A 50,683-nucleotide genomic window follows, 5' to 3' on the forward strand; every position below is an offset into this window, starting at 1 on the left:
TGTAGGAGCCAGGTTTGATTTCCCAGCACCCACATGCCGGTTCTTCTGGCTTCCAAAGGTACCAAGTGCACATTCATGCAGGTAAAACACCCATACACACAAACCAGATATGGCGACACATGCTTATAATATTAGTACTTGGGAACCAGAGGCAGGAGGATTTCTACAAGTATGAGGCCATTCTGGGCAGTGTAACAAGCATCAGGCCTCCTAGGACTACATAGGAAAACATTAAAAGACAAGCCGATGGTATACAGCTTTAATGCTAGCACTTGGGACACAAAAGCAGGCAGATCTCTGAGTTTGCGGCCAGCCTTCTACTTACTGTACATGGGAAGTTCCAGGGGAACCAAAACTAGACAGTGAGACTGTGAAAAAAAAAATTGCTGGGCGTGGTAGCACATGCCTTTAATCCCAGCACTGGGGAGGCAGAGGCAGGTGGATTGCTGTGAGTTACAAGGCCAGCCTGGTCTACAAAGTGAGTCTAGGACAGCCAAGGCTACACAGAGAAACCCTGTCTCAAAAGACCCTGGAGTGTGCATGCATGTGTGTATAGAAAGAATGGAATATCCGAATATCTTTCTAATGAAGGAGTCTCCAAACAATGCACAGAAATGGCACCTTACCTGGGGAAGGATAAGGACAAAGTCATTAGCTTTGGACCTCAGGTGGCTGGAGGAGAGACTGTATTTGGTGTCTGCAACATCCTTGCATCCTTCAATGAGTCCTTTGTCCATATTACCAATCTTTCTAGGAAGGAAACAAGGGAAGAGAGGGGAGGGAGAGAGGGAGGAAAGGAAGGAAGCAAGGAAGAAATGCTGGAGGAAGAGACAGCCCAAACTATCCTTACAGATTTCTTTTTCTTTCTTTCTTTCTTAGGTTTTATTTTTTGTTTTGTTTCCTTGCTTGCTTGCTTGGTTCTTTTTAGGTTTTTTTAGACAGGGTTTCTCTATAGCCCTGGCTGCCCTGGCACTCAGTCTATAGACCAAGCTGACCTTGAACTCGCAGAGATCAGCCTGCCTCTGCCTCCCAAGTGCAGGGATTAAAGGTGTGCGCCACCATGCCTAGCTTCCTTATAGATATCTAAGCACTGAGTTCCATGCACGCATCATCTCAAGCAGCCATGGATGATAGTGAACTCTGAGCTCAGGGTACCAACATCCTACTTACATCGGCGAAGTCCCAGTGGTTTGAGCTGGAAGACAATTTCACAACCTCTCCTTGAGAGGCCTATTTGTCTTACCACTCCCTCCTACCACTCTTAACACCAGGAAGCCCTCAGGTGATCTGATGGAGAGTGGAGAGGACAGACTTCCCTCCCCTTTTCCACGTATTCTTTGAGTTGCTCAACAAACAGCAAGTATTTGGCCTTGTGCCCAACATTTGCAACACACAACCCAGCGTGGCCATGGCTGTCTTCGGAGATCTGAGCACAAGCCATAAGACACACTGGCCCTCTGGGCTGGTCAGTTTGTTCCTTTTAAGACAAGGACTTAGCCAGGCGTGGTGGTGCACACCTTTAATCCCAGCACTCGGGAGGCAGAGACAGGCGGATCGCTGTGAGTTCGAGGCCAACCTGGTCTACAAAGTGAGTCCAGGATGGCCAAGGCTACACAAAGAAACCCTGTCTCGAAAAACCAAAAAAAAAAAAAAAAAGACAAGGACTTGCTAGGCATGGTGGCAACATGCCTATAATCCCAACAATCAAGGAGGCAGAGGTAGGGGGATCTTTGTGAGTTCGAGGCCAGCCTGGTCTACAACGTGAATCCAGGACAGCCAAGGCTACACAGAGAAACCCTGTCTCGGGAAAAAAAAAAGACAGGGACTCAATATGTAGCCCACATTGGCCTAGAAGTCGGGATTCTCCTGCCTCAGCTTCCGGCTGGAATTACAGGTGGACCCCACTGTTCCCATAAGCATCTTTCCGCCACACTTCTGGACACCAGGCATACAGAGAACACCTCCCTGTGTTCTTGGCCCATCACCCTCAAGGGTACCTGATTGATGTAACTTGGCACAAGGAGTGGACTGGAATATTTGTTGATCATCTGAGCAATTGCAGTAATGAGTAACTTGGAAAAGCAAGATGGATCCCTGGGTAAAGGAGCTTGCTGCCAAGCCTGAGGACCTGAGTTTGAGTCCCTGAGAGCACACCAGTTCCAGTTCCAGGAGCTCTGACACCCTTACGTGGCTGCTGTGGGTACTGCACACATGTGATTTTTAACTATAATTTTAAATTTTTATTTATTCATTATGTATATGAGCACAATGTCTTCATACACACCAGAGGAGGGCGTCAGATCCTATTACAGATGGTTATGAGCCACCATGTGCTTGCTGGGAATTGAACCCGGGTCCTCTGGAAGGACAGTCAGTGTTTTTTTGTTTTGTTTTGTTTTGTTTTTGTTTTTTTCCCCTAAGACAGGGCCTCTCTCTGTGTAGCCCTGGCTGTCCTGGACTCATGTTGTAGACCAGACTGGCCTCGAACTCACAGAGATCCACCTGCCTCTGCCTCCTGAGTGCTGGGATTAAAGGCGTGCGCCACCATGCCTGGCTGCAGCCAGTGGTCTTAACTACTGAGCCATCTCTTCAGCTTCCACATACATTTTTAATAAAATTTATTTATTTAATGTATATGAGTGTTTTATCTGCATGCCAGAAGACGGCATCAGATCTCATTATAGATAGATGGTTGTGAGCCACCATGTGGTTGCTGGGAATTGAACTCAAGACCTTTGGAAGAGCAGGCAGTGCTCTTAACTGCTGAGCCATCTCTCCAGCCCCATGCATTTTAGGAGCAGCAGTTGCTCTTAACTACTGAAAAAGAAAAATCAAATATGTTGAGCAGTGGTGGTACACACCTTTAATCCCCACACTCGGGAGACAGAGGCAGGCAGATCTCTTGAGTTTGAAGCCAGCCTGGCTACAGAGCGAGTTCTAGGAAGCCTGGGCTACATAGAGAAACCCTATCTCTTATATTTTTGGTTGTGAACCTAACCTTTAATGGCTGAACCATCTCTCCAGCCCAAGAAACCCTTGGAGGGGGGAGAGAGAGAGAGAGAGAGAGAGAGAGAAATAACTTAAATTACATCATTCTCCCAATAACTTCTCCCCACCCCCCCCCCCACCACCCCACCTCACCCCACGCTCTCTCTCTCTCTCATAAACAAGCACTCTACCACTGAACCACACCCCCATACCCTTAACTGGAAATTTCTAGGCAGGTACTCTACCACTGAGCTACATCCCAACTCTAAGTTGGGAAAAACTTTCAATCCTCTTACCCCAGCTGCCCACGTAGCTGGAACTCTAGACATGCAACCCCACATCCACCTTATAACACTCTTTTAGACACCCCATGTCTGAGCTGTGGTTTCCTGTTTTCTTAGAAAACTGCCTCTGCACTCTCCTACTGGTCCCTCCCCAACCCTGGACTCACTGCCCATGGGCGAGCAGAAGCAGGCTTCCACTCGGGCCCAGAGAGGGCAGTACATCCCAGCCTAGACCAGCTCACCAGTGCCCAGGGAGCCCTCTAGACGTAACCCCTCAGAAGGCCAGATGAGAAGCACACTTTCCATTACAGAGTTTGAAGCCCATCCACGAGCATAATAAGAATTGTCTTACAAAAGAGAGGGGGGGAAGGAGGGCAGAAAGGAAGGAGGAAATTAAAAAAAAAAAAAGTCTCTAATAGGCGGGAGAGATGGCTCAGAGGTTAAGAGCACTGGCTGCTCTTTTAAGGTTCCAAGTTCAATTCCCAGCAACCACATGGTGGCTCACGACAATGCCTTGCTGGGGCAGGCAAGCACATGTGTGGGCAGAATACAGAATACATAATGAATAAATCTTTAAAAAAAATTCTCTAGTGCATAGAGGTGCAGGCCAGTAATCCCAGAACTGAAGGAGATAGAGACCGGGAAATGAGTACAAGGCCACCTGGGCTACATGTTTTCTGCAAAAATTAAAAAAAAAAAAAAAAAAAAAGGCAGCCAGACATGGTAGCACACACCTTTAATCCCAGAGGCAGGTGGATTGCTGTGAGTTCAAGGCCAGCCTGGTCTACAGAGTGAGTCCAGGACAGCCAAGAAACCCTGTCTCGAAAAACAAAAACAAAATAAATAAATAAATAAATAAATAATTTTTAATGTCCTGGTCAAGCCAGGATGATGGTACAGGACTGTAACCTCAGCACATGGGAGGCTGGGGTAGAAGAGCAAGAGTACAGAGCTAACCCTGACTGGGGGGGGGGGGGGGGGAGGGAAGGAGGAAGGGGGAGGGAAGGAAAGGGAGGGAGGGAGAGGGAGGGTCTGAAGTCCTGGCAATCAAAGTGCGGTTGATTCTCTTCAATGAACTCTACCCTCTAGTCGGATAAATAGGCTGGGCATAATACAAGCCTTAAGCTTCCATAGGGTGTGCCACGCAGGCTGACCCACTCAAAGGCAGCAGCTTTGGGTTCCAAGGAATCTAGGCCACCATATCTTGCCACCTTGACCTCAGTCAGGAACCTGTGAGGGCTGGAAAAGGGCAGGGCTGGAATGCAGGTCATCCCACCCAGAGATGATTCTGTGACCTGCGTTAGCCAGAACTACTTCCTCTCTAAAACAAGGAAAGCACGAGCCACAAAATGGGCACTGAAATTGTGCGCATGCGCACACGCACACGCACAAGTTACATCTAGGGATGTCAGCCTCAGGTGTCCTTCCTCGAGGACTGCCCACCTTTGTTGTTTTTAAGAATTATTTCCAGCTGGGCACGGTGGCAGCACATCTCAGCACTCGGGAAGCAGAGGCACTCAAATCTCTGAGTTTGAGGCCAGCGCTATCTACACAGTGAGTTCGGGGCCAGCCAGAGCAACATACAAGAGAGACTTTGTCTCAAAAACAAACCAAAATGTTTTCAACTATATTTATTTATGGCGTAGTAGTACATGAGCCACAGTACATGTGTGGCAGTCAGATCTTTCCTCCTATTGAGTGGGTTCCAGGGGTCAAAATCAAGTTGTCCTGTCGTGGCCGCCATCGGAGAACAGCAGCCATGGCCCTGCGCTACCCCATGACCGTGGGCCTCAACAAGGGCCACAAAGTGACGAAGAACGTTAACAAGCCGAGGAACAGCCGGCGCCGAGGGCGCCTCACCAAGCACACCAAGTTCGTGCGGGACATGATCAGGAAGGTGTGTGGCTTCGCGCCCTATGAGCGGCGCGCCACGGAGCTGTTCAAGGTGTCCAAGGACAAGCGAACGCTCAAGTTCATCAAGAAGCGGGTGGGCACGCACATCCGGGCCAAGAGGAAGCGGGAGGAGCTTAGCAACGTGCTGGCAGCCGTGAGGAAGAAGGACTGACGCCCCCTCCCTCAATAAACGTTTGTGCACCAAAAAAAAAAAAAAAAAAAAAAAAAAAAAAAAAAATCAAGTTGAAGTTGTCAGGCTTGGCGGCCCTTTAATGTTTTGGAGGTTTGGGGGTGGGTTTATGGTTGTTGTTTTGGGGCATTTTTACAGGTGGTGTGTGTAGTCAAAGCTCTCTTTTTTTTGTTTGTTTTTGTTTTTGTTTTTCGAGACAGGGTTTCTCTGTGTATCCTTGGCCATCCTGGACTCACTTTGTAGACAAGGCTGGCCTCGAACTCACAGCGATCCACCTGCCTCTGCCTCCCGAGTGCTGGGATTAAAGGTGTCAAAGCTCTTAAGAGCTGGCACATGGGTGGTTCTCTTGGCCCACAGCCTCACAGAATCACCCCGAGGGTGGAGCCTGGACCTTATGTTGCCTCTGAGGTCCCCACCGCTGCTCACAGTGGCCCATAAACCTCATACAGGCTGAGGTCCGGCCACATCTTGTTGTTCACACCTGTCCTTCCAGAATGAGGGAGGCTGAAGTGAGAGGACTTCTGAAGGCAGCCTGAGCTACTGACAAGAGTTCAAGGTTAGACCAGACAACTTAGTGACACCCCTCCCCCCCCCTCGAGCCAGGCCTCAGTGTTCGACCTGGCTCTGCCTCCCAAATGCTGAGCAAGTGCTGGGATTAAGGCACCTCCTATGGATGATACTAAACTACTTCTTCTTTTTTTTTTTTTTTTTTTCTTCTTTTCCTTTTCTTTTTTTCCAGATAGAGTTTCTTTGTATAGCCTTGGCATGCTTGGACTTGCTTTGTAGACCAGGCTGGCCTCGAACTCACAGTGATCCACCTGACTCTGCCTCCCCGAGTGCTGAAATTAAAGGCTTGTGACACTGTGCTCAGTGATATTAAACTTCTAATTCTCCTAATTGCACTTTCTACCTGAGGAGTGTTGAGATTAATAGTAAGAACATGAGATTTTTAAAATGTATTATTCATTTTTTATTTCATGTGCATTGGTGTTTCACCTGCATATATGTCTGCATGAAAGTGTCAGATCCTCTGGAACTAGAGTTACAAACAGGTGTGAGCTGCCATGTGGGTGCTAGGCAGTGAACCCAGGTCCTCTGGAAGAACACCCAGTACTCTTAACCAGTAAGCCATCTCTCTAGAACTTTTTTGTTTGGTTTGGTTTGGTTTTGGTTTTTTGAAACAGGCTTTCTCTGTGTAGCCTGGCTTTCCTGAAACTCACTCTGTAAATCAGGCTGGCCTTGAACTCACGGAGATCCATCACCTGCCTCTGCCTCCCAAGTGCTAAGATTAAAAATGTGTGCCACCACGCCCCGCTACTACTAGATTCTTAAAATGGACTGTTTTAAACTGGGCATGGTGGTACACACCTTTAATCCCAGCTTGCTGAGGTCACCTGGCTGGTAGAGTCATGCAGTGCCCAGTGACAGGGAGGCCATCTGAGAAGCAAGCCATTAGTTAATGTCCTCACCATGCAAACAGCTTGGAGAGTGCTTACACACACTGGGGTGTGCTGGTCATTCTCCTGATGCAATCGGGAGACTTGGTAAACAAGATGTAGGAAACTGCTGTTGGCTGAACACCAAGGCTTGTCTCACAGGAAACTTCTGTTTATATACACACTCTAAAATAAGTACAAAATGGGCTGGAGAAATGTCCCAGTGGGTCAGAACACTTGCTGTTGAGGTAGGAGGACCTGGGTTTGGATCTCCAGCATCCAGATAAAAAGCCAGGCATGTCTGAGCAGGCCTGAAACCCTGACAGTGGGGGCTGAGAGGCAGCAGAGCCTGAAGGATCTCGGGACAGCCTAACACCAGGTTAAGTGAAAGAGCCTATCTCAGCTGGGTGTGGTGATGCACGCCTTTGATCCCAGCACTCGGGAGGCAGAGGCAGGCGGATCTCTGTGAGTTTGAGGCCAGCCTGGTCTACAAACCAAAAAAAAGAAAAGAAAAGAAAAAAGAAAAAATGAATAAAGTTAACAAGAATATTGGCTATTGTGGGGGTTACTTAATGGAGCATAGGTGACTCAAAGACAGCTGCATCACCAAAAAGCTGCTCCCTCCCCAGCATGAGTGACTCACAAAAGCTGTATCCCTGGAGCTCTGTGAAAAACACACAGGCAAACTCTGGTCCAGAGGTTTTCTCCCCAGTGATGGTGGCTGCTGTTATTAACTGAATATAACATAGGGAATGGGGCTTGCAAAGTTTGTAAGTTTCAGGAACTTCCTGGGAATCTTCATGGGTTTCCTCCCCTCCTCTCCTCCCTCAGTTCATAGAAAATGGGTACACAATGACCAGTAACAGGAGTTTGGCATCACCTGGGAGTTACTATGTACCCTACCGTAGTTTGTAGTATTTTTTTCCTTTGACACAGGGTCTCACATAGCCCAGGCTGGCCTCCAACTTCTGATCCTCCTACTTTACCTGAGTACAGGGACACAAGGTTACCCAGGGCTCCTAGCATGCTACATTAGCATGCAGTGAGTGATTAGAGTACCTAGCCTTACCAGGCAGAAACTGACAAGCAAACCATACTTGAGGACCAGAGAGATGACTCAGCGAGTAAAGGCGCCTTCCACCAAATGATGGATGATGGTCTGAGTCATCCCTGGAATCCATGTAAACGGGCAGGTATGATGCACAAATCTGTAATCCCAGCATCACTGTGGTGAGATGAGAGGCAGGGAAGGACAGCTAGCCTGGGGGCTACTGCGCAACAAAACCAGAAATATCTGGCCTAAGTAATGTAAAAGGAGGGGACAGACTCCTAAAAGCTGCCCTCTGACCTCCATACATGTCCCTCACTCTCTCTCTCTGTCTCTCTCTCTCTCTCACACACACACACACACACACGCGCGCGCGCGCGCACACACACACATACATACATATGTACCAGTAAATTTTTTTTGTTTGTTTTTTGAGACAGGGTTTCTCTGTGTAGCCTTGGCTGTCCTGGACTCCCTTTGGTAGACCAGGCTGGCCTCGAACTCACAGCAATCCACCTGTCTCTGCCTCTCCAGTGCTGGGATTAAAGGTGTGTGCCAGGGCATTGCCTTTTTTTTTAATTAAAAAAAGAAAGAAAGCCAGGAGGTGCTGGTGCATACCTTTAAATCCCTACTCCGGAGGCAGAGGAAGGAGGATCCCTGACTACATAGTGAGTTACAGAACAGCCAGGGTTACATAGAAAAACCCTGTGTCTGAAAAAAAACAAAAACAAAAAAGCAAGGACCAGCAAGATGGCTCAGTAAGTAAAGGCACTTGCCACTAAGCCTGACCTAAGTTCAACCCAGGGACTGCACCATAAGGAGGAGAAAACCAAATCCTGAAATAGTGCCCTCTAACCCACATGCCCTTAGGCATGTGCACTCCTCCCCCTCACACACAATAAATAGATAAAAGTAATAAATAAGTGATAGATAGATAGATAGATAGATAGATAGATAGCAGTGGTGGTTGTTGCTTGTAATTCCAGCACCCAGGAGATGGAGGGAGGAGGATCAGAATTTCAAGGTCAGCCCCAGCAGTGGTGGCAAACACCTTTAATCCCAGAATCTGGGGAGACAGAGACAGGTGGATCTCTGAGAGTTTGAGGCCAGCCTGGTCTACAAAGGGAGTCCAGGACAAACCAAGGCTACACAGAGAAACCTTGTCTTGAAGAACAAAAATCAAAACAAACAAACAAAAAGAAAAGCAAATAAATAAAATAAATAGATTCAAGGTCATCTTCAAAACTCTGTCTTGAAAACCAAATAAACAGCCGGGCATCGTGGTGCACACCTTTAATCTCAGCACTCGGGAGGCAGGAGGCCAGCCTGACCTACAGAGTGGATTCCAGGACAGCCAGGGCTACACAGAGAAACCCGAGTCTGGAAAAACAAACAAAGAAATAAAATTCAAGGTCATCTTCAGCTACATAGGGAGGTCTCACCCAGTTTAGGTCAGAGCAGTATCTCAAAACAAATAAGAAAGCTGGTGTGGTGGCGCATGCCTTTAATCCCAGCACCAGGGAGGCAGAGGCAGGCGGATCACTGTGAGTTCAAGGCCAGCCTGGTCTACAAAGCGAGGCCAGGGCAGCCACGGCTAACAAAGACTCTGTCTCGAAAAACAAAACAAAACAAACAAACAAACAAACAAAAACCCAAAAATCAAAACAAGAATAACAAGAAGCAAGCAAACAGAAAAGACAGTAATAAAAGGCTGAAGATGCACCTGAGGGTAGAGTGTGTCCCAACCTGCAAAGTCTTGGGGGATGGGGGGATGGCAGGAGACTATAAGGGCAGGCAAGATGGCTCCATGTATAAAGGGATTTGATGCGGGGTGGGGGGCAAATGGAGAAAGGAGAAAGAAATTGACTCCTGTGAGGTGCTCTACAGAGGATCACTTGCACTACCCTCCAGCACCCTCCCCCAATACACTAACCAGATCTATGCGGAAAATTCACTCCATGTGCCTTTCATAATTATTACTTTATTTGCCTTGGTTTGTTCAGACAGAGCTCCTCCTCTGCAGCCCAGGCTGACTAGAATTCAGTCAGTAGCCCAGGCTGGCCTCAAACCTGAAGCAATTGCCCTTCAAGCCTCCTAACTGATGATCTCATGCCAGCCTTTCCCAGGCCTGAGGTTTCTACAGGGTTCTTATAAATTGTACCTATGATACCTTGGAGCATCCAAGAATATTGTAATCTCCATCACAAACCCTGCAAGGCCCCAGGATCATTTGTCCTCATCACTCCTTAGTATTGTGAGAAGATGCAATGCAGAAAACTGTGTTCTTGTGGTTATTTTACGTGCATAGCTAACTTCCCTGCATGTACTCCTATGTACCACATGCCTGATACCTTCGGGGGGCTAGAAGAGGTTGTCCCCCCAAAAGCTGAGTTATAGTTTTGAGCTGCCATTGGGTGGTGGGGATTGAAATGAAGTCCTCTGGAACAGTAGGCAATGCTCTTTGTTTTGTTTGTTTCGAGACAGGGTTTCTCTGTGTAGCCTTGGCTGTCCTGGACTCTCCTGTAGACCAGGCTGGCCTCGAACTCACAGCGATCCGCCTGCCTCTGCCTCCTGAGTGCAACACCCTTACCCATTGAGCCAACCTGTCCACCCTTAAAATTTAGTTTTCAAAAAAAGATTATTTTTCAGAGCAGTCTTTTGCAAAAAGTAAAACATAACTAGTCTGATTAGTTCAACTACAAATGAGTCTACTCTAATCTTCACCACCCTCCCCAATGTCTAGACAGCGAATACAGCTTGTTTTGTATTGAAATTTTATTTCAGTTTTATGTCAGTTTTTTGTTGTTTGTTTTTACATAGTCCTGATTGACTTGGAATTCACTCTGTAGACTCAGAGACCCACCTACCTCTACCTCCTGAGTGATGGGATTAAAAGGCGTGCGCCACCACAGATAGTGTCTCATTGTTTTGCCCAGACTGACGTCTAAATCATAATCCGATCTACCAGCCTCAGTCTCCCTAGAGTATCGATTACAGATATTTACCACCATGTCCACTTTGTAGCACCTGTCAAAGACAAAGGTATATTCCTTCACCTGATTCACACACACACACACCATTCCCACTTCCAAGTCTTTGGCCCCTGGACATCTGGGGATCTCCACCTAGAACAGGTTGCCTTCTAACACAGAGACCATTAAGAATTGTGCCCAGGTCTCAAGTAATGGTTCAGAGGTTAAGAGTACTGCCTGCTCTTCCTAAGGTCCTGAGTTCAATTTCCAGCAACCACATGTTGCCTCACAACCATCTGTAATGAGATCTGGTGTCTTCTTGTGGCTGGCAGGCGCACATGCGGGCAGATTATTTTGGTTTGTTTTTTAGGTTTTTCAAAACAGGGTTTCTCTGTGTAGTCTTGGCTGTCCTAGACTCACTTTGTAGACCAGGCTGGCTTCGAACTCACAGCAATCCCCTGCCTCTGCCTCCTGAGTGCTGGGATTAAAGGTGTGCATCACCACACCCGGCATTCTTTTTCTAAAAATATTTATTATTTATAAAATAATCTGCCCGTGCCGGGTGTGGCAGAGGAAGATGGATCACTATAAGTTCGAGGCCAGGCTGGTCTACAAAGTGAGTCTAGGACAGCCAAGGCTACACAAAGAAACCCTGTCTCAAAAAAACAAAAAAGAATTGTGCCCAAGGCCAGGCCGTGGTGGCTCACACCTTCAATCTCAGCACTAGGAAGGCAGAGGCAGGCGGATCTCAATGAATTCGAGGCTAGCCTGGCCTACAAAGCGAGTTCCAGGACATCCAGAGCTACGCAGAGAAACCCTGGGGGCGGGAACTGTGCACAAGTGGAACCAAATGGAGCCGACCTAGGACACCTTAGTAAGTCTAAGGTGATACCAGACAGCCCGGTATAGTGGCACACACCTGTCATCCCAGTCCTTAGGAAGTTGAAATTGCAAAAACCTGGGGTTCAGAGTCATCCTTAGTTACAGAGCTCCAGGGCAGCAAGGCATCCACAAACCCCAAACTGAATCAAGTGATAATAGAGCACAGCGTGCAGGGTGACAGGTACCGCCAGAGAGGGAGGTGACCACAGAGCAGGGCGGGGCAGGGACAGTAAGAGGCAAGCACGCGTGAAACCATCAAGCTAGCACACAATGGGCCCCGGTGGGCAGAGCATGCGCGCGGCGCTACGAGGGCTGGCAGCTGCACCACGTGGGCCGCACAGCGCGCCGGGGCCAGCAGCGGGCCCCGTCGGCCCAAGGCCGGGCGCGGCGGCGCGCGCATGCGTGCGTGCGATTTGCGATCAGGCAGCGCGGCGGACAGCCCCTGTTGCGGGGCGGGAGGGGGGAGGAGGAGTTATATTGCGGGGTCCTTCCTCGCTGGCCCGCTGGTTCCTCAAGGAGCGGAGACGGCAAATGGCGGACTTCGATACCTACGACGATCGGGCCTACAGCAGCTTCGGCGGCGGTAGAGGGTGAGGCGGGCGGGGCGCGGTTTGGCGGGCCGGCGCGTCCGCCGGCCCGAGTGCAAGGGAGGTTCGAAGGGGACGGCCTTGCTGCGCTCACTCGAGACGGGCGGCAGGAAGCGGCCTGACCAGGCCCCGAGGAGAGGCCTGGAAATGGCGCGCTCCGGGAGCCGCTGGCGACGGTTAGGCTGCTTGGGCTCTTGCTCGCGGCGCGCATCCCTCCCTCGGCTCCGCGCCGGCCTCAGCGTGGCGCATCGCGGGGCCTCCGTCCCAGCCTTAGCCTGCAGCGACGCCGGAGGGTTTCCCGGGGAAACCAGCGCCCGCGTCCAACTTGATTCCCTGCTTAGGCTGAGCTGCAGCTTGGAAGCAAGAGGCGGCCTTGCCCCTCTCCGTGGTCTCCGCTGCTCGGCGTGAGGCCCGCGAACCGCGAGAGAGGCTCCCTTCCTCTTGGCGTCTGGATCCTGGGATCATCCAATCCACAGGGGGAGGCAGCGAGAGTGGACATCCACCAAAACAAATACACCGTAGTGGGGAGTGTGTGTGTGTGTATGTATGTATGTGCGTGTGCGTGCGTGCGCGCGAGTCTGCTCCTCTGCCTCCCTCGCGTTTAGAATACTTTATTGACAGGTACTACGTGTCTGCCGGCGGAAATGGTTAATTTCTTCCTAGTCGCTCCCCAGAACCCGGAGAATCGCTTTCGCCTGGTTCTGATTCTGGGCAGATGCAGACAACATAGGGCAAATCAACCCAGAAAATCTTTTAACTGATGAATAGATTTCTCCTGGGGCATAATTCCAAAAACCAATACCGGATATTTTGTTCGCTTTTAAATGCACATTACAGCGGGGATTGTCTGGCATGCCTGAAGTCTTGGGTTCAGTGTCCTGGCAAACAATAGAAATAAACGAGCTAAAGCTCTTGGCCTTAAAACAAACAATTAGTGCTTAATAGTAGTTTTATGAGACAGTATGTAAGAATCTTGCTTATTTGTCAAGGGCATGTTGGCCTTTATCCTTTTTACAGAAAAGGTGACTTGCCTGGGGGCACTATCACAATAGTTCTACTGAGGTTTTAGGTTTCCCAAGTGGCAACCCCCAAAGTGTCTTTTGTTAGGTGAAGAATTAGCCTTTAAATGAGTCACAGGCTTGTTTGGGTGCAGAAGTTTACAGATATCATTTGTGCTCCCCAAAGGAGGAAGTTGGGGGTAAGGTGGAGCCACATATATTTTAAGAGGGTATTTTATTTGCTAATAAAAATACAAATAGGTGTTGGATGAAATGTTAACATGAATGCCCTTGAGGATAGCTTTCTATGTATCAGATTTGTACTAAAGTCCTGTTATCCTGTTAGAATTTTTAAAATTTTATTTTAGATAAGGTCTTCATGTGTTTGTAATTCTGGCCAACCTGGACTCACTGTGTAGACCAGGCTGGCCTGGAACTCAGATAGCCCACCTCTGCCTTCCCAATAGTGGAATTCAAGGCATGAACCACCATATTCAGCAGTCCTGCTTAAATGTAATAATTTAGGTTGTGGTTTTTGTTGTTTGTTTTGCTTTTCCTCTACTAGATACCTGCCCAAGGGTTCTCTTTTCCTACCCAAATCCCAGCACTATAGAGCTTGAGGCAGGAGAAACCCAGATTTAAGGCCAGCCTGGACTACATAGTGAGATCCTATCTCAAAGGGAAAGAAAGCAAGCCAGGTGTGGTGGTCCACGCCTTTAATCCCAGCACTTGGGAGGCAGAGGCAGGTGGATCGCTGTGAGTTTGAGGCCAACCTGGTCTACAAAGCGAGTCTAGGACAGCCAAGGTTACACAGAGAAACCCTGTCTCGAGAGACCGAAAGAAAAAAGAAAGCTGCCTTAAAAACTTGCTGCTCTGCGTGATGGTACACATCTTTAATCCTAGCAATCAGGAGGCAGAGGGAGGGAGATCTCTGAGTTTGAGGCCACCTGGTCTACAGAGTGAGTCCAGAACAGCTAAGGCTACACAGAGAAACCCTGTGGGAGTGAGGAACTTGTCAACTTTTTGGTGATGGTGGAGAAGCTGTTAGACTTAGTACATACCACAGTTGAGACCCTTGAAAAATAAATAAATACATACATACATACATATATATATATATATATATAAAGTGGAGACATTGTTTTTGTAAGAAAAATGTTATGTAGGTTATCTGAAAATAAAAAAGAAGAAAGTGAACAAGTTAAAATTCTCTTAAGATGCAACTCGGGCTGGAGAGATGGCTCAGAGGTTAATTGGAAGATGCTCTTTCAAAGGTCATGAGTTCAATTCCCAGCAACCACATAGTGGCTCACAACCATCTATAATGAGATCTGCTGCCCTTTCCTGTTGTAAAAGTGTACATGCAGGCAGAGCATTGTATTTGCAATTAAAAAAAAAAGAAAGATGTAACTCATTTGAAATAGTAATGGGAAGATGAAAGCAGCCATTTGGCCAGATGTTCTCTTAAAGCTAATTTGAGATTCTTTCTTGTTTGTTTGGGTTGTTAGGTTTTTGAGGCAGGGTTTCTCTCCTAGACTCACTTTGTAAACCAGGCTGGTTGTAAATTCACAGTGATCCACCTGCCTCTGCCTCCCAAAAAGGTGAGCACCACCACGCCCACTCCAAGAATTTGATATTCTTTTTTTTTTTGTTTTTTGGTTTTTTTTTTTTTTTTTTTTTTTTTTGGTATTTTGAGACAGGGTTTCTCTGTGTAGCCTTGGCCATCCTGGACTCACTTTGTAGACCAGGCTGGCCTCAACTCACAGCGATCCACCTGCCTCTGCCTCCCGAGTGCTGGGATTAAAGGCGTGCGCCACCACGCCCGGCTGAATTTGAGATTCTTTTTTTTTTTTTTTTTTTTGGTTTTCGAGACAGGGTTTCTCTGTGTAGCCTTGGCCATCCTGGACTCGCTTTGTAGACCAGGCTGGCCTCGAACTCACAGCGATCCACCTGCCTCTGCCTCCCGAGTGCTGGGATTAAAGGCGTGCGCCACCACGCCCGGCTTTGAATTTGAGATTCTTGACCCTCAGCATCCCTTAAAAATTTTAAAAGTCCCTTATAAACCCCTTTTTGACCTGAAATTTTCAAGTTGACTTTGCTTTGTTTCTCCTTTTGAGACAGAATCTCACTCTGTAGCCCTGGCTGCCCTTGGCACTCAAAGATCTGCCTGCCTCTACAACTAGGATTAACAGCCTGCGCCACCACATCAGGCATTTCAGCTGGCTTATTCATGTAAAAGTACATTTCACTTATATATTGATAACCTTACTTTGTATGTGAGTATTTTGCCTGCATATGTCTGTTTGCCGGGCAATGGGCACTGCCTGGGATGAGTTATGAGTCTTCCCATAGGTGCCGAAAACCAACCCTGGTACTTTGGAAGAACAGCTAATGCTTTTTTTTTTTTTTTTAAACAGCTAATGCTCTTAATATATGCTGAGCCATCTCTCATGCCCTTGGGTAGGGCCATTTTGAGACAGTCTCTATTTCTATTTCATCCTGGCTGTCTTGGAACTTGCTGTATAGACCAGGCTGGGAACTCAAGAGATCCTCCTGACCCTGCTTCCTGAGTACCATGCCTGTACATGCCTACCCTTCCCCCTTTTTTTCAGTAGGGTCTCATGTAGCCTAGGTTGCAGCAAACTTACTATGATGTCTTTGAACTAACATTCTCCTGTCTCTGCTATTTCAGTGCTTTGATTTCAAGCATGTTTCACTACACCCAGATGCTCGAAATTCTCTGTGTAGCCCTAGCTGTCCTGGAACTCACTGTGTAGACCAGGCTGACCCCGAACTCTCAGATCCACCTGCCTCTGCCTCCTCTTAAAATCTGTTGAAATGGAGCCTGAGGCAGGAGGATTCAAAGTGAAAAACATTGTTGGTGAGTCTATTTATTTTATGTCTTACAGAACAACAGATCAGCTACTGCTGTCATGTTTTGGATGGGTGTTTTTGCTGTTGCTGCTGTTGTTGTTCATAATACCCTGGCTGTCCTGGACTTGCTTTGTAGACCAGGCTGGCTTCGAACTCAGATCTTCCTGCCTCTGCCTCTCAAGTGCTGGGATTAAAGGCATGTGTCCAGCTTGAGTGGGTTTTTTTGTTTTGTAATTTTGTTCCCTTCCCTCATCACTCAGCTGAGTACTAAACCAGGGCCTGTTCTCAGCTAAGTCTGAAATTTACAGTATGACAGACAGTTGACTGGATATCTTCAATGATTGATCTTTTAATTGCTATTTTAGTAATGTTCATATCAGCAGTTTTCTCTGTGCCGTGTGATACTTAAAAAATTATAGATGGGAAGCACTTCTTGTACTTTATTGTTTGCTAGTGTTTTCCCTGGTCCAGAACAGGGTGACAATAGCTATGGCCTAAGCCATTCTCAAAAGCCTTTTTTCCCCCCTAGACAGGGTCTCTCTGTGTGGCCTTGACTGTCCTGAACTTGCTTTGTAGACCAGGCTGGACTCAAACTCAGAGAATTAAGTGGGAACTCATAGGCCACAGGAACTGGGATTGTTGAAATGTGCCTGCTAGAAATCATTGAGACTACAAATTGAAGGGTTCCTAAAGCTTGATGTGGTGACAGGAGCTGTCCCAGCTACTTTTGATTCTGAGGCAGAAGGATGACTTTGGACAACATAGTTGACTTTGACTCCAAAACAAACAAAAAGCTTGGCATGGTGACACCCAGTAACCTCAGTGTTCTTCTCTGCCTGAGACAGGAGGATTTCCAGAAAACAACTAGGATGATTGTCGGATTCCAGTTAAGGGACTTATAATTGAGACCTTAGAGGCCTGTAGGGTTTATGCTCTGTCTCTTAACATCCCTCTGGCTTTTTTTTACTCTAGTCTTTCAGCCTCAGCTTTCCAAGGGCTTTAAAAACAGCCAGTGCAGCCAGGTGTGGTGGTGCATGCCTTTAATCCCAGCACTCAGGAGACAGAGGCAGGTGGATCGCTGTGAGTTCCAGGCCAGCCAGGTCTACAAAGCAAGTCCAGGGAGCCAAGGCTACATAGAGAAACCCTGTCTCGAAAAAACCAAAACCAAGCAAAACAAAAGGCCAGTGGTTTTTTAGTAAAATGCACATAGCTTCAGCTGTACAGTATCCACCTGTGTGTTTAAGAAGTGGAAGCAGGGCATGGTAGTGCGGGCCTTTAGTTCAGCACAAGGAAAGCAGAGGTAAGTGGATTTCTGACAGTCAAGGCCACACAGACAAACCTTGTCTTGAAAGAAAAAGATCCAGCAATGTGTAGAAACAGTTGCTTTTTCCACTGATAATTGCTTTATTTTTCACATCACTAGGTAGTATGCTACATACACACTAAAGTCTAGAAACTTGATTTGGCTCCAAGGCTGTCTTTGAACTTGAAGCATACATGATAGTAAATGTTTGCTGAATGATTAGCATTCCTCACAACTGTTTTCAGCTGTTTAAATCCCCCTTGTATGTAGCATGTCACCTGAAGGTTATAGTCTTCCGTGGCACATTGAGGGGCAAGGGGCAGCTGAGCTAAGTAAAGGAGTCAGTAGAAGTCTTAGAGGAACATGGTTAAGCTGGGCTTGGTGGCCACACCTGTAATCCCAGCACCCGGGAGGCAAAGGCAGGCAGAGCTCTGTGATTTCCAGCCAGCCTGGCTACAAAGAGGCCAAGACTGCCAAGGCTATACAGAGAGACCCCCATCTCGAAAACAAAGAAAAACATAATGCATTTTCTTTTCTTTCGAGATAGGGCTTCTCTGTGTAGCCTTGGCTGTCCTAGACTCACTTTGTAGACCAGGCTGGCCTCGAATTCAAAGCGATCCACCTGCCTCTGCCTCCCGAGTGCTGAGATTAAAGGCTTGCACCACCACACCCGGCTTAATTTTATTACTTTCTTGAGACGGTCTCATTTCTGTATCCCTGGCTACCATGAAACTTAATGTGTAGACCAAGCAGACTGGCCTCAATTCACAGAGACTGCCAGCCTCTGCCTTCTGAGTGCCCCTACTAGGGTGGGGGGGGGGCTTTTGTCTGCATGTACATGTGTCTGGTGTCAGAGGTCAGAAGGTCTCCAATTCCCTGCAGTTGGCAAAGATGTAGGTGATGAAAATGGAGCCCAGGTTTTCTGCAGGAGGAACAAATGCCCTTAGCCAGCTGCTTCATCTCCAGCATCGGTAACATAAATGGGTACTTATAACTGATGAGGAGTTTCTGCGTGGCCTGGGATACTGCTCATTTAGGAGTGTGCACCTAGCATGTGTGACGCTCTAGGTTCCGGCACCAGGGGTGTGTGTCTGATCCAGCACTTGGAAGGGAGGGGCAGAAGTGTCAGCCCAAGGTCTTCATGCCTCAGAAACAACCAGAGAAACCCCACAGGCACCAGGGCTGTCATCTCTGCTGTGCTGTTTTGATTGACACCTGAAGAAGGACATCCAGGCCTTACAGTGAGTGCTAGCTCTTACTCTGTAGCATTCAGAACACAGGTATCCTGGAAGTTGAATGGATTCTTCCCAGGTGGGACTATGGAGCATGCGGTTGGCTGCTTTGTTAATCTTTGTTGGTTTGGTGGGGCTTTTTGTTTTTTGTTTTTTTTGAGACCGGGTCTCTATGTGGCTGTGACTGCCCCGAACTTCAGTATGTAAGCTAGACAGGCCTCAAACTCAGAGATCCTTCTGCCTCCCTAGTGCTTGGAAAGGTTTGGGCCACCATGCTAGGTGCATTTAGGATTTTGAAACTCAGCAACACTCTATCGTTGGAGATGTTGACACATTGCCTTAACAGTACCCCAAAATGCATATAGCATCAGAAATTAGTCATTTGGAACAGAGTTTCCAACCCTTCAACAGTGGGAGGTGGCCAAGCTCTTGTTGACAGACTCAGGTCTTCCTTCTCTCACCCCTCTTAAAAACGATTTGCCCAGCCGGGCGTGGTCGTGCACGCCTTTAATCCCAGCACTCGGGAGGCAGAGGCAGGCGGATCGCTGTGAGTTCGAGGCCAGCCTGGTCTACAAAGTGAGTCCAGGATGGCCAAGGCTACACAGAGAAACCCTGTCTCGAAAAACCAAAAGAAAGAAAGAAAGAAAGAAACTGGGTTTTCATATTTACCCAGCCTGGCCTAAGATTTGGTACAAAACCAAGGATGACATTGAACTCTTGATGCCCCTGTTTCTAACTCCTGTGTGCCTTTAATACTAGGCTTTTAGGTGTAATGGAACCTTGGAATTCATCTGTACTAGGCAAATACTCTACTGCAGAACTATATCCTTAGTCCCCATTCCCCCACCCCACCCCCTTGTCTTTAACACTAGGGTGTTTTGTTTGTTTTGTTGAGACAGTCAGTCTTGCTAGGGTTGGCCTCAAATTTGAAACTCCTCCCTCCTGTGTGTGTACCTGGGATCACAGGCCTGTGCCATTAAGCCAGTTGGACCAATTTTATTTTATGCTTCATTTACTTAACTGGATCCAACCTCCACTAATCTCTATTCCTTCATTGGTTTCTCTGGATGTGTGTGGTCCTCAAGGCAGCATCCATGGCCTCAATCGTGCTAGACAGACCCTTCACTGAGTGCTGGACCTGATCGGTTTCTTCTGTAGTCACTCTGCCTCTGGTCTGTTTGACACCTCCTTGTCTGTGCTAGCCATCTTTATAGAGTTTGCTTCCTCAGTCTGCTGTCTGCAAAAGAAAGCTCAGGTTCCTGCTGCTGTAGAGGATTGCAGAAGCCTAGCAGCCCTGCCCCAATGATGTCTTTCCCTAGATCCCTGCTGGAGGGCAGGTGTGAGGCGTGGCCTTCCTTGCTCCTCGTTCTGACCTTTATGCAGGTCACTGGTTGGTTGGAGTGAAGAAAAATGACAGCCTAAAGAATTTGAGTTACACTTGGCAGCTGAAAGTTAGATTTCCTGAATGACTGCTATTATGAAATATTCCCTTGTATCACAGATCGTTAGACTGTTCCTAGGTCATTGAATGAGCTGTGGCTTGGTGGTGGTGTGTGTGATAAAGCCTGGGAGCCTTTGAGTATCAGACCTGACTTGGGTTTGGGGTTTGGGGTTTGGGGCTAGGCTCTGTGCTTCGGCTACTTAATTCCCAGTTTCCATTTCTCCCTGCTGTCCCAAGTACCTAGCTCAGATCATAACTCAGATGTAGCAGCCTAACCTTGAGTGCCCTGTGGTTGTTAAGTTTTATATGGCACTTGGTATTTATGAAGTGGTTTATAGTCAATTAAGTTCATTTATAAAACTAATATTTCAAGCATTTATAAAGTAACAGGCAAAATGGAAGCATGCTGTCATCCCAGCACTGGGAAGGTTGGCCAGCCTGGACTTTGGGGGGAAAAGGAGCAACTGAGGCACAGAGAAGTAATTGGCAGAGGTCCTACTCCAAGCTTCCAGTGTAGAAAATGAAACTGGTTTTCTAGACCCGGTTTTTGCCATGTAGCCCAGACCCTAACAAAGAAGCACTTACCATGGGGTGGTTAACACAGGCTGCCTCTGAGCAGGCTGCTGGCTTGTCTCGTCTGGCCTCTGGAATACTGTCTCTAGCCAGCTGTTTTGTGCTTTCTTTTTGTTTGTTTGTTTTTCAAGACAGGGTTTCTCTGTGTATCCTCTCTGTGGCTGTTCTGGACTGTTGTAGACCAGGCTGTCCTCCAACTCAGAGTAATCCACCTGCGCCTGCCTCCCAAGTGCTGGGATTAAAAAGGCGTGTGCCGGCCACACCCAGCTGGTACTTCCTTGCTGCTTTTCTGAAAGCTAGGCTTTCTATCTTTCTCAAAGACCAATGCCTTTGAAGTGAACCCCACATTTCCTGGACCTGGACCATTTTGGCTTTGAACTCAGAGATCCACCTGGGATTAAAGGTATGAGCTACCATGTCCAGCATAGAACCACTGCCTTAACTGCATCCCTTTGAGCTCCATAGACTTAGGCAGAGGTCACCTCCTTATTCCTGGGCCTGGCCTTGCTGCTTCCACACAGGTCTTCACTATTACTCACCCTTATTCATGATATCTGTGCGCTCATGAGCTCACCTTTCCAGAAACAAGCAGTGCTTAGTTGCATTGTACTGAGTACTGTGATAAGAGCTTGCACTGTCCTTCCCTGGTAGGGTGAGTCACATCCCTGTGTTAGCGTATTTTGCTGCCTGTGCCTCCCACACAGCATCACAGCTAGGTGACCCTCCTGACAGAAGGCCGATCAGAATAACAGGGTTGGGTAGAGTGCAGTAAAGTGTCCTGACGTTGCCCGTGCCTTACTTAAAGGGTTAGTAAATATTCACTTTCAGGTACTCAGATGATAGTTTGCATGTTCATAGTCCAGTCCGAAAGTGGTTTACTGAAAATATTCAGAAGGTGCTTTGAAAGGTGGGAGCATAAGAGTAGTGTCAGAGGGTTTAACCAGTAGGGTTATCACATAAGATGTAAACTTAAGTGAGGAGGCAGGAGCAAGTGGCTGCAGCCCTCATTCTTAAGCTTGTCCTACTATTCAATCAGGCTGTGGGGCTTACTTTTGGGGAGTAACAGTTTGGATATTTTCCTTTTTGAGATGGGTTCACAATGTGAATATGACTTGATCTTCCTTTTTTGTTTTTGTTTGTGTTTGTTTTTTGAGACAGGGTTTCTCTATGTTATCTTGGCTGTCCTGGACTCACTTTGTAGGCCAGGCTGGCCTCGAACTCACAGCAGTCCACCTGCCTCTGCCTCCCCAGTGCTGGGATTAAAGGCGTGCGCCACCACGCCCAGCTGATCTTCTATTATTATAGGAATCTCCTCCCCTGCCCTTTTTTTTTTTTTTTTTTTTAATGATTTGTTTATTTTGTATATAGTATTCTGCCTGCATGTGTGCCTGCAGGCCAGAAGAGGTCACCAGATCTTACTATAGATGGTTATAAGCCACCCGTGTGGTTGCTAGAATTGAACTCAGGAACCCCTGAGCCATATCTCTAGCCCCCTTGTTTTTGTTTTTTAAGACAGGGTTTTTCTGTGTAGCTCTGGCTGTCTTGGAACTCTCTCTGTAGACAAAGCTGTCCTGGATCTCAGATCTGCCTGCCTCTGCCTCCTGAGTACTGGACTAAAGGTGTGTGCCACCATGCCCAGCATTTGTTAGAGCCTTCTATGACCACTAGTCAGCAGTAGAGAGAAATTATCTAAAGAGATGGCTCAGTTTTAGAATACTTGCAGAGAAGGAATCTGTGTTTGATTCCCAGCACCTGTGTGGCTCACAAGTTCCAGGGACTGTAATGCCCTCCTGACTTCTATGGGCATCATGCATGTAGTACATATACATATGTGCAGGTAAAACATTCATACACATTAAATATAAGTTGAAAATAAGAACTAAAACCAGGTAAGTATGGTGGCCTATGGCTTTAGTCTGCAGACTGGGGAGGCACAGGCAGAAGGATATTTGGATTTGAGGCCATCCTAAGTCTATACAGTGAGTTCCAAGGCTATTTAGAGAGACAACAAAAAAAACCTTGTCCCTCCTAGAACAGCTTTCTGTGTCTCTTCTGGATAGTCTGTTCTGGTTTTGTGACTGGCCTACTGGCCTCCAACTCACTTTATAACTGAGAATAACTGTACCCCTACCTCACCCTCTCTGTTACTGGCATGCACTACCATGCTTTGCTTTCTTTTTGGTCCATTTGTGTGTATATTAGGTCCAGAGGTCACTGCCAGCTGTCTTCCTCATTCACTTTCCATATTAGCTTTGAGACAGGTTCTTCCTGAACCTGGAACTCACTATTCAGCTAGACTAGATGGCGGCCAGTAATCCCCAGAGATCCATACTTTGATCCTCATGCATGCATGGCACGTACCTCACCTAGACTGGGCCACTCAGCCTATCTCCCCCACCTGCAAGGCAGGGTCTTATGTAGCTTCGGCTGGTCTGGAGCACCTGATCCTCTTGACTTCATGCTCCTCAGTGTTCCCATATTTCTTGTGGATTGTGTATGCAGGGTATTGACTTAGGTTTTACCACATAAACGTTGCAGATACAAAGTCTAGCCCAGCAAGAGAGCCACTTGTCATAGGTGATGTGGTATGTTTGGACCATCTTGTGCAGTGTTTATATTTTATGTTACTATGCCTATTTCTGTCAAAATCAGGCACTTGCTTAATAAAGTAAGGAGGATGCTGGGCAGACAGTGAGGCAGTGGAAACAGATCAGTGGGCTACTATTGTGGGTCAGTAGCCTTAAACTCTTCATGCTTCTCTCCTTTTAGGTCCCGCGGCAGTGCTGGTGGCCATGGGTCCCGAAGCCAGAAGGAGCTGCCCACAGAGCCCCCCTACACAGCTTATGTAGGAAATCTCCCTTTTAACACAGTTCAGGGTGACATAGATGCTATCTTTAAGGATCTCAGCATACGGAGTGTGCGGCTAGTCAGAGACAAAGATACGGACAAATTTAAAGGTGAGTTTGAGGTATTGTGAGTGTGTGTGGAAGGTTAAGAAGGGGATACATGCCAGGCGTGGTGGCACACACTTTTAATCCCAGCACTCGGGAGGCAGAGGCAGGCGGATTGCTGTGAATTTGAGGCCAGCCTGGTCTACAAAGCAAGTTCCAGGACAGCCAAGGCTACACAGAGAAACCCTGTCTTTCGAAAAACCAAAAAGGGGGGTGGGGAGATACATAAATGAAAATGAGCTAAGTGCGCGGAGGCTCTGCTCTAGCATGTGTGTCCTGTGAGCCTGCTCCACAAGCAGAAGTCAGCATAGCCCTTTAACTCAGTTCTGCAGTTCCCCTCTGGTGAACAGTGTTTTACACTTGATGTAGTTTGTAGTGCCCATGTTTGTCTGCCCAGCTTTTGTGCAGTTCAGTCTTTGCAGGTACAGGAGCTACTAAAAACAACTTTAAAACAAAACAACAAAACCCCATTTACTTGTGTGTTTATACATCCCTGGAAACAATTTTCTTTGACACCGTGTTTCTCTGTGTAGCCCAGGCTGCCCTGACTCGCTTTGTAGACCAAGCTGGCCTTGAACTCACAGAGATCCACCTGCCTCTGCCTCCCCTAAGTGCCAGGATTAAAAGTATGCACCACCACACCTTTTGAAAACAACTTTTTAAAAGGAAAAAATTGATTTATTTTACATTGTATTTGTATGTGAATGTTTTGCATATGTAGGCACTGTGTGTGAGCCTTTTAGAGTACCTGGATCTGGGAGGTTACAGATAGTTGTGAACTACCATATGAGTCCTGGGACTTGAGCCCTGGTCCTCTACAAGAGCAACAAACACTCTTAACCAGTGAACATCTCTCTAGCCCTGAATAACTCTTATAAAAAAGTGTCTCCCTCGTCCTTGATGATTTTATTTTCTTGGTGGCCTCCTGGTAATTGTTATAAAATCTGAAAGTAGCCCTGGTGATGCCAGACTCCCTTGGGAAACTGGGCATAATTTGGCATGGCTAGTTCATTTCACATGCAATGTTGTCTGAATGGGCCAAGGATGAGAAAGATACATAAGCATACCCTTCCTTCTAAGGCCTAAGTGCATGGTCTTGGGTTCATTCGACTTAGCCTGTGCAGCCAAGAGAAGTTCAGGGTGGAAGCCAGGTCAGAAGCAAAAAGCATGCCAGAGTCTGGCCTTGCATAGGCTTTGCTTCAGACCCTCCAGCTAGCCATGGCGTATAACCGGGTAGTGTCGGGGAATCCCAGGGTGCATGCTAACACCTCCTAGCAAACCAAATTTGCTTAAGATTTATGGATCAGCCTAGCTTCTGACTGCATCAGTATTAGATGTCTTAGGGTTGTCTCTTGGAACATTTTGTTGAGTTAGAGCTTTAGAGGGTGAGGTCTGTGGCTGCGCTGCCTCCTTGAACTTGGAAATCACTCTGCCAGTTGCCCCTCACTGAATCCACTTAGGGAAGACAACTCCCCTTAGCCAGCCACAGGCTAGTGTTCTCAAATAGTGAGCGATAACAGTGGGTTCAGGTCTTCAGAGCGCCATCTTGTGCCTCAAAGTGGGGTCTGGTTTTTACACGGAATGACCTACGAGAAGGGATATGGGGTACAGCATAAACACATGGCTCTGCACTACTTAACCCAGACTTAGACATCACAAAAAAGGGCAAGGACAAGCTGGACATGGTGGTGCACGCCGTTAATCTCAGCAGTAAACCCCATTTACTTGTGTGTTTGTAAATCCCTGAAAAAAGGTTTATAGACCAGGCTGGCCTTGAACCCACATCCATCCGCCTGCCTCTGCCATCCTGAGTGCTGGGATTAAAGGTGTGCGCCACCATGCCCAGTATTTTGTTGTTGGTTTGGTTTTGTTTTTGGTTTTTCAAGACAGGGTTTCTCTGTGTAACAGTTCTGGCTGTCCTGAAACTTGCTCTGTAGTCCAGGGTGGCCTAGAACTCTTTGAGATCCACTGCCTCTGCCTCCCATGTGCTGGGATTAAAGGCATACACCACCACGCCCCCAGTTTATCGTTAGTTACTTACGTAGCAAATTTGAAGCCAGCCTGGGCTACATGAGACCTTATCTTGAGGTTGGGGTGGGGGCTTATACTAGAATGTTCTAGGATATACTGCCACTTAAATGGCTCAACACTACTGGCTGTGGTGTCTAGTGATGCTAATGAGATTACCACAGGCCTGGAGTCCAGGATATATATATACAAAGTGGTTTCTGTTGTTTTGTTTTGTTTTGTTTTTCCAGGGTTCTGCTATGTAGAATTTGATGAGGTGGATTCCCTGAAGGAGGCTCTGACTTATGATGGTGCAGTAAGTACCTCAGCTTCCCTTGCCCAGGCAGCAGCCTGCTGTGTGTTGTTCCTGTTGATATGTAAACTGTTTTCCCCTTGTCCTCAGCTCTTGGGTGACCGGTCACTTCGTGTGGACATTGCAGAAGGCAGAAAACAAGATAAAGGTGGCTTTGGATTCAGGAAAGGTGGACCCGATGACAGAGGTGATTAGCTGTTTTAAAAACAGGACACAATTTGGCTGTGTGCACACACTGATGACCACTCCTGTGCATCATCTACTGAGGATGACTCAGACCTGATGGGTTCCTGAGAGCTTAGGTTTTGTCATATTTCTGCAGTGACATGGGGTTTCTATTGTGATGAAACACCATGACCAAAAGTAACTGGGAGGAAAGGGTTTATTTGGCTTAAACTTCCACGTGACTGACCATTGAAGGAAGGCGGGGCAGGAGCTGATACAGAGACCATGGAGGGGTGCTGCTTACTGCCTTGCTCCCGATGGGCTTGCTCAGCCTGCTTTCTTAGAGATCCCAGGACCACCAGCTCAGAGATGGCACCTCCCAGTCACTAATTGAGAAAATGCCCTAGAGGCATTCGTATGGCCCAATTTAATGGAGGATTTTTTTTTCTTTTAAAGATTTATTTATTATGTATACCGTGTTTTGCCTACAGGCCAGAAGATGGCACCAGATCTCATTATAGATGGTTGTGAGCCACCACATGATTACTGGGAATTGTACTCAGGGCCTTTGGAAAAGCAGTCAGTATTCTTATCTGCTGCATCATCTCTCCAGCCTCCCAGATTTTTAAAATTGAGGCTCCTCTCTCATGACTCTAGCTCCTGTCAAACTGACAAAAACTATCCAGCACCTGTAGCACCGCGACCTTGTCCTAGACAGGCTTCTCTTGCTGTGGTCAGTCATTGACCAAAAGCAACTTGGGGAAGAAACGGATGTGGTCAGTCTGTCCGTCATCTAGGGAAGCTGAGGCAGAGACCATACAAGGAATGCAGCATCCTGGCATGCTCAGTTTGCTTCCTTAAATAATGTAGGCTCACCTACCCATCCTGAACTGGGCCCTCCCTAATCAGTCATTAATCTAGAAAATGCCCCACCCCACCCCAGACCAGGCATGTCAGTGCATGCCTGTAACCCCAGCACAGCATGGAGGCAGAGGCAGGTGGATCTCTGAGTTTGAGGTCAGCCTCGTCTACAGAGCAGTCCAGGACAGCCAAGGCTACACAGAGAAACCCTGTCTAGAAAAAAAAAAAGAAAAGAAAATGTCCCCTAAGAAATTCTCACAGGCCATGCCTTTAATCCCAGCACTCGGGAGGCAGAGGCAGGCATATAGCTGTGAGTTCAAGGCCAGCCTGGTCTACAAAGTGAGTCCAGGACAGTCAAGGCTACACAGAGAGACCTTGTCTCAAAAAAAAAAAAACCCACAGGCCAGTCTGGTGGAGACAGTTTCTGAATTGAGGTTCCCTCTTTTTTAATTACTACGTTTGTGGCAACAAAAACTAATGAGCACAGACCTCAACTGTCTTTTTTGTGTGTGTCCTCAGGAATGGGTGGCTCTCGAGAACCTAGAGGTGGATGGGATTCCCGGGATGACTTCAACTCTGGTATCAGTATTTAAACATTGCACTCTTCCCAAGTTGCCTTGTTTTCTTTGTTTCTCAGGAGTGTCCAACCTAGACAGACTTTCAACTCCTGAGCTAAGCCTCTCATGGCTGGGCAGAGAGACCAGGCAGGCCCTCTCTCCTGCTCTCCCCTGAGCCTGTTACACATGTTACAAAAAGAATTAGCAGTGGTTCCAGATAAAACATAGGATAGAGGCTCCAGAGCTGCCCAGGAAACCTCAATGCTGTGGATCCTAGTGGCCAGTGCTTTTCTAGGCCAGGGAGCTCTGGTCCCTTCAAGGTAGACAAGGCTGTGCTTTAGCATCCCCTCCTCAGCCAACCCAGATTCATGAGAGGATGTCTGCATCAGTAGGGATGGGAAGCACAGGCAAGCAAATGCAAAGCCCTATGGCCAGTCAGAAATGAGCTTATTCATACAAGTACAGTAGCATGCAGTAGCCCTGTACTTATGAATAAGCTGCTCTCTGACTAAAATGTGCAACATATGTCTCAGAGCCAGGCAAGGAAGCAGCTCCTGGGCTGGTGACCCCTGCCCTGCAGCATTAGAGCCTTAGTCCTAGACATAGCAGAGTCACTCAGCAATAAAACGAGCAAATTATTATTGGCCAGTTGCCTTGTTTTGGCCAAGAATCCAATTAGAGCCCCTGCCTTACCACCTCTGGGACCCAGAGTCACCTGCCAGGGGGTGTTGACCTCTAAAACACATGTGGGATTCAAGCATTTTGATGGCACCCTAAAGGAATGTTGTCTTTTTGGTTTTTTGTAGATGAAAATGTCCCAGTCAAACTGGGAGTAGGTAGCTCAGTAGCTAAGCATGTAGGGAGAAGTCCTGCACTTAAGCCCTACACCACATGTGCACACAAGCCTGGCTTTCCAGAAATAACAGCCAGTGTGCTAACACTTGACTTTGTAAAGAAAAGTAAAGGTTCTCATGGTGTGCTTCCTAGATGTCCATAGATGGGCTTGTCTCCTCCTGCATAACCTTCCTGTTGGGGCTTGGGGGCTTTAAGATTTATGTGTAATAGTGTTTGTCTACAGTGTATATGTTTAGAGATGGTTGTGAGCCACCATGTGGTTGCTGAGACTTGAACTCAGGACCTCTGGAAAACCAGCCTGTGCTCTTAACCTCTGAGCCATCTCTCCAGCCCAGAAGAGGGCATATTAAAATAACCTATATATAATCCCAGTGTGTAGAGGAAATTCAAATAAAGGAAGCAGACACATTTTGTCTGAATGCATTCTTGTCCCCTGTATGTGCTGTTCTGGTTTTTTTCTTTAGATAGCCCACCGTGTAGCCTTGGTTTACTGGAATGCTATGTAGCCCAGGCTGGCCTCAAACACATTCCTTCTGTCTTCCTCTCAAGCAATGGGACTAAAGGCATATACCACCACCTCCTGTGCATACAATCCACAGTGTGTGTGTATGAGAGAGAGAGAATATGTATGTGTATGCGCAGGCTTGTAGGTTGGTTTTTAGAAAAGGTTGTCTCCTGCTGGGGGGGGGGGGGGGGGGGGCGGGCAGGGGAACCAGGCATTGTAGTCAGGTCAGCAGGCTTAGCAGCAAGCACTTTTCCTTGCTGAAGCGTCTCTAGGTTTATTTTTGAAACAGGGTCTCTTATTGGCCAGAGCTTATTTGTTCAGCTATGCTGGTTGGCCATTGAGCCCCAGGGATCTACTGTCTCCGTCTTCTCAGTGCTGGGATTACAAACGAGCCCATGGTGCCACATGAGAGCCCATGGAGACCAGTCATTAGCTCCAGATTTACTGGAGTTGGCAGTGATTTGCAGTTATGAGCCACCCGATGGGCCTGCTAGGAACTAAACTCAAGTCCTAAAAATGCAAGCTCTTTGAATGAATGGGTCATCTCTAGCCTGTCCATTCCTACCATCTTGTAATTTATTTTTATTTTATGTACATTGGTTTTTGACTGTATGCACTTCTTGTAAGGGTACCAGATCCCCTGGAACAGGAACTACAGATGGTGGTGAGCTGCCATGTGAGTGCTGGGAATTTAATCTTAGTCCTCTGGAAGAGCAGCTAGTGTCTCTTAAACACTGAGCCAGCTCTCCAGCTCTTGCCTTTTTGTTGTTGTTTTTCTTTTTTCAAGACGGTTTCTCTGTGTAGCCTTGGCTGTCCTGGAACTCACTCTGTAGCTCAGACTGGCCTGGAACCCAGAGACTCACCTGCCTCTGCCTCCCGTGCTGGGATTAAAGGTGTGCATTGTCACCACCCAGCCTGCACGTTTTTATACACTTAATTTTGAGAAAATTTTTAGATCTAGACAAAATAAGCATTAAATTGAGAGTCAGTTGCTAGAACATTGTCTCTCTTTGATGTGGTAGTATAGACTATTATTAACTCGGGGTCTCTTTAATGTGGTAGTATAGACTATCATTAACTCAGCGTCATCTTTTCTTAGGCTACAGGGATGACTTCTTAGGGGGTAGGGGGGGCAGTCGCCCTGGGGACCGGCGAGCAGGCCCTCCAATGGGGAGTCGCTTCCGAGATGGCCCTCCCCTCCGTGGCTCCAACATGGACTTCAGAGAACCCACAGAAGGTATGGCAGATATCCTTGGAACTTGCTGTCCACCTCCTGGAAACCTTCCTCTTTCCCTACAGCGATCTTAGTCTGAATAATGAGCTGGCTTCAAATGTCAGTCATCAAACTTGTAAGAGGCCATTTTGAAAATTGGATAATGGCTCAAAATCCTGGCACTCAGGGTAGAAGCCAGAGGACCCACATTTCAGTGTCATCCTCAGCTACATAACAAGTTTGAGGCAAGCCTGGGCTACGTGAGGCCCTGTCAGAGTGCTAGGTCTTTGAGGTCCCTGCAGTTTGGTCATCAGCTTGGATGTGGCATGAGCCCATTCTGTGTAACCTGTGTTTTCTGTCTTCCAGAGGAACGAGCACAGAGACCACGGCTGCAGCTTAAACCTCGGACAGTGGCGACGCCCCTCAACCAAGTAGCCAACCCTAACTCAGCCATCTTCGGGGGAGCCAGGCCCAGAGAGGAAGTGGTTCAGAAGGAGCAAGAATGAGCTTAGGTTGGGAGGGAATGGGGCGTGGGGGAGCTGGAGCAAGACCACAGCCTGGTGGCGGCAGGTCGCCCTGCAGGCCCCATTCCCACCTGGCACTGTCCTCCTTACAGCGGAAACACAGAGCTTGTGAGTGCATGTCAGCTGTTAACAAGTGGTTTCTAGTACATTCTTGGCTTTGCTATATCTATCTAGTGCCTGTTTTGTGCTTTGTTTCTGTTTTTTTCTCTCCCCTCTCATTCCTGGCCTCTCCCTGCCCCTTCCCACGCGGTGTGGATGTGGTCACGTGCGGAAGGTGGGCTGAGGTGCTTCATCCTCCTTTGCTTTCTTTCTTTCCTTCCTTTACACACCCAGGCCACACTCTGGGCTTGCTGTCCTCTGCTTTTTTCTCGGAGCTTCTCTCCAACCTGCATGTCGAGTTCTGTGTTGCTGTGGCTTCTGGGAAAGAGCTGGAGCCATCCGCTAGGTGGCTGATGGTGACTGTTGATATCCAGCTGGGATGAGCATGCAGAATTGGAGGCACCTTGCTTTCAGAACAAGGAAACATGCCTGCTGGTCCTGGCAGACTGCTGTGTTTAGGCACCCCACACCTGTCCCAGCAGCCTAGTGAAGCTCCTGTGAAATAGTGAGGCCAAAAGGTGCGGAGGAACCTGGACATTCTATACTGGTGGCGGCCTGAGTGCCAGCAGCCTCGTGGCTTGGCTCCTGCTCGCTCTTAAGACCAAGCGCAAGCTCATTCCCTGCTCTTCCTGGGCCATGGAGGCCCCTGTGGGTGCAGCCCGGTGCAGCTCAATCCGCTTCCTGCGGCTAAGGCCTGTGGGAAGCAGGGGTGGTGCTGGAGCTGCACTGGGCAGCTGTGCTTGCACTGGGTCTGTGCACTCTTTCCATTGTGTCTGTCTGTTCTGGGGCACTTAGCCCAAGAGGCTGCTCCCCATCGCAGCTCAAGGCCTAGAGTCCGGCACTTTCTCTGATCAGTTGCACAGCTGTTGAGGCCCTCAGTACCTGGATGTCTAGAAACCTCTAGGCTTGCTGCCCCCTCTGTGGGACAGACCCTGCTCCCACAGACAGTGTTGAGCATTCACCTGGGAGCAAGGGAATCAGGCTTTGCGTTAGTGTGAACAGCTGTATGTGAACAAATGGGAAATGATTTGGCACCAAGTCACCATCTGTTCCCATTGGAGCAGTTAGGGGTCAGCCAGCCTTAGGGAAAGGGGGCTGCGAGAGGTGCACAGCTTGCTTATTAGCTAGCAGCTTCCTGCCAGCCTACCCCTTAGCTCGTGATTGTCTTTGTCGCAAGGTCTCGGCAATTTACAGAACTCTCACTCCTTCCCTCGCCTGCCATCTTCTCTGCTTCTGAGATAAGAACCATTTGTGTAACACCAATACCTAACTTAAGACAGACATGCATTGCGCGGTTGTAATCAAAGCTGATGCTTTCAGATGATCTAATCCATCTCCAATGCGGATAAGACAGAACAGGCACGTCCATCCACACTGCTGGACGCCCAGCTGACTGTAAGAATGGGATTCCAAACACTTAACACATTCAGTTCTATGACAGAAAGTGAGTCTATGGATATGGTATTTTGTGAATGATCTTTTAAATAAAAGAGAACCTTACGTAACACTTACTGCTTGTCTTTCTGGCCACTTATGGAGTTGAGTTTTGAATTTTGGAATTGCTATTGAGAAGCATTTTAGAAGTGATTCAGGTGGCCTGGTCCAGGTAGCCTTGGGACAATACAAGGGTCAAACCGGTCCGTGATCCTGCTAGGCAAGCACTGCACCACTGAGCATGCTGTCTCTCAGCTGCATTCTGTGGTGTGTTGGATGGCCTGCTTTGCAGAAGCCTGGTCCTTGGAATCTCAAAAGAAGAAAGTGGAGCTTGGCCAGTCATCTCAGCACCTAAAGGACAGTGTTTATTGTGTGAGCATCTTCCAGCATTCATGTAAAACACTGTATACCTGCAGTCCCAGCACTAGAGAGGCAGACAGGAAGATTCCTAGGACTTGCTGGCCACCCAGTCTAGCCCAAGTATGGGAGCTCCGGTTCAGTGATAGACCCCGTATTTGAAGATGGCTCAAAAAGTTAAACTGCTCTTCCAGAGAACCCAAATTTAATTCCCAGTACTTACATGGTAGCTCACAACCATCTAACTCCAGTCCCAGGAGGTCTGGTGTCCTCTTCTGACTGCCATCATCAGGCACAAATGCACCTTCCGGTAAAATGCCCTTACACATTTAAAAAGAAGAAAAAACATATATGCTGGACATAGTGGCATACCTTTAATCCCAGCACTCAGAAGCTGATCCACAGTTCTGTTCAATTCAAGACTAGCATGGCCTACATAATGAGAACATGTCTCAAAAATGAGGGAGAAACTTAAAAAGGTGTGCACCAGCTTACAGCCTGTGTGCCCTCAGGAGCCACCTGTAAGCGTAGGTGTGACCCTAACAAAATGCTCAAATGAAAAGGATGTTTTTCCATAGTGTTTGAACCATCTACATTGATGTGTTCATCCAAAGATGAGTTCAGACAGTTGGTTACTGGTTTCTCTGCTTTTGGGAGGGTTTTGGTTTGGTCTTGGGAATTGACCACAAGGCCTGTATTCTGTGTGAAATTCCAAGCCACACTGGTGTTCCTGGACTGATTTCACAGAGCAGCAGTCAGCGTGCTAAGGTGTTCTTCCTTTGGGATTCGTTTTGTTAAGCTACATTATCTCTCCAGAGCCTAGGTCTTGGTGATGTTGAGAGTGGGAGTGCCCATGGTGGCCAGAAGTGGATTCTGGGTCTCATGGAGCTAGCTGGTTTTCTATGTATGTGTGTTTTCTCCTGTGTTTGCACCACATGTACTCAAGGCTGGCAAAGGCTAAAGGAAGGAACCAGAGTTAAGTGACTTGTGAGCTGCCCTGTGAGCACTTGGGATCAGACCCAAGTCCTCTGCAAGAGCAGCCAGTGCTCTGTCTCCTGAGCTGTCTCAGTGGCCCTACCTAAGATTTAGTTTGTACATGAATGATTTGCCCATAGAGTAGTTAGAGGCCTAAAAGAGCAACTGCTTATCATGAAGGTGGCCCACAAAATCAAAGACAGGTAAGGGTACTTGAGGCAAGCAAATGTTTTCTGTACTCAATAGCTCTGTGGTGGTCTATTGGACCCTAATTGGTCACAATTCCCTGAGAGATGTAATAAGTGATGAGCCCAGCAATGACCATCCCCACTTGTCCCTCTGAAGGGAGTCAGGAGGGTCAGGTGCCCAGAACAGCACCAAGGTCCCTTGTGTTAACACTATTGAAGTAAAGAGCATGCTCAACACTGAAGCTATACATAGAGGCAGGCAGGTCTCTAGAATCCAGGCCAGCCTGGGCCACACAGAAAAATCAGTACTGGAGAGATGGTTCATCATTGAAAGCAGTGGCTGTTCTAACTTCATTCACTTCGGGGAGATCTAGTGACCTCTGGCCTCCAGGAACCAGACACAGAAGGGTTGTTCAGACAAACAATGCTGGCAAAACAGTGCTTCGGTTATTCTAGCTATTCTAAGATTGAGGCGGAATGGTTGCAAGGCCCACCCTAGTCTACATAGCCAAGAGGCAGTCTTAAAATGAAAAGTTAGGAAGGGCACTGTGAGAGTGTGCTCCATGCTAGGCTGTGCCTTGGGGGTGAGACCTAAACAAGCACTTACCAACTTAGCAACATCCCTAGCCCTCTGTTCTGGTAGTCGTGGTTAATTTACTGTGTGCATGTATTCCCCACCTGACCCCATAGAAAACCAGTCTAGAGAGATGGCTCAGTGGTTAAGAGCACTGACTGCTCTTCCAGAGGACCCAAGTTCGGTTATTTTTTTTTAAAAAGAGAGCCAGGCAGTGGTGGCGCACGCCTTTAATCCCAGCACTTGGGAGGCAGAGACAGGCGGATCGCTGTGAGTTCGAGGCCAGCTTGGTCTACAAAGTGAGTCCAGGACAGCCAAGACTACACAGAGAGACCCTGTCTCAAAAAACCAAAAAGTTAAAAATAAATAAAAAAAGAAAAACAGTTTTATAGCTGGACGCACCATCTTTGCCTGGCATAGATTTCTAATGGAGCTGGCTTCAATGGTCCCAGGGTTGAGGTAGGGCTAGCTTCTGAACGGCTGCCACTGGGAATAGTTTCCATTCCTGCACTACTGCACTTCACCACAGGGTGGCAGCAGCAGATTCAGGGCACAAGATTGGGAAGAAACAGACCCAGACTAGCCGAGCCCAGAGGCACTGCAGCAGATTGCAGGGACCATCTCACTTCAAACCTCGATGTCCTGAGCAGGTGGAATATGTGTGTGTTGACTTTTTCCAAGTTCCAGGGTACACTGAGCTAGGCAGGTCTTTGATCCTTGTCACTTGCAACAGTGGTGCCTGCTAGCCTCCCTGCACACCTCTAGGAGTCTCCCTGAACCACAGGAAATGACACGCCCATCAGCTTTGGAGGACAAGGTCGGGGCATGGTTCAGTCTGTAAAGCTCTCAAAAGCCACAGGACCTCAACTTGGACCCCCAGCACTCATAGTGAAGCTGGGCACAAATACCTGTGATCTTAACATTGAGGACATGGAAACGTGGCTAGCTGGAGCTTGCAGGACCAGCCAGCCTAGACTATTTGGTGAGTCTCAGGCCAATGAAAGAAAAAAATTAAGGTGGGGGCTGGGTGTAGTCACAGCATTTGGAAAGAAGCACAGGCCAGCCAGAACTACATAGTGAGACCCAAAACAAAGACAGCGAAAACCATTACCATGAGATAGGCTGGCTAGATGGCTCAGTGGGTAAAGGCACTTCCCACCAAGACAGACAATCCAAGTTCTATCCCTGGGACCCACATGGTGGGATAAGGACCAACTCCCAAGTTATTTTCTGACTTCCACTTTATATGGTGACCTGTATGCCCCCCCCCCGCACACACACACAAAATATATAATAAAAATGGGCAGTAGTTTTATTTTTTAAAGGTAGACAACACAGGGCTGGCATGTTAGTGTATGGATCTCAGAGTTTGAGGCCAGCCTACTCTACAGAGAGTTTCATGACAACCAGGACTATACAGAAACTTTGTGAAGAAGAAAAAAAAAAAAAAAAAAAAGGGATGACATCAAGGCTGACTTCTGGCCTCCATGTTTACACAAACGGAATGAGGAGGGGGGACTCAGCTTGGTTCTCTATCCAGCTGTCTTGGACACACTGGTCCTTTGTTCAGTCTGCTGTCTTTGTACCCATCAACCACATGTCTCTTCCTCCCTGTCTCCCATGTCCCTCATCGTTTTTTTCATCTACCCTTTCTTTGGTCTTTGTTCTATGGGATTCTACTGCTCTGGTCTCCTTGTCTCTCTGACCCCCACTCTGATCTCTGTATGCCTACAGGATTCTAGCCTCCTCTTGCCTCTGGTCAGTCTGTCTACATCTCTGGGTCTCTCCTTTTTATCCTTTCCTGACGTGTGTATCTGCCTGTGTGTCTCACCACCTCTGGTGTCTGTGGCTTTCTCTGTGTGTGTCCGTCCCTCCTGTACAACTTTCCATCTGTCCTCCATTTCTGTGTGTCCATGTGAACTCTTTTGTTGACTCTCACTGGGTACCACCCTTCTCCATGCTCCCTGTGATCTGTCTGCACATTCAGTTTGGTGTGTGCTGTGCATGAGCCCTGGGCTTTTGGTCTTCCCGTGCCCGTCTCTCACTTCCCATTTTTCCTATGTCTGTTTCTGTTTTTTTTTTTAATCACTTCTCTACCCCAGAGAGAGAGAGAGAGAGAGAGAGAGAGAGAGAGAGAGAGAGAACACATCAGAGGACAACTAACAAGTATCAGTTCTCTCTCCCTATGTGGTTTCTAGTGATAAAACTCAAGTTGTTAGGCTTGGTGGAAAGTGAGCCATCTTGCCTGACCTACCTTTTTCTTTCTTTCTCTCTTTCTTCCTTCCTTTTTACTTTTTCTTTCTTTTTGAGACAGAGTCTCACTATGTCCTGGCTGGAACATAGACCAGGCTGGCCTCAAACTCACAAAGATCTGCGTGCTTCTGCCTCCCAAGTGCAGGCATTCAAAGGCATGCGCCACCACGCTCTTCTCTTTCTGTCTCTGTATCTTTTTCTGTCTCTGCCCCACCCCTTTTGTCATTAACCAGCCAAGCAGTCCGGCCAAGGCGGATGTAGAGCGATGATTCAGTAGTGACAGGAAGCCAACTGCCTCGATTGCTGCCCACCAGAGTCTGTGGTGTTGGCATCGGCTTGGGCAGGTGTGCGGGCACAGGATGAGGTGGCCATGGTGAGGAGCCCCCACTCTCAGGTAAGTCTTTCCCAGGGATGCTCAGCTGAGCAGGTGTCCCTTGCACTACAATCCACAGGACCCTTAGCTGTAGATTGAGTGGAGTCTGGGTCACCTGATAATCTGCTCTGGCCTGGTGCTGTGGCCCTCAAGGAAAGACTGTTTCAGGGCTCCAGGCACCTACCTACCTGTCATTGTCTTCCCAAACCCCCAGCCTATGAGAATCCTAAGTCCCTAGGGTGATTCTGTCACAAGCAGTGACTGGGGAGGGCCAGCCAAAACCCAGAAGAACCCAGTTTCTTCTGTGAAAGGTTGGCTAATGCCACAGGCCTGTGGGGGTGGATCTGGGATGCTCTGGGGAACTGTGCCCAGGCCCTGTCCCAGCCAGGAAGAAGTTACTGTCCCCAAAAGTCCACCCAGGCCTGAGCTAGCTTGTACCTTCTGACAGATATGTAGAACTGGTGGGCTCCTTGGTTCTGGCTCCATGAACAGGTGGCCCAGGCTGGCCCGGGACAGAGCTTGCCAGACCCCTGCATGTAGGCATACCCACCTACACACACGCGCAACCTGCTTGGCCTTCTGGCCCCTAGAAACGTTAAAGTGGAGGGCGTGTGAGTTCAAGGCCAGGCTGGACTCCAGGTGTGAGACCCTGGTCTTAAGGCAACAAACTACAGTAATGTTATTCAGTTAAGACCATAGCCCCAGAGTCATGCCCCGTGAATAAAGCCATGCCAGGTCTGTGAGACTGATTGCACTCCTTATTCAAGCTGACCCTTATGAGCCTGTTCTCTGAAGGGTGATCAACTGCGGAGTGATCACTAAGGGCCGTTGAGGTTGGAGGCCCTCAGAGGCAAGCCTTGTTCATATGAAAACTGCCCACTTCCCTTTGAGCTATTTTGGCCCACAGAGCCACAGGGCTGTGGCAGTCCCACACATACCCACAGCTCTCCCTGCCTGGCCCCTTGGGGCCTTTTGAGACTGCTGAGCTGCCCCGCCTGCAGACCCAACCTCTGTTCCTTCTACCCTGCTGTCATTCATGGTAGAGTGCACCAGATGGGATGGAGGGAATTAACTGAGCCCGCTCTGGATCGCCATCTTTTCCTCTGTTTCTTTGTGGCACAGTATGTGCCTCTCTGAACCTCCCATTTGCTCCCTGGGAAGAAAATCAGTTGGGCTCAGAAGAATCCCCAACTGAAGCAAGCCCCAGACCTGTCCAGGAAGTATCCCATGCACTCGTTCCTACTCCTTTTTTAATTTGTTTTTTCAATATTTTAATACATTTTAAATTGTATGTGTAGCTGGGCGTGGTGGCACACGCCTTCAACCCCAGCACTCGGGAGGCAGAGGCAGGCGGATCCCTGTGAGTTGGAGGCCAGTCTGGTCTACAAAGTGAGTCTAGGACAGCCAAGGCTACACAGAGAAACCCCGTCTGGAAAAAGAAAAAAATTGTGTGGATGGATGTGCCATAGTTTAGGTCAAGAGGACAACTTGCCGGAGTTAGTTCTCACCACCCTGTGAGGCCTGGGGATAGAACTTAGATCATCAGACTCAGAGGCAAGCACCTTCTACCAACAGGCTATCTCACCAATCCCCACCTAAGTCGAAACATGATGGTGCAACCCCTATAATTCCAGCATCCGGGAGGCAGAGACAGGCCAGTTTAGATCAGCTTGGTCTATACAGTGAGTTTCAGACCCACCAGGGCTACACAGTGACTCCTTGCCTCAAAAACAAAATGTGTATGTGTGGGTGCTTTGCTTGCATGTAAATGCGTACTCCATATTCATGCCTGGTGCCCACGAAGACTGGGAAAGGGTTGGATCCCCTGGAACTGGAGTTACAGATGGTCATGAGCTGCCATGTGGGTGCCGAGAATCAAACCCAGCCCCTCTGGGAGAGCAGTTCGTGGTCTTGACCTCTGAGCCATCTCTCCAGCACCCTAACCCCTCTCCCAGCTCCCCCCCACCCCTCCTTGCTGGGAATGGAACCCAAGGCCTTGCCCTTCAACAAATATATCCCTCACTGGGTGATGGTAGGTGAGTACTTTCCCACTAAGCTACAGCCCTAGTCCATCACTGGGAGATTCTAAGCAAATGTCTTAGCCATGCCCCCAGGCCTGCTTATGTTTGGAGGACACATGTAACCCCTCGGACCTCACTGGAGTCAGTGGAGGGAATCCAGGCCTGAGCCTCTAGACATCACCAGGCAGGACGATGCATTCCCTCAGTCTTTGCTGCAGGCCACTGACAGTTCCTTCCCATGTCACATGGCTAAGAACTGTGACTGTGACAAGTGTCATGGAAACAACCCAACACACATGGTTGACCCTACTCTTACACTCATCATCTCCATGACAGGCCTCATGTGACAAACTCAAAAGAAAAGACACGTGTCCTTGCCCCTGGGTGGCAGGTTAGAGGTATAGATGACCTGACCAACACTGCCCCAGGCCTGAGGGCTTCTGGAGCCCTGTTCATCCCTGACAACACGTCTAGTAGCAAGTGGACACTCTGGTAGCCAAGGCATCTTGGATGGAGGATAGTCTTCCTCCCAAGGGCGTGGAAAACAGAAGTCAGCCACCAGCTCCCAGACCTTGGGTGCCAACCTTGCTCTTGGGGTCGTAAGTGGGCTGAGGTGGGCAAGTGCTGGCTTACATGGAGCCTGCCTGTACCTTATGCCCAAGACTTCCCTGACCTCCCCACCCCTCCTTTGAGACAGTGTCTTGTAGCCCAAGCTGGCTACTGTGTAGTCAAGGATGACTTTCCACTCCTCATCTGCCTCTGCCTCTCAAGTGCTCGGATTACAGGGGTATAGGAACGAGACACCACGGTCCCATTCTGCTCTCTTCTTCCCACCCTCCCTCTATTATCTGCCCACGTTTCCGCTTCCTCTGCCCCTCCCCCCCCCACCCCTCTCCTTTTTTTGTTTTTGCTTGTTTGGTTTTGGTTTTTTGAGACAGGGTTTCTCTGTGTTAGCCTTGGCCGTCCCAGACTTGCTTTATAGACCAGGCTGGTCTTGAACTTACAGCAATCAGCCTGCCTCTGCCTCCCGAGTGCTGGAATTAAAGGCATGTGCCACCACGCCCAGCTGTGGTTCTCAACCTTCCTAATACTGCGACCCTTTAATACAGTTCCTCGTGTTATGGTGACCTCAACAATGAAATTATTTTCATTGCTACTTCATAACTATAATTTCACTAATTAAGAACTGTAATGTAAATATATGTAGGCTATCTGATATGTAACCCCTGTTGACCCCAAAGGGGTCGCTATGGGTTGAGAACCACTGTGCTAGAGCTACGAGCATGTGCTCTATGCTCAATTTATGACTCTCTTTGCTAGACAGAGTCAATGTCCTAACTGAAGGCCACACCCCCAGCCCCTCACTGGGGGATTCTAGGCAGGGGCTTTACAGCTGAACCACACCTTCTCTAGCTTGAGGGGAAACCAAGTGCAGACAGAGTGGCCATTTAGTCATTCACACTCCACATGTGCCTTACTCAGAACTGGTTGCCTTAACTGTTTCCCTTGCCAATGCTCGGGAGCTGAGTCTCCTCATAGCTGTAACCGTTTCATAAGCCCCTTAGAAAGGCCTGTGCCTCCACTCATTCGCAAGACTGTGCGGAGTTTTAGCAAGGCTGGGACAACCACTGCCTTGGACATGGCCCTGGGCTAATTGGGGATTCACAGCCTCCTCACACCAGCCATCCCTCTCCATGGCTCCACCTCCATCCTCAAGCCCTTTCCCTCAGGTGGGCACCAGCCCCTGACTTACTTACACTGTCTCAAGGTTACCTTCTCTGAGAGGACTCCTCACTGACTAGTAGCCTCCAGGGTTCAACACAGGCCGAATCTGGGATCTTTTTGTTGTTGGTTTCATTTTGTTTTGAGACAGAATTTCTCTGGCTGTCCTGGAACTCACTCTGTAGACCAGGCTGGCCTCCAACTCAGAGATCTGCCTGCCTCTTCCTCCTGAGTGCTGGGATTAAAGGAGTTGCACCAGCACCGCCCAGCTAGGATCTGGGTTTTTGGGTGCTGGGGAAAAGGAAATGCCTACATCTCCCTGGGGGCAGAGAGGAGCAGCACTGCGGGCACATGCTTGGGAAGAGAAAGGTGTTGTATCTACTGACACTGGAGTTATAGATAATCGTGAGCTGTGAGCTGCCTAATCAGGGGTCCTCTGGAAGAGAAGCAAGCACTCTTAACTGCTGAGCCCCCTCTCTCCAGCCCCAACACTTTATTTTTGTTTTGTCTCTGACACACAGGGTCTCAGGCTTTAGCCCAGGCTAGCCTGAAACTAACTATGTTGTCTGGCCTGAAACTAGTGGCAATCCTCCTGCTTCAGCCTTCAGAGTTTCTGGGATTACAGGTGTGAGCCCTTATGCTAAGGCCAGGACCGAGCGTTGAACCTTCCCTTTCCTCATAGCAGCTGTGGGGGCCTTTCTCAGTCTCTGTTTCCCCACCCATGAATTAAGGAGCCTGTCTCTCCAGGCCCAGTGGATTGGGAACCGGTGCTTAGGATTTTACACAATTTCTTGGTGCTCTCAGACCCTTCTGGCACATATAGTCTGTTAGTCAGGATGCTGGTTAGGGTCACATGGGAGACGTGGTTGGTTCAGTTCAGGGGGAGGGAAGGCCATTCCACTGATGTTGCTGGAGCCCAGGACCAGAGAAACCATACACTGAACACATGGGGTAGGGGGGCAGGAGCGGGGAGCTGCCGGCTCACAGACCTCCAATGCAGCTTTACAGCCCCCTCCCCAAGCAAGCATGAACGCCGAGCTGGAGCTGCTGTGGCCATTGTCCATCCTATTGCTGCTGCTGTTGGGGACCACAGCCTGGCTGTGTGTCCACTGCTCCCGTCCGGGTAAGTGTCACACAGGCAGGGAAGGGGAGAACCATGGAGAGTGTGTCTCAGAAGCTTCTGGGGCTCGACCTGGATGGGAGGGGCAGGAGGATGAGTGCCCAGGAACCAGCTGAGGACAGTGGGTGTAGGTGGAGGCTGGTTCTGCTGGATCACGGGGTCACTCAAGCCTGGAAATTGCTCTAGATGAGAGAAGGGAGGCTGGGCTACCGGTGGCACCCTATCCTCACCCCCACAAAAAGGGATTAAGTGCCTTTCCTTCCTTCCATCCCTCCCTCCTTCTTACCTCCTGTTCCAGGCCTCTCTCTTCCTCCCTCCCTCTTTCTTCCTCCTTCCTTACTCCCCTCCATCTCCCTCCCTCCTTTCTTTTTTCCTTCCTTTCTTCCTTTCCTTTTCTTACTTTTAATTCTTTCTTTCAGACTATCTCACACTGTAGCCCAGGCTAGCCTCAAATGTTCCTGCTCTCTGGCCTCAGCTTCCTGAGTGCTGGGATCACAGGCATTTGTCACCAGACCCAACTGACAAGAACCATCTCAATGACAGGCAGCCACAAAGGACTTGCCTGGCAGAGTTACAAAGAGGGGGTGGATCCCAGACCTCATCCCCCTCCCCCCACAACACCCCTCCTCAGTTCAGGGGACACTTGCTATGACATTTCTGTTCTTGCAGGGGTGAAGAGAAATGAGAAAATCTATGAGCAGAGGAACCCGTGAGTTGCCACAGCTTGGTGTATTTGAGTACCCTGGGGTTGGGGAATCCCCTCAGGAACCCAGTCCGTGCCCTCACTCATGCCTGCTCCAGGAGTCCCGGGGCTAACTGAGGGAAAGTACCATCACAGGGCAGTGGTAGCCCAAGGGTGAGGGGGGCAGACACCTGAGCTCCAGGCAGAACGGGAGCGGAATCTAAAAAGCACTTTGGAGGGGCCGAGTACCTCCTGTTACCCCAGATAGTCCACAACCTGCCTGGGCCAGCCTGGCAAGCCAGTGAGACCTTGTCTCAAAATTTAAAAGTAGGGCTGGAGAGATGGCTCAGAGGTTAAGAGCACTGGCTGCTCATCCAGAAGTCCTGAGTTCAATTCCCAGGAATTGCTCACAACTATCTATATCTATAATGTGATCTGATACTTTCTTGTGGTGTGTAGGTGTACGTGCAGATAGAGCACTCATATACATAAAAATAAATTAATAATAATAATTTAAATAGTAGGGGGCTGCGGGATGGCTCAGCAAGTAAAAGTGACTGACACAAAGCCTGATGACCTGAGTTCGATCCCCCTGGAACCCACAAGTGGGAGGAGATTGCAGGCTCCTGCAAACTGCCTTCTGGCCTCCACCTGCCTACTGCAGTACACCACACATGCACAAATAATAAATATAAATAAAATAAACTTTTTTCAAATTAAAAAGCAGGGGTTGGAGAGATGTCTCAGTGGTTAAGAGCACTGGCTGCTCTACCAGAGGATCTGGATTTGCTCCCCAACACTCACATAATGGCTCACAAAGTCTTTAACTCAGATTCCAGGAGATCCAATGCCCTCTGACATCCTCAGGCACCAGCTAGGCATACATGTACTAGTGCAGACATACACATGGGCAAATACCCATACACATTAAAAAAGAAATTTAAAGTAGGGGGAAGAAGTGCCTGTGACTTAACTGTAGAGCATGTGCCTAGAACCCTCCAGTGAAGGGCTGGGGGCGTGTTTCAGTGGTATGTGTAGTGCTTGCTGAGTGTGCTCAGGGTCCAGAGTTCAATGCTTATCATGATAAAAGGAAGGCAAGGGCAGGCATGGTGGCATATTCCTTTAATCCCAGCACTCAGGAGGCAGAGGCAGGTAGATCTCTGTGTTTCAAGTTAGCCTGGTCTACACAGTAAGCTCCATGCCAGTCAGGCCTATAAAGTGAGACCCATATGGCAAAAAAGAAAAGAAAGAAGGGAGGAGCCAGCTGACCATACTCTGCGACATGCGCACACACTGCCCACACTCACGTCACAGCCCTCACGTGCACACCCCAATAGGCCATGTCACTCACACACACACCCTTCCTCATTTCCTTTTGCAACTGAAAAACCACAGTGAGATTTGAAAACAAAATCTTCCATCTCTGACCACCCTGGCCATGGCTAAAGCTTGCTTGTTTTTGTTGTTGTTTTAAAGTTTTGTTTTTTGAGACAGGTTCTTATTCCATCACACTGGCTAGCATAAGAACTTACTTTGTAGGCCAGGCTGGCTTCAAACTCACATTGCTCCTCCCACCTTGAGTGCTAGGAATCTAGGCCTGTACAGATAGATGCGCTGCACTCCCGGGCTCAGCTGCCTGCACGGCCCCCCTAACACCGCCCCCCATGTTCTTTGGCCCAATCTGTCTCTCTGTCCCCCCTCTGTGTCCTGACCTGGGGAATGCCAAAGCTCGGCTCAGCACACCCTTGTATATTTGCAGGCAAGAAAATGAACAGAGCTTCCCTGTGTCTCAGACCTACTCCCGTGAGTCCTGATGCCTCTTGAGTTTGGTTCTGGGCTGGGTCTTCCCACATCAAGGTCCCTTCTGTGTCCCTTGCCCCTTGCCCTGAGGCCAGCCTTATAAACTGGGTGAGTGCCTAGCCAATACCCTGTCCCTGCTTCCCTTTAAAAGTGGCCAGGCAGGTGTGGCCAGGACCCCTGATGGACACAGCTTTGGACAAGTCATCTGAAAGGTAGGAAGGCCTTCTGGAGTGCATGGTCCTCACAAAGCCCAGACCTGGAAAGCCCCACCTGGCAGAGCCAGGCCCAGACCTCACTCTGTCCTCAAGCTGCAGAGTCTCAGGGCTGGCCTGTGAGTGTCCAGGGGGAGGGGGCTTTCCCCTCCCTAGGGCACCAACTCAGCGCCTGCTGCCCCATCCTTGCAGGAAGAACAAGCTGATGTTCTCCCACTTTGAGGGTGAGTGACACCAGGCACAGATGAGCCTGAACGGGGATGAGACAATGGGACAAGTACTGGCTTGGGGAGGCCTTCTAGGGAGAGCTGGTGGTGAGGTTGATGGGATTGGCTTTAATGGATAAGGCAGCATTGCGCTTGTAGCAGAAGGTGCACAAAGGAATGGCCGCCCAAAGCCCCTCGTCCCTTGCTTAGGCTGCAGGGCCTGGGTTGGGTTGGGCAGGACCTGGAGGGAAGACAGCCTAGACTAGCCTTTCTTCCAGGTCCTGAGTCCCCTAGATACCAGAACTTCTACAAAGGTGGGTAGCTCTGGGGGGAGGGAATGGGCCACAGCTGGGAGCTTAGCTTGTCTTAACTCTCCTCTCTGGCCTCTTCCAGGAAGTACACAGGAGCCTGATGCTAGCTATGTGTGAGTGGCCCTTGTCTGAGCCTGCCCTCTGCCCATCCCCCTGTTTCTGAGCCTCTCATCCCAAGCTCTGGGTAGCCTTTTCAATCTAATGCCAATGGCCTTATGAGGCCTAGCATAGTGGCTCTGAGTATCTGGCAGGGGCGGCCACTCATCCTGCCATCTCGTGAAAGGCAAGTTACAAACCAGACACGGTGGCACAGGTCCGTCATTTCAGTCATCTCAAAGCCAGTGTGGGCTACATATAAAGATGTGGTTCCCACCCTCCAGAAAGGGGCTGTGTCTGGGTTCGGCGGCAGAGTGCCTGCCTTGGCATGCATGAAGCCCTGAGTTCCATTGCCAGCACTATATAAACCTGGTGTGGTGTGGCACATGCCAGTAATCCCAGTACTTAGGAAGGAGATTCAGGAGTTCGAAGCATTCCTGATCTCAATAGTAAGTTTGAGGTCATAGACACTGTTTCTATACTGTGTGCAGGGGTGGAGGGGCGTAGCAGTGAGCTAGCTCACCCCCCATAAAGCCTGCCAACCCCAGTTCCATCCCCAGGGACCCACATGATCAAAGGAGAGAACTCTGACCTCCACATGAGTCATAGCCAGGATGACAGCCCGTTAGCCCCAGAGAAATCAGGGGCTTGAGGAAGCATCTTCCTGAGGGCCCCCTCCTGACAGGCCTGACCAGCAACCTGCACTCTGTTTCCTTGCCCAGAGATCCCATCGCCATGGACTACTACAACTGGAGATGTTTCCAGAAGCCCCTAGAAGGTAAGGTGGAAGAAGAGGCAGCCCCTAGGTCTCGATGGGTCTGCAGAGGTGGTGAGAGGTAGAGAGAGACAGAAGCCTTACAGGCCCAGGTGGGTGGGGCGGAAGGAAGCTGGTCAGCAGCACACACAGAGGATGGGGACAGAGTGGAGGGACAGAGAAAGAGGGTCAGGGCAGGAAGCAGAGGCGGGCCATGGGCCGGAGGAGGAGACCAGCTTGTTTGCCATCTGGGGCTGTGCAGACACTGATGGGCACTGATGACAGATAAGCCAGGATGAGCTTAGAGGATGCCGGAGCCTTTGGTCATGACCACTTCTGCTTTACAGAGGAAGAGACTCGGGGTGTGTGTGTGCCTGGTCTACAGAGCAAGTTCCAAGACAGCTTAGGGGTATTACACAGAGAAATCCTGTCTCGAAAAACAAAACAAACCCCACAACCAACAAACGAGATAGCCCCTGAGGAAGAACCTACACACGGACACTCACACAGGCACCTGCACACAGCACACACACAAAACAACAACAATGGCAACAACAACAACAAACCGTTTAAAGGGCTGGAGAGATGGCTCAGCAGTTAAGAGTACATATCACTCGTCCAGAGGTCCTTAGTTCAATTCCCAGCACTCAAACGGTAGCTCACAACTGTCTATAATGGAATCCTGTGCCATCTTCTGGTGTGCAGATGTACATGTAGACAAAATGTACATGCCTAAAATGCAGAAACAAATACACCTTAAAAAAAGGTCAGCTGGGGACCAGGCATGGTGGTGCAGGCCTTTAATCCCAGCACTTGGGGAGTCAGAGGTAGGCAGATCTATCTCTGTGAGTTTGAGGCCAGCCTGGTCTACAAAATAAGTCTAGAATAGCCAAGGTTACACAGAGAAACCCTGTCTCAAAACCCCAAAACAAAAAACAAACAAACAAACAAAAACTGGCATAAGAGAGTGCCACAGCCCCCTGCAGCCCAGGAAGAGTTTGGTGGGCCTGTGGGGGTGGGGGAGCAGTAGCAGCGGGAAGGGATGTTTGGGGCTTGCAGGCAGGTCCACCTGAAGGTCTCCTGCCAGCTCCCTTCTGTCGACAGATGATTCCACCTCCTATGAGAACGTGCTCATCTGCAAGCCCAGCACCCCAGACTCAGGTAAAGCGGTCTCTCCCAAGAAAGGCAGGGCAAGGGCCAGGACCCTGAGCTAGGGCCAGCCTTATGGTTATGAAGTGAGGTCCCTAAGACTCAGAGCCTTCACTTCCATATTCCATGTCTCTGGTGTCTTTGGGTCAAGTTCACCCAATGTCCTGACAGGAGACCCTTCACAGGGGGAGGAGCCATGCAGGGGACTATCCTTCTTGACTGGGTCATCCTCAGTGGAAGAGGCCTGGCCCCAGGCTCCTTGGACCTACTCAGAGTGTTCCTATAACCTCCCTCAGGTGGCGAGGAATCTGAGGATTACCAGAACTCGTTATCCATCCGTCAGTGGCGAGAGTCCAGGAGGACTGTGGGTATGTCCTCCATGGGCAGAGGTCACCAGGACTTCAGGGGAGGGGGCTGTCAACTGAAGCAGGCAACTGGCTGATCCAGGAGGGTCATCCTGGCTAGTTTCCCTCCAGCCAGTCTGGCTGACTTCACAGTGGAGCCTCCATTGTGCCCAAGGCTGCAGAAGCCTTGAACTCTTACCAGAGTCCCCTTGGCAGCAGCTTCATCTCCGGAGCTGGTCACCCAGTCTTGGAGTAGGAGTTCTCGGAAAACAAAAAACAAAAAAAACAGCAATGATGGGAAGGCATCACGAATCCAGTACAGTATGACACTTTCCCTGTGTCATTTGTGGGGTCAGGGTTCCTGAGCACCCTGGCTGGGGAATTGTTGTATACCTGCGAAAGGTTCCAACAACTACCTGTCCTGATCCACAGGTGCACAAATGTCCCCATCGGAAAGCCTCGATGAGGAGCCAGATTATGTGAATGGGGATGTGGCTGCAGCTGAGAAAATCTAGGAGAGAATCAACCGGAAGGAAGGTACAGTCAGTCTACCCTCTAGCTGCTTGGAGACTGAGAGGTCCAAGCCAAGGAAGAGCCCTGTGCTCAAGGGAGGAGCCTCAGTGCAGCGATGGATGGAGTGACGGGTACTCCCATGGGTGCTCATTGGCCTAGTAGAACCAGATGGACTTATTAGGACTGAAGTCCACCTGGCCCACTTCTTTTTTTTTTTTTTTTTTTGGTTTTTCGAGACAGGGTTTTTCTCTGTGTATAGCCTTGGCCATCCTGGACTCACTTTGTAGACCAGGCTGGCCTCGAACTCACAGCAATCCACCTGCCTCTGCCTCCCGAGTGCTGGGATTAAAGGCGTGCACCACCACGCCCGGCTCCCCGCTTCTTGTTAGACTAGGGGACCCGGAAGAGGCAGGCTCGCCCAGGTGACAGGTGGAAGCATGTGTGCGGTTGGGGTGCTGAAGGCGTCTAGCAGATATCTCAGTGGTAGAGCATTTGCCCTGTGATTCAAGCAGTCTTCAGCACTGAAAACACAATAAAAAGTTTAAATGAGGCTGGGCGGTGGTGGTGCACACCTGTAATCCTAGCACTCGGAGCCAGAGGCAGGTGGATCACTGTGAGTTCGAAGCCAGCCTGGTCTACAAAGTGAGTCCAGGACAGCCAAGGCTACACAGAGAGAAACCCTGTCTTGGAAAAAACAAAACAAAAGAAAAGAAAAAAGAAAAAGAAAAAAGAAAACAAAGTAAAGTAAAAAAAATGAGGCATGATGACCCATGACCCCACCTCTTATGTGCCTAGAATCCTAGCCCTTTGAACTTGGAGGCAGGAGAATCAGGAGTTCAGAAACAGCCTGGGCTACTTTGTAGGATGAGCTAGCTCAATGCCATCCCAACTCTACAGAAACAGTGTCTCTGTATGACAATGAATTTGAAGCCAGATCTTGTCTTTTTTTTTTTTTTTTTTTTTTAAGATTATTTTATTATGTATACAGTGTTCTGCCTGCATGTGTGCCAGCAGCCCAGAAGAGGGCACCAGATCTCATTATAGATGGTTGTGAGCCACCATGTGGTTGCTGGGAATTGAACTCAGGACCTCTGGAAGAGCAGTCAGTTCTCTTAACCTCTGAGCCATCTCTCTCCAGCCTCCAGAGATCTTGTCTTAAACAACACAAAGGAACTTGAGAGACGTCTCAGTGTAAGCCTGTGGGTGTGAGTTCAGGTCCCGGGCACACACCTGTAACCTGGTGCGGGGGACATGGATCTCGGGGCTCAGTTACTAGCAGCCTGGCAGAAACAATGGGCTCCAGGGGGGCGGTGATAGAGGAAGTTACTCCAAGTTGACTCTGGCTTCCATGTGGACATGCACCTGCACATACAAGTGCATATATCACACACAGACACACACACACACTCACACATGGGGGGGGGGAGCAATAGAAAGAAGTGGGAAGAAAACAAAGAAATTAGATGAATAATAAAATAGATAAGAAAAGTCAATATACTATACATGCCGGTCATAGCCTCCTCCCAGTCCCCCTCCCTCCTCTATTCCTCAGAAAAGGTGAGCCCCTACCCACCCACCCCAGCTCATCAAGTCGCATTAGGACTCTTCCCCTGTGGTCTGGCAAGGCAGTCCCACCAGGGAGAAGTGATCAAAAAGCAGGCAACAGAGTCCATGTCAGAGACAGCCCCCACTCCCCTTACTAGAGGACCCACATGAAGCCTGAGCTGCCCATCAGCTACATCTATGCAGAGGACCTAGGTCCAGTCCATGCATGGTACTTTGTTGGTGCTTAAGCCCCCTGGACCCTGGTTAGTTGGCTCTGCTGGTCTTCTTGTAGAGCTCCTGTCCCCTCCAGGTCCTTCTGTCCTTCTCCCCATTTTTCCACTAGACCCCCTATGCTTTGCCCAATGTTTGGCTATGAGTCTCAGCATCTGTTTCAAACCACTGCTGGGTGGAGGTTTTGAGAGGACAGCTTTGCTAGGCTCCTCTCTGCAAGCATAGCAGAATATCGTTAATAGTGTCCGGTTGGCTCTCTTCCACGGGGCGGGTCTTGGGTTGAGCCAGGCTTTGGGTTGGACAATTCCTCAATCTCTTCTCTATCTTTATCCCCGCCCATCTTGTAGACAGGGTAAGTTTTGGATCAGAGTTTTTGTGGGTGGGTTGGTGTTCCCCTCCATCCACTAGGAGTCTTGTCTAGTCAGTCTCCTTGGCCGTGCTACTAGGAGTCTCAGCTAGAATCCCCCTCATATCCTCCCAGAGGCCTGTCCTGACTTAGGTCTCCAGCTTGTCACAGAGATGCCCCCGCCCACAGCTTCTCTTTTCTCTGCAGGCCTTCCGTCCTCCCTTCCCCACCTCCCCAGGTCTGATCTCCACCCTCCTTTCTGTGTTCCCTCCCCTGCCTGGTTTCCTCTCTTCAACCACTATTTCTGTTCACTCTAGTTCCCCTTCTGAGCGAGATGTAAGCATCCTCTCTTGGGTCCTCCTCGTTACTTATCTTCCTTGGGTCTGTGCATTGTAGTATGGTTATCCTGAACTAAATGGCTAAAATGCACTTATAAGTGAGTATACACCATGTGTGTGTTTCTGGGTCTGGGTTATCTCACTCAGGAGGCATTCCATTAATCCCAGCACTTGGGAGGCAGAGGCAGGCAAATCTCTTTTGAGTTCCAGGCCAGCCAGTGAGCTACATAGTGAGAGACCTTGTCTCAAAAAAAAAAAAAAAAAAAAAAATCTCCAACTCAAAAATGTCATCTGTTCCTGGTGATAAGTCTTGATGACAGTCAGGGGAAGGGGGTTATAACTTGGGATAGAGCTGACAGAGGTTTGAAATTTAAGTAAGACTAAGGCC

The 50,683-nt window shown here is 48.9% G+C and overlaps 3 protein-coding genes across 4 annotated transcripts; all 3 read left to right on the forward strand.

The window, feature by feature from the left end:
* Window positions 1-5,031: 5,031 nt before the first annotated feature.
* Window positions 5,032-5,337, forward strand: LOC127203368 (60S ribosomal protein L36-like). The gene has a single exon (XM_051162139.1). The coding sequence runs from the start codon at window positions 5,032-5,034 to the stop codon at window positions 5,335-5,337; it is 306 nt and encodes a 101-aa protein (XP_051018096.1).
* A 6,786-nt stretch (window positions 5,338-12,123) lies between these two features.
* Eif4h (eukaryotic translation initiation factor 4H) lies at window positions 12,124-32,256 on the forward strand. 2 transcript variants are annotated; one of them, XM_051161344.1, is made up of 7 exons: window positions 12,124-12,283; window positions 23,471-23,658; window positions 25,911-25,975; window positions 26,063-26,159; window positions 27,518-27,577; window positions 30,015-30,152; window positions 30,495-32,256. In XM_051161344.1, exons 1-7 carry the CDS (start codon window positions 12,225-12,227, stop codon window positions 30,632-30,634), a joined length of 747 nt encoding a protein of 248 aa, XP_051017301.1. In that variant the 5' UTR covers window positions 12,124-12,224; the 3' UTR covers window positions 30,635-32,256. The 2 variants fall into 2 exon arrangements, with proteins under 2 accessions (XP_051017301.1, XP_051017302.1); XM_051161345.1 differs by lacking the exon at window positions 27,518-27,577.
* Window positions 32,257-36,599: 4,343 nt separating this feature from the next.
* Window positions 36,600-47,888, forward strand: Lat2 (linker for activation of T cells family member 2). The gene is made up of 12 exons (XM_051161356.1): window positions 36,600-36,926; window positions 41,649-41,771; window positions 42,438-42,477; window positions 44,210-44,253; window positions 44,402-44,462; window positions 44,655-44,686; window positions 44,947-44,982; window positions 45,062-45,092; window positions 45,798-45,853; window positions 46,934-46,990; window positions 47,275-47,346; window positions 47,755-47,888. Exons 2-12 carry the CDS (start codon window positions 41,675-41,677, stop codon window positions 47,835-47,837), a joined length of 609 nt encoding a protein of 202 aa, XP_051017313.1. The 5' UTR covers window positions 36,600-36,926; window positions 41,649-41,674; the 3' UTR covers window positions 47,838-47,888.
* Window positions 47,889-50,683: the final 2,795 nt, after the last annotated feature.

The sequence above is a fragment of the Acomys russatus genome, chromosome 19, assembly GCF_903995435.1.
Source record: "Acomys russatus chromosome 19, mAcoRus1.1, whole genome shotgun sequence".
In the NCBI taxonomy this organism is placed as follows: domain Eukaryota; kingdom Metazoa; phylum Chordata; class Mammalia; order Rodentia; family Muridae; genus Acomys; species Acomys russatus.

Bases quoted from the DNA above. Each gene is read 5' to 3' on its own strand.
- Lat2 (XM_051161356.1), top strand. From the start codon at position 41,675: ATGAACGCCGAGCTGGAGCTGCTGTGGCCATTGTCCATCCTATTGCTG. The intron at 45,093-45,797 runs GTGAGTGGCCCT...TTCCTTGCCCAG, and splicing joins GAGCCTGATGCTAGCTATGT to AGATCCCATCGCCATGGACT. The intron at 47,347-47,754 runs GTATGTCCTCCA...CCTGATCCACAG, and splicing joins AGAGTCCAGGAGGACTGTGG to GTGCACAAATGTCCCCATCG.
- LOC127203368 (XM_051162139.1), top strand. From the start codon at position 5,032: ATGGCCCTGCGCTACCCCATGACCGTGGGCCTCAACAAGGGCCACAAA.
- Eif4h (XM_051161344.1), top strand. From the start codon at position 12,225: ATGGCGGACTTCGATACCTACGACGATCGGGCCTACAGCAGCTTCGGC. The intron at 12,284-23,470 runs GTGAGGCGGGCG...CTCTCCTTTTAG, and splicing joins AGCTTCGGCGGCGGTAGAGG to GTCCCGCGGCAGTGCTGGTG. The intron at 30,153-30,494 runs GTATGGCAGATA...TCTGTCTTCCAG, and splicing joins CTTCAGAGAACCCACAGAAG to AGGAACGAGCACAGAGACCA.